General features: G+C 33.4%; 5 protein-coding genes across 6 annotated transcripts; 3 read left to right on the forward strand and 2 right to left on the reverse strand.

Annotated features, from left to right (window-relative positions):
• The first annotated feature begins 7,573 nt into the window (after positions 1-7,573).
• On the forward strand, positions 7,574-14,519 carry LOC120072605. 2 transcript variants are annotated; one of them, XM_039025002.1, is made up of 2 exons: positions 7,574-7,831; positions 14,066-14,519. In XM_039025002.1, exon 1 carries the CDS (start codon positions 7,624-7,626, stop codon positions 7,810-7,812), a length of 189 nt encoding a protein of 62 aa, XP_038880930.1. In that variant the 5' UTR covers positions 7,574-7,623; the 3' UTR covers positions 7,813-7,831; positions 14,066-14,519. The 2 variants fall into 2 exon arrangements, with proteins under 2 accessions (XP_038880930.1, XP_038880929.1); XM_039025001.1 differs by lacking the exon at positions 14,066-14,519 and adding an exon at positions 9,560-9,919.
• A 5,629-nt stretch (positions 14,520-20,148) lies between these two features.
• On the forward strand, positions 20,149-20,712 carry LOC120073559. The gene is made up of 2 exons (XM_039026389.1): positions 20,149-20,325; positions 20,461-20,712. The coding sequence occupies exons 1-2, from the start codon at positions 20,149-20,151 to the stop codon at positions 20,710-20,712; spliced, it is 429 nt and encodes a 142-aa protein (XP_038882317.1).
• A 1,697-nt stretch (positions 20,713-22,409) lies between these two features.
• Positions 22,410-25,515, forward strand: LOC120073129 (protein trichome birefringence-like 8). Its single transcript, XM_039025764.1, has 4 exons — positions 22,410-22,896; positions 24,043-24,432; positions 24,936-25,094; positions 25,191-25,515. Exons 1-4 carry the CDS (start codon positions 22,466-22,468, stop codon positions 25,513-25,515), a joined length of 1,305 nt encoding a protein of 434 aa, XP_038881692.1. The 5' UTR covers positions 22,410-22,465.
• Positions 25,266-44,808, reverse strand: LOC120073128. The gene is made up of 19 exons (XM_039025763.1): positions 44,489-44,808; positions 42,863-43,343; positions 41,998-42,089; positions 38,585-38,749; positions 38,111-38,504; positions 37,177-37,295; positions 37,023-37,095; positions 36,687-36,907; positions 36,535-36,579; positions 35,138-35,234; positions 30,762-30,953; positions 30,117-30,220; positions 29,908-29,980; positions 29,047-29,193; positions 28,130-28,255; positions 26,703-26,873; positions 25,817-25,876; positions 25,551-25,719; positions 25,266-25,447 (listed from the first exon to the last, which is right to left on the reverse strand). The coding sequence occupies exons 1-18, from the start codon at positions 44,527-44,529 to the stop codon at positions 25,600-25,602; spliced, it is 2,721 nt and encodes a 906-aa protein (XP_038881691.1). The 5' UTR covers positions 44,530-44,808; the 3' UTR covers positions 25,266-25,447; positions 25,551-25,599.
• Positions 44,809-52,596: 7,788 nt separating this feature from the next.
• LOC120074186 (mRNA-decapping enzyme-like protein) lies at positions 52,597-58,944 on the reverse strand. The gene is made up of 8 exons (XM_039027230.1): positions 58,493-58,944; positions 58,216-58,256; positions 58,030-58,079; positions 57,351-57,495; positions 55,746-55,802; positions 54,944-55,067; positions 53,137-53,613; positions 52,597-53,005 (listed from the first exon to the last, which is right to left on the reverse strand). Exons 1-8 carry the CDS (start codon positions 58,649-58,651, stop codon positions 52,949-52,951), a joined length of 1,110 nt encoding a protein of 369 aa, XP_038883158.1. The 5' UTR covers positions 58,652-58,944; the 3' UTR covers positions 52,597-52,948.
• Between the last annotated feature and the right edge of the window lie 13,145 nt (positions 58,945-72,089).

The raw sequence follows: 72,089 nt of genomic DNA on the forward strand, positions 1-72,089 counted from the left end.
TTAGTTTTAATTTTTATTAATTAATCTAAAGAAATTAAATTAATAATAATCAAATTTGGTTTCACTCATTTTTCATAAATATTAAAGTTAATTAAAAATTTTCACATCATAATTACTCTAAATCATGTAAGATAAAGTTAAATCAAATATGAAAATGTGTGTTATAAAAATTCGAGAGTGAAAATATAAAATATTGTAACTGGGTTGTATAAGAGAAAATTGTCAAAAATAACACATCTAATTTTTTATCTCATAAAATTAGCATCTTTTTTTAAAACGCGTAAAAAATAGTTTTTCTCGATCCATCCTAGACGAGATCGACCACGAGATTTTAGTTTAAAAAAAATTAATTTTTTCTAAGTTATCGATTGTTTGGGACTTTCTCGGTACACCAGTTATACATCGAGATTATGTACATCTCGGTATTAATGTCGGACAAAATAACATTGAGATTCTATATCGAGCATAATTAACATCGAGATTCATTTACTTGAGCTTTTTCGGTGGAATCTCGGACAGATTAACACCAAGATTCTATATATATCTCAAATCTTACCCAATTTTTTTAAAAAAATTGATATTTCCAAAAATTTAAAAATGTTGAATTAATTTGAAAAATCTATTTTGATTATTGGAAAACCCATTAGGAATTTTGGAAATTCATATAATTATGAAAACATAATTTATGCTAAATATTTGAAAAATTATGTAATAATTTGATATAATATTTAGTAAACATAACCGAATTTGGAGAAAATTTGAAAATAATAAACAATTGATAAGTTAGAAAAAGTTGATTTTTTTTAATTAATTCTCGGTGATCGATCTCACCTGAGATAAATCGAGAAAAACTATTATTACGAGTTTTCAAAAACGTATTTTGTAAGGTGAAAATCTAAACGTGCTATTTTTGACAATTTTCCATTATCAGATTTTAGTCCAATTTTTAATGGAAAAACTAAGCCAACATTTTAAAACTGAAAGAAAGTTTTGTTTTTTAAATCTAATTTTTTTTAATATGAAAATTCCTAAAAATTTTAGAGGTCACTCGTAACATAAATTTAAAAAGTTAAAAAACAATAAATTGTTATGAATATTCAAATTAGTTAAGGATATTCTATTAAATGTCTTATAACTCATATATTACATCCTATCTATTAACATGACCATAATTAATCACATATTCTTATGGCCTCTTTGTAACCTATACTCTTACAATAATAGGTATAGATCATTTTTATCACATCCAATTGAGAAGTAACATTAAGCTCTCTATTTTCTACTCGAGGAAACAAAATTATTATTGAGATAATTGTATAATAAACTCAATCCCACTACAAAATGATTTTTACCCCGCTTTTTGAAACTAATTTTTGTCGCCTTGCGTACATTATCATAAGCCAAAGTTACAAATTTATCATTAATTTTATTTTTTTCCCTCTTTCTCTTCTTCTTTTCAAATTTCCTTCTTCCATTCACCTTGACCACTCCATTCATCATGGCAGAACATTGTAGAAGTGTTATCGCTGGCTATCAAATGTCAGATGTGTTGGGGAGTTTGTTTATGCAATATGATTTACTGATGTTTTTACAGGCAAAACTTGAACAACGTGTTTTTGTAATATGTTCCTTATCGTGTTGATTATACTTTGAGATTGGTTTCTTATATGTTAATATATGTAGTGCATATTTGCTGGTGCGCCTTCCTATCCTCTGCGACATGTATTGCTAAAGGGATTTGAATCAGACAAAAGCGTGTGATCACATTCTTTGATTTCTTGCTATTTTTCTTTTCTTGTTACTCAAAAACTAGAAAAAAAGGTTAAGCATCATCCTTTGCCACCATTACAGCAAAATCTTCTCCTCAAACCAGTAATCTTTTCCTTGAAATTTTTCTTTTCCACGAGACCTTCCTTGCTATGACTCTAGCAAGGATCTGGCTTGTGGGAACCGCTCTTGAAAGATGAGAGTGAATAGGGAAGAAAGATTTTTAGATAACCTTTCTCTAAAAGTTTGGGAGAACTTTTCTTGGAAGAGAAATCTCTACAGAGATGGTAGAGTATAGAGAGTGTCAAAGTCAGTTTCATGAGGGCTCTCTAGGACCCTATTTGTAGATCTCTACAGCATCACTCCTAATCTTATTAGAAGAATCTCTCTTATATTTTAAAGTAAAAATTCAACAATATTTAATAAAAAAAATATCTTCCCATTTAATATCTTTAAAATATTTATATCATATTTAAATATTTATCTTATGTAGACTTTCCTTAATTTGAATCTCATTCAAAATAATTAATTAATTTATCATCAAATCTTATTAAAATTAAATAATTTATTTATTTATATGAATCTCATCCAAATAAATAATTAATTACTTGAATCATATTCAAATAAATTAATCCTCTATATTATGAAGTTATAATTTGAATTTTCATTCAAATAAATTTTATAATAAATCATGTAATTAATTATATTCAATATAATTAATATTTTCCTCATAAATTTGAACATTTTAAATTTTTCTTTCAATATATTTGATCCTTGTTGATCCATGGTGACCTAGCAAGAGGATTTTATGAGCCTACACATTACAAGCTTCAATGGTCCAAGGTTAATTAATTAGATTCTTTAATTAAATTAACATCCATTCATTAACTACAAAGCAAACCATTGTATACTCATAATTGAACTCTTTGATTATCCATGAATATAATCAATATAAGCAAGTCAATCCTTCACGAGTTATTCATAATTACAATTGGGTTAAATGCTCATTTTACCCTTGTAATTACCTCTTTTCCTTAACTACCACTGATTCCTCTAATAAACAATTTGTTTATGATCCAATCATAAACTAAATTCTTTTCAAGTCAGTGAAAGTGTGGGTCCCTTGTTCAAGACCCGTAATCAACACAAGGGAACTACTATCTACTTACTTTATATAGGAAGGAGTGCATTATATCTTATGAAGTTATGTTCTCAACTCCCTATTTAATCAAGCTCCAAAATGGTAGACTTATTGAGTTGGCAACTCAGGCCACTCTCACCCATACAAATCAAAGAACTAACCTCACAAATAAGAGTTCATAAATTATTCAGGATTAAGATCAAGTTGCACATGATCATCTTATGAAATATTAATCTCATCAATTGACAGATTTACAAGGAGAGATTAAATATTTTGCAGTCTGATCTTATACAAACTCTTTGTATAGTATATCTCCACTCACATGTCTCCACATGAAGGGTATATATTAAACCATTTGTAACTATTACAAAATGGGTCGTATCCATAGTATCATTAGGATAAGGCACCCAACCTTATCCACATACTATAGATCTTTAGGTTTCTCTAGATCTTTTTTAATCGATTTATTACAACTTGGGAAAGGATTGTTATAACTTAGAAGGAGCCTTTCATCAACTGGAGTGGTCTTCATTTGAAGGTGGAAATATAAAGTTTTGGGGAGAGGGAGTCTTACACTTAGGGGAAGCCTAAATGATCATTCACTAATATTCTTATACTTGGGAGAGTCGAAGTACGTCAAAGGTGAGGAGATCTCACACTTAGGAGAGCCTAAGCTTCTTTGAGTGAGAGTCTCACACTTAAGGGAAACCTCAATATTCTCTAAATTAGGCTATTCAAGTGTCATTATAATTGTCATTATTTACAGATAAGTTACATCGTTGTAATTGCTTGACTTTATATTAGTGAAAATATATCTTTCCACAAGCACACTACACCCAAAACATACATTAAAGATCTGAGCCCAATAAATTCATCTTGTCTTCTCAAGACAAAATTACTCACCCTAGTGCCTGAGTTTAGAGAGTAAATGCCTCCCAAGATAGAACAGATCACCTTTCTTATGGATGTAGCACCCCGTCCACAAGATTAACGAACTAAACTTTGTGGATATACCAAACTTACACAAATTTATAAAAAGGGAGGAGAGTTTTATGAGAGAGAAAATGCTTATGAAAAAAGTTAAGAAAACAAATTGAAGAAATGACATATTTATTGACTAATTCGTGGCCATTCGAATAGTCATGTCCTTTCTTCAATTTGGTTATTTATGAAATGAGGTAACCATTTATCAAAGAATACATCTTATGGAATTAAAAAGATGTAACCCTACATGAAGAGTTACATACCATTTATTCCAACAATCCTCCTATAAATTGTAAGTTGACAAATTAGGATAGAAGGTACAAGAAAATGTTTGATATTTCCCAACGAAGAACCTGCATCAAGATAAGTAGTAAACACTTTGAACTTTCCCTAGTAAACATCAATCGAGTTTACTTAGCTAATCAGTGGACTTGATGCCTTAAATTGTCAGCCGTTGTAGAGTAAGCTAAGACAATTGAAATCTCGTTTGGTCTCATAATTGTTTTAAAGAATTCGCCTTAAAATTTTCATAGAAGCGGCCCCTTCACACTCACATAAGTGATTCCTATAAAAAAAACATCGTATATACTCTTTTCATAAATAATTATTCAACAACTTATATAAATCATTAAAAGCACATGCTTACCCTAAAGCCACACTTGCACTGTCTCGTCATCCTTGGAATGGGCAAAAGAAAATTCAACGGAGTGCCCACTAAGTTATCCAGAGATTGGTTTGCCCATTGAACCTAGATCTTAGGATCTTCAGTCAACTAGGTTAGGTTGCCTCTCTGGTTAACTTATTAAAATTAAAGCTTTAATCTCATTCTTCTTGATGAACTTTCAACCATCTCTCTAGTTAGGTTTTTTACAAGCGGATTTACAATATTATCTTTTGACCTTACAAAAGTCAATTGTGATAATTTCACTAGAAAGTAGTTGTCTAATTGTATTATGGCTTCGTCATATAGGTGGAGACATATTATCATTTACTAAAGAGGTTTAGGTTGTATTCACACTTTAAGAATACCATACAAAAATTTTGTAACCAACTCAAACATATCCCAACATCTTTTTAAATTGTTATCGAATATTCTCAACCTTGGATTATCAATTGGTAGTCACTTTTCCCACAATAACCTATGATGTTAAGAAGGTTTCAATCTTTCCATAATTCACAATGAATTTCTTAAATTTTCATATATTGAATTCCACACAAAACATAATTAACCTTCAACCATGGGGAGACATATTCACAAAATGTGTCTTATTCCAATTTTAATTTTATAGATCAGAAAATTTTTTACTATAAATTTCATTGTTATGACATCTTCTGTCTTATATAGATATATATTATTTTTCTCTAACGATTCCCATAGTTTTTTTTTTTTCAAATCCACCAACTACACATATTATATAGTGTGTTATCTAGTCCACTCAAAATGTAGCTCTTGCATAAATATTTTGCATATGTTTCTATGCCTCAAGTGCAAAAAACTTTTCTTTGATGGCTTCTCCCTCAAACATTACAATAGTATGTTCTTTCAAAAATCTTGACAAAGTCAAAGATCTTGTCATCATTTGGAATCATTGCCATTAAATTTCTCCATGCTTTCCACAAAAAAATGATGCAAAATTTTGTATTGTTGATGACATTTATGTGAAAGCGATCGTCAAATAGTTGTGAACCAAGGTAAATATCTTTACCGAACAAGTTCTCACGAAAGAAAACTTGAGACATTATTCATTATGTTTGAAACGTAAAATGACAAGAAAAAATTATGTTTGATATCCATTATGTATAATAGTAACAATGGATCGAAATAAGTCAATTAAAAAATTGAAATACTGCAATACTCATAGCTAAATCACTATAGTCATACATATAACTAATATATACATATCATCCTTTCTCAAATTTTTTTTTACGCACAATAAAATCTACAAAATAAAATGGCTATATCCAACAAAATTCGTTTCTTTTCAAAAAAAAAAAAAAAAAAAAAAAACATAAAATTCAAATCCACCACTTGAAAAAGGTGAAAAGTCTCTTTTGACCACCCAACAAAATTCAAATCGACCATTAAGCAAGACACTTTTCTCTAATAACGACATGGTTATAGGCACAAAAAAGTTGACGAAACTATACAAAAATCGTTCAAGCACATTTTTACAACTTAATATCCTTCCAAACTAGAACATTACTCAATTCAAAACATACCGAACATCTTTTGAAGTAACATAAGATGTATAAATAATTCAAAAATAGAACACCTTAAACCAATGGAGCAACACACATTTTTCTTTCTAGTGTCAAAGTCTACGCCACTAACGCACAACAATTTTTTTTCCCACTAATCTTAGAAAACTTATATATGTAACAAATAATTATTTATATATATTATATATAAATAAATGGAATTCATTTCCATAACACAATCAATCCAAAGAAGAGATTTTCGTTTTTTTTTTAAATGTTAAACCAAAACGAAGAGGGGGAAAATCACAATATATAGTTCAATTATTCAATTTTACAGAAAAAGAAAAATATCTTGAAGTCACCCACATTTTCAAATTGTCAATACTAATAAAATAAAAACCACCTCATAGATGCATTGAGGAAAAAAATACTACATAAAATAGTGGAGATTACAAGATTAATATTCTTAATTTCATTTTTATCTGTAGAAAAAAAAATTACACGAACTAGATGCATAACATAAGCTAAATTATATACACAAAAGGCCCGAAGGATTAAAAAAATAGATGCATTAAATTTCACAAACATTGATACAAATGCACAAAGAAAAGTAGGAAATTATACATACAAACAAGATGCACTAATTTATCTTAAGATTGTTATGAAGGTACACATGAAACTAAAACCAAACATATACATTAAAGATCTGAGTCCAACGAATTCACGTTGTTTCCTTAAGACAAATTTACTTAGAGAGTAATTACATCCCAAGAGAACATATCACCTTTCTTATGGATGTAGCACCCCGTCCACAAGATCAACGAACTAAACTTTGTGGATATACTAAACTTGTACAAATTTATAAAAGAGAGGAAAATTTTATGAGAGAAAAAATGCTTATGGAAAAGTTAAGAAAACAAATTGAAGAAATGACATATTTATATACTAATTCATGGCCATTCGAATAGTCGGGTACTTTCTTCAATTTGGTTATTTATGAAAGAAGGCAACCATTTATCAAATAATACAACTTATGGAATTGAAAAGATGTAACCCTACATGAAGAGTTACATACCATTTATTCCAACAGTATCGCATCGAACTGTCAAACTTTGTATTCTACTTTGGTTTTAATTTTCTACTTTTATCTATGATGTTTTTAGAAATGTGGTAACATCGTGTGTAACAAATTATGTCGTGTATTAAATAACTTTTATTTCAAGATTAATTAGGTGCACGAGGTTGAGAGTGAATAAAAGAGAGAAATGAGCAAAAGGAGAGATCTAGAGAGTGATGATAACAAGACAAGGAGACAACGAGAGAGTGGGAATGAGAGACTAATTTAGGTGCACGAGGTTCTATTTAAATAATTTAATGTAAATATGACATAAATAATAATAATAATAATAATAATAATAATTTTAAAATAAAAAAAATAAACCCTCAATTTTGAAAAGTAGCATATTTCATTTTCCCCCTTAAGAAATAGGGCGCAATATTACCTATGTGGCAAAGTGAAACTGTGAGGAAAGATGGGACTGTGGCTGAACCCTCTCCCTCGCGGCCAGCTAGCAACTAGCGCTTGCTTCTTCGTCGCCGGAGTCTCCTTCTTCGCCGCCGGAGCTTACCTCTCTTTCCTCAACATCGCCCCTCAGCAAGCTCGAACCAAAGCTCGTGATGATTTTGTCAAGGAGCGTTTGAGGAAGCGTCACCACGATTAACGTCGATCGGCTTCTTCCGGTGAGCATTCAATCTCATCACATCTTATTATTTTCAATTTCGTTCTCAGGACTCCATCATATTTGTGGATGATTGCAGAAATTAACTTAGGTCAGCTTTAATATTAGGTCGTTCCTAATTCTTTGGCAATTTGACTCGTTTGTAAAAGGATTGGAATGTCTTAATTTTGAGTTGTTTACTTTCTTCTCTACGAATCGGGCGATTTTTCGAATCCCTCTTACCGTGCCATTTTTTAACTCCTCATTGTCGAACACAGCGGATTCAATCACTTTCTTTGTCCGTGTAGTTCATCTCTGTTTCTCTGTTTCTCGACTTGGCCTTTGGAAACCAATTACTGTATATGATTGACGAGCAGTTTGAAAGACTTCACTTCTGTAGGAATCCAATTTTATACACCTAAGATCTTCTGATTCCCCCACTTCAAGAACGGAAGCATGAAATTATGGAGTGGCTTTGATCCCCTGGATCTCAATTTCTATCACCGGGGAAGGGCTTCTTAGATATTATTAAGGTGATAAAATTTACCTTTCTTCCCTTTCATTATATATCCTTGTGCTAGTTCCACATACATTTCTTCCACTTCGCCATTCATGGATGCAAGCACGACCTTCAAATTGTAATACATTTTGTCGCAATTAAACTACTAAGACAAGAACAGTTCTTATATAGTCTCTATGCGAGTCTCATGGTCTGCGTTTCTGTTTGTTTGTAAGAAATCGAGTGTTCATTGGAGGAAAAAAGGAAGGAATTACCAAAAAACAAGCCCAACAAAAAAGAGCCCAAAACTAATTACATAAAAGAATTCCAATCCAACAAAATCATTCGAAGATCATAGTTACAAAAAGCCCTTGTAATCGAGCTACACTCGAGCCCTTCCCAATGGTGCATCTAATGAACAAAGAAAAGGAAGGAAGCCAGGGGCGAAGATCTTCTGGTGGTTTTTATCAGGCCATTTGGTACGGCCTTGAGCAATCCACTCAAAAGGGGTGTGGACCATATCTACTCATAATATCTTGGTGCCACAGAGCATCAGACTCCATGAAAATCCACCACGACCAGCTAGCCAGAGGCTGATTTTGAAGCTCCCATGTTTCTTTTCTTTCTATGTTGGCAATTTCTTCCTCAAAAATTGAACAAAAACAAAGATTCAGCTACCATCATTGGATTAATTAAAGGAATCATTTGTAGTTTAGATATTACGAAAAAGTAGACTAGTAGAGGATGAACTATCAAGAGCATGGGCTGTTACCATGGATTTGATATGTCATTGTCTTAAAAGAAAGAATTTGTTTGGGATAATTGTTTTGCTATACTGTTATTTGACCTAGGTAGAGAACAACTTGATAGAAAGGTAGGTAAAGTTCATTAGTGATTAAGTGAGTCTTCGGTTTGTACAGATTAAACTGAATATAAGTATATTTACGAAGTAGGTTGTAACACTAGACACAGACGTGAAACTTTAAATGGGATGAAATTTGCTTCTAGTTGAGATTTTAAGTACAACTTGAGATTTTGTCCTTTTTCTTTCGGTTTTGATATTATAGTCTTCAAGCCTTATTTGTTTAGTGAGTTTTTGTTTTCTTTTGCCTAATGAGTAATCACTAGCAAAATATTTAGTTTGAGAAGATTATTTGACAGCCGATGTTTATACTCATTCTATTAAATTTGTTTTGTTTGGTTTATAGAAAGTCTTATGGTAGGTATTTATGGTTTTATTCATTATTATAGGTTAACAAAGAATTCCCAAATTTGAAGAACAAAAGTATGAACTTCGAAGATGGAATGAATGGGACAAAAGTATAGAGGTTGGTACTGAGGTTTCAGAGTGCCGAGACGCCAATTAAGTCGTCGCGTGGACATTGTGAAATTTCTACTCGCCTAGGCTCGAGAACATATCTTTAGATGTGATATTCAGAATGTATTTAGTTGATTCTAAGGCCTCTTGGAAAGAGGAGATGCCAAAAAACCGTTGCTTGGAATTGATCATATGCTTCAATTTACTCTTCATTTCTTTTCTTCTTTTGTTTTTGGGGTAAGGCCGAAAGGCCCTTTTTGTAAATTACCAAGGAGTTAGTTAATTGTTTGTTGTTAGCTAATTGTTAGTTGTTGTAATAGTTAGTCAGACATCTTATAACTAATTTCTTCTATAAATAAGACCCTTCTCTCCCATTTTGAGAGAGAATCATTTCATTCAAAAATTAGTTTTTTGGTGTTACACCAAATTTTGAGATCAGAGCTCTCTCCAAGATTTAGGACCAATAGTCGGAAGAAGATCCAATCTGCCAATCGGAGGAGACATTCACGAGCAAGAACAAGAGGTGGAAGAAACCCCACTCTCTCTCCAAGAACTACAACACGACACTTGTTGTCCGTTGAGAATTTGCCCGAGGGAATTCATGGAACATTAACGAGCCTTCAAGAAAGTATGGAAATCCTTACTCAAAGGGTTGAGATGTTGGCTGTGGCACTTCAAAATCGAAAGAATTTTCAGCCATTCATTCGAGAATGGAGAGGAAGAGGAAGGAGGGGCGGTGGACAACTAAGACATAGTCAAAATTAGTAAGAAATTCACCAAGAAAGAGCTCCAAGAATTCTTAGACAGCTCCAAGAAAATCCAACAAAACTGATTGTCCAAGAAATTTTTCAAGAAGAGTAAGAATGGGACTTATCTGGTGAGTATGATCGAGAAGAAGAATTTTTTGTGCCAAGAAGAGGGAGAGGCGAGAGATATGAGATGAGAGGTTATTCAAATGACTTCAAATTGAAGATTGACTTACCAATGTATAATGGGAAACGTGATATTGAGACATTTCTTGATTGGATCAAGAACACAGAGAATTTCTTCACCTACATGAATACACTCGAACACAAGAAAGTGCATTTAGTGGCCTTAAAGTTGAAAGCTACAACTTGCAATCAACCAGAGAAGAAATGGCAAGCGGATGATTCACTCGTGGGAAAAGATGAAAAGATTGATGAAAGAACGGTTTCTTCCAACTATGAACAAACGTTGTACAACCAATATCAAAATTGTTGGCAAGGAGCATGATCGGTGGTTGATTATATTGAAGAGTTCCATCGGTTAGGAGCAAGAACAAACTTGATGGAGAATTAGCAACATTTGATTGCGAGATTTGTTGGAGGCATACGCATGGACATCAAAGAAAAGGTAAAATTAGAACTTTTTCACTTATTATTCGAGGCTATTTCTTTTGCTAAAATCGTGGAAGAAATGAATGAAATTCGCTCCAAGAATGCATCAAGAAGAGCAGCATGGGAAGCCTCCACAAGTAGGAGGACAAATGCCCCACATAAGATCCTTAACCAGCCGAGCCCCCCATCTTCAACCAAAGGAAAAAAGAAAGAAGACTATGATGGATCATAAGAGAAAAAGATAAAACTTACCTACAAAAAAGAAGAATCAAAATCCTTGCAATCGGCCCTCTTTAGGCAGGTGTTTTCATTGTGGCCAAGTTGGCCATCTTTCAAGTGCGTGCCCTCAACAAAAAATAGTGGTCTATATGGATGAAGAAGGTGAAATGTCGACTAACAACAGTGAAGAACATGAAGAGGAGATTGAATTAAATGAGTCAGATAAAGGAGAAAGATTATCTCGTGTTCTCCAAGGAGAATCTTAACCCTCAACTGCATTGTCTCTTTAAGACAAGATGCACGATCAGTGGGAAGGTGTGTAATGTGATTATAGATAGTGGAAGTAGTGATAACTTCGTGTCCAAGAAGCTTGTCACATCTTTGAACCTCAAGGTGGACCCTCACCTGAATGCTTACAAGATTGGTTGGGTGAAAAAAGGTGGAGAGGTTCAAGTAAATGAGATTTGCATTGTTCCCCTCTTGATTGGAGTGGTTACAAAGATCAATTTTATGTGTGACGTGTTGGAGATGAATGCATACCATATCCTTTTAGGGAGACCATGACAATTTGACACTCGAGCCTTGCTCAAGGGAAGCGAAAATACATATGAATTTCATTGGATGGATAAGAAGATTGTATTACTCCCTTGAATAAGAAGTAAACTAACTTTGCTTAAATTGGGGGATGAGAATTCTAGTTTCTTCCATCAATTTTTGGCTGCAAAAAAAGGAAGAACCTTATTACAGAGTTGATTTCCAGCAATTGTTCTCCAATCTTCTCTTTTCGGGAAAAAGAACAAGAAATTTTTGGGTTTCTTCAAAACTTATATCAAAAGTGCCCTGATTATCGATCTGTCCCCTTAAATCTTCAATGGACTTAGGTTTCTTCAGCCCAAAATCAAATTCTCATCTCTCATTTCTCTTTAGATGAAATTAAAAGAGTCGTTGGCTTCATTAGGAAAAATAAAGCTCCTGGTCCAGATGGGTTCACTTGGAGTTTTTCTTAAAGAATTGGGATATTTTTAAAAGTGATTTTCAAAAATTATTTAAAGAATTCTTCAAAAATAGCATTTTAAATGCCTGTCTTAAAGAGAACTTCATCTACTTGATACAAAAAAGGAGACAATGGTTTTGTGAAAGATTTTAGGCCTATTAGCCTAACTAACGCAGTTTACAAGATTGTGGCAAAAGTCTTAGCATAAAGGTTGAAAAGCGTGATGCCAAGTATCATTTCTCCCATGGAAGACAGATTATAGACCCAGTGCTTATTGCAAATGAAGTGGTGGAAGAATATAGAATTAAAAAGAAGGGATGGATATTAAAACTTGATCTTGAGAAAGCTTTTGATCGAGTAGATTGGAGTTTATAGAAAAAGTGTTGAATTAAAAAGGCTTCACTGCCAAATGGATTCAATGGATCATGGGGTGTGTAAAAAATCAAAAGTTTTCAATCTTTATTAATGGAAGGCCACGTGGAAGAATTTTTGTTTCTAGAGGTATTAGACAAGGAGATCCTCTCTCCTTTCTTTTTTCTTTTGGTTAGCAAACTGTTGAGTATCTTTGTTGATGTTATACATGAAAAAAGGGGATTATGAAGGCTTTTTAGTTGGCAAGGAAAAAGTTCACGTTTCAATCCTCCAATATGCCGATGATACATTACTATTATGCAAAGACGATGTTAAAAGTTTGAAGGAATTAATTAATGACATTGATTTATTTCAATAATGTTCGGGACAAAAGGTTAATTGGAAAAAATATGCTTTATGTGTTGTTAATATTGATGAAAAAAGGGTGTTGGTTGCTGCTTCTAGTTTGAATTGCAAAACAGAAACCTTACCTTTTCTTTATCTTGGTCTCCCTCTTGGAGGATATCCAAAGAATGTTTCTTTTTCGCAGCCAATAATTGATAAAATTCAGAAAAAGTTGGACAGGTGGAGGCATTTTAATTTGTCAAAGGGGGGTAAACTCACTTTGATCAAGGCAGTTCTCTCAAGTATTCCAATTTATTACTTGTCTTCTTTTGCAATGCCTTCAAAAGTGATCTCAGAGCTAGAGAAGATTATGAGAAAGTTATTTTGGGAAGGTTCAGATGGATACCAGATTAATCACCCTATCATAGGGGTTAGTTTCCCACAACAACAAAAACATGGAGGCCTTGGTTTTGGTGATCTAAAAAACCAAAATGTGGCTCTGTTGGCAAAATGGGGTTGGAGGTTTATACATGAGAAAGAAGCTCTTTGATGTAAGGTAGTAAAAAGTACTCATGGTATTGATTCATTTGAATGGTACACGATTGGAAAAGAAGGGAGAAGTTTAGAAGTCCTTGGATTACTATTTCCCGAGTTTGGCAAAAAGTTGCATCATTTGCATCCTTTAAACTTGGTAATGGCATTAAAATTTATTTTTGGCATCATAACTGGTTGTGTTCTTCTCCACTGAGTTTTTTGTTTCCAAAATTATATAGAATTACCTTGTCTCTTTAAAGTTCAGTTTTTCAACATTGGGATTCAACTACTTTATCATGGTTAATTACTTTCAGAAGATTACTAAAAGATGATGAAATTTAGGATTTTCAAAATCTTTTACTATTATTAGAAGGCAAAAGGATAGTAGATGGGCAAGATTGTAGATATGTTCTTTAGATGCTTCGTGTGCTTTTTCGGTGAAATCATTATTCAAGCATTTGAACTCATCTTTATCAATAGACAGACTGTTGTACAAAAACTTATGGAAATCAAGTTGTCCAAGGAGAATAAATATTATAATTTGGGTAATGATTTTTTGTTCTCTCAATTGCTCACAAACTCTTCAAAGGAAGCCAAATCATTATCTTTTGCCCTCAATCTACCCTTTGTGTGTGCAGAATTCTGAAGACAACTAGCATATCTTCTTTGAATGCCATTATTCTTTGGAATGATGGAGGAAGTTGTTTGCATCATTCAATCTTCACTGGGATTTCAGCAATGTTTTCAAGGAGAATGTGGCTCTGCTTATCATCGGTCCTTCTTTAAAAGCTCACTCACTTCAGTAATGGACTAATGCAATTAAAGTAGTTTTGACAGAAATTTGGTTTGAGAAAAATCAACGTATTTTTCAAGAAAAGTTTCTTCAATGGTTTGACCGTCATGAGATTGCGAGTTAAAGCTTCTTATTGGTGTTCACTTTCCAAGAATTTTTCGGATTATTCTATTCAAGATGTTTGTTTTAATTGAAATGCTTTCATTCATTCCATGTAATAGTATTTTTAGGCATATGGTTTTCTATTGTATTTGAAATGTTCATTTTGGGATATGATGAGGATGCTATGGGTGTATCAACTAGTTGAGATAGCCAGGTGCATTTGTTGATCCCTAGTTTTTCTTATTTTTAGTAGGTTCTTGTCATTGAAGCATCAGTTTCTTTTCAATTCATCAATGAAAAGTGGTGTTTCCTTTTCAAAGAAAAAAAAAAGAATAAGAAGAATGAAAAGGGGGTTAAGTCAAAGAAAAAAGATAGCAACCACTTGTTTATTATAATCAGTGACAAAACCTTAATAAAGGAAAGAGAAGTTGATATTTTAGGGCTTATTGTTGCTAAAAAGTCCAATGGCATGCTAGATGGTGAAATTCCTCCCAAAATACAACCATTATTTGTTGAAGAAGGAACCCAAGGGGTTGCCCTCACTACGAAATATTCAACACCACATTGATCTAAATTCGATAACAACATTACCACACTTGCCTCACTATAGGTTGAGTTCTAAGGAGTATGAAATCCTTCATCAACATATTGAGGATTTGCTCAAAAAATGACATATTCAACCAAGTCTGAGCTCATGTGTGGTGCTAGCCCTTCTTACTCCTAAAAAAAATGGTAGTTGGAGGATGTGCGTGGATAGTAGAGCCATTAATCGAATCACTGTGAAATACCATTTTTCAATCCCTCGAATAAGTGATCTACTTGATCAACTTGGAGGAGCATTGATCTTTTCTAAGGTAGACTTGAAGAGTGAATACCACCAAATACGTATAAGGTCGGGAGATGAGTGGAAAACGACCTTCAAAACTAATGAAGGGTTGTTTGAATGGCTAGTTATGCTATTTGGATTATTGAATGCTCCAAGCACCTTCATGGGACTTATGAATCAAGTACTTCGTCCTTTCCTTAACAAATTTATCGTAGTGTATTTTGACGATATTTTGGTGTATAGCAGGAACTTTGAAGAGCATTTACAACACCTTCAAAGCTTATTTCAAGCCTTGATAGCAGAAAAGTTATATGTCAATCACAAAAAGTGTTTTTCTTGTGAAGGATATTGCATTCCTTGGCTTCCTAATTGGCCAAAATCAAATAAGTTGACCTAAAAATGATTGAAGCAATCACTCATTTGCCAACTCCATCAACAGTGAAAGACATCTAAGCTTCCCTCGGTTTGGCATCATTTTATAGGAAGTTTATTAAAAATTTCAGCTCATTGACAACACTAATAACTGATTGTTTGAAAAGAAAGAAAAAAAAGGTAGTTTTATATGGGGTGAAAAGCAACAAACCAACTTTAATTGTATTAAAAAGAAGTTGAGCACCAGCCCTATTTCGAAGTTACCAGATTTTTCAACTCCATTTAAAGTTGCAATTGACACTTGTGGCATGGGGATTGGTGGTGTCTTGTCTCAACAAGGCTATCCAATAGAATATTTAGTGAGAAGCTCAACACCTCGAGGCAAACATGGAGTACTTATGAATAGGAGCTATATACTCTTGTCTGAGCATTAAAGCAGTGGGAGCATTACTTACTATCCAAGAAATTCCTTTTGTTGACTAATCACTTCTTATTAAAATACTTGCAAGTTCAAAAGAACATAAGCCGAATGCACGTAAGGGGGATTTCTTTCATCCAACGGTTTGATTTTGTTATCAAGCATAAAATCGACAAAGAAAACAAGGTAACTGATGCCTTGAGTTGAAAGAGTCTGTTGCTAACCATCCTATCTATCAAAGTGATTGCATTCAGCCACCTTCCAATTGCACTAATCACATAATTTAGAAGATTTTCATATTGTAGATGGCTTTCTATTCAAAGGTGAACAATTATGCATCCCACATATATCTTTTCAAGAGTCTCTAATAAATGAACCTCACTCAGGAGGATTGGCGTGACATTTTAGTTAAGATAAGATTTTTGACTTAGTCTTCATGAGATTTTATTGGCCACAAATTCAAAGAGACACTAATAATTTTGTTAGAAGATATGCCATATGCCAAAGAGTCAAAGGGACTTCCATAGATATCGGCTTATGCACACCTTTACCTATACCCACAACCATTTGGAAAGACTATCGGTTGATTTTGTACTTTGACTTCCTAAAACACAACGGGGTTATGATGTAGTTATGGTGATTGTTTATCACTTCAATAAGATGTCTCATTTTCTAGCTTGCAAGAAAACGAATGATGCGGTCTACGTTGCTAAACTCTTCTTTAGAGAAATTGTTAGACTTCATGGAGTGCCTAAATCTATTGTATCGAAAAGAGATGTCAAGTTCCTTGGCCATTTTTTGCGTGTTTTGTGGAAGAAGTTTTCTACACTGAAATTTAGTACTACATCTCATCTACAAATAAATGGCCAAATGGAGGTAACCAACGGAATATTGGAAAATCTTATATGTTGTTTGAGTGGCTCAATAAACAATGGGACTTAGCCCTTGCAGAAGTTGAGTTTGCCTTCAATAATATGAAGAACGGATCAACCAGAAGATGCCCGTTTGAAGTAGTATATATTCGAGTTCCAAGACTCACATTTGACCTTGCCAACTTACCATCCTTTGCAGATGTAAGTATTGAAGTTAAAAATATGGTGGAAAGAATACAAGAACTCCACAAGGAAATTCATGATCACTTAGAAAAAACAACCTTGTCATACAAAGACGCCAAGGATAAGTCAAAAAGAGAAGTAACGTTTGAAGGAGATCTTGTGATGGTTCATTTACGCAAAAGCCAATTTCCTAATGGAATTTATAATAAATTGAAGGATAGACAGCTTGGACCATGTAAGGTACTAACAAAATATGGTACCAATGCTTATCGAGTTGAGCTACCATAAGATGTACATAGTAATCCAGTCTTCAATATTGTTGTTGAAGTCATATTATGCCCCGATGACTTTCAGTTAGCTTCTTAGCTCACTCGAAGACGAGCTTAATTTTGGGAGAGGTGAGTTGGTGTAAGGCTGAAAGGCCTTTTTTTGGTAAATAACTAAGGAGTTAGTTAATTGTTAGTTAGACATCTTGTAATTAATTTCTTCTCTACATAAGATCCTTCTCTCCCCCTTGAAGAGAGAATCATTTCATTCAAAGTTTTTTTTGGTATTGCACCAATTTTGTTTTGTTTTTAATTATTAGTCTCATTACGTGGTAGGATTTTCTTTTAGTACTGTGATGTATAGCTTTTATATGAGTTCGTTTGTATTATTTAATTTCAATTAAGGAATAATCTTTTTCTTTTTTTTTTTTTTTTTGTTTAGATATTCAGTTTGAGCTTATTTCTACAATTATTTGATCACAAAATACAATAACTTTGGGTCAAATTTGAGTTTAAAGGGAAGATTAGATTAACCTAGCTTGATAGTTCAGTCATAGGACACTGTTGTTTAATAGTTCTTGTCCTGCTAATGTTTGGCCTAATGCTTTACAAACTGAATACATTTGAGACGAATTAGTTGGGGAATCAAAATTTTACGTTTTTATTTGAATTTATTTATTTTTTTTCTCTTTTCTTTTATTCACTTAATAGTTTAATTGTTTAATTAGATATGTTGAGGTTATATTTATTTGATTATTATCAATAAATTAGTGGTCACATGTAGATCCTATTTTACACGCTTCTATATTATTAAGGGGATGCTCATTGCCTCCCTCTAATTCTTTTGATTCTCCTTGTGTTTAGAATTGTCAGTCGCACATTTCACCAAATGTTGAAATTTAACAAAGAAAATCAATCACTTTATCAAATAGTATTAAATTTTCATAGATATGTTGATATTTCTATCGATATTTTCACGTTTTCATAGGTTGAACTGTGATGAAGAGTGAATTGTTCCATCATATAGCAGAAAAAATGGAAAATTGTCAAAAAAATAGTAGATTGAAGTTTTTTTCTTACAAAATTAACATCTTTTTTGAAAAATCATTCAAATAATTTTTTTCTATCCATCTCGAACAAGATTGACCACTAAGATTTATTTTAAAAAATTGACCTTTTTTTAATTTATCGATTGTTTTGGCCCGGGCCCTTCTCACTAAATCTTGTTAGATTAAACACCAACAATCTACTAACTTTTTATAATATTATGTGATTTACCTAAATCTTATATCAAATCTTTTTTAAATATTCTCAAAATTCGGATATTAATTTTTCAAAACTTTAAGTCAATTTCTATTTCCATAATTATATGAATTTCTAAATTTTCAAATGAATTTAACAATTTGATTTCTTTTTAGATGGATGATTACGTTTTGATTTTTAACTTTCAGGAAAGACTAAATTTTGCAAAAAAAAAAAAAAAAAAGGTAAGATAGAGAAAATATATAAAATATTGGTATTGTAACGACCTAACTTTCTATTATACTTTCAGGACACTACTACATGTTTGTATAGGCTTGGCAATATATTTTTTTCAAAGAAAAAATTTGAATAATAAATAAAAAAAATACCAAAAATTTATTCATTATAAAGTTCTTAAAATAATAAAATCTTGAAAAAAAATCGTTTGGTGTACCCCTGACTCTAATTTAAAACAAATTGAGCAAATAATTAAATTAACAAATAAATGGAACAACCGGGAGTTTTAAATGGAACAATCGGGAGTTTTAAATGCTAGACTCCTAACCAAAACATATCAAATAAATAAAACATATGTGTGGAAGCGTTATCATGTCCCAATGGTCAGGTCACGGGTCCACTCAGTGAACTATTAGATTTTCTATCGAGACTAAGTGCACTTTACACATTGTAGGTATAGGCATAAGCATAAGGGGTAAACTTGAAGGCACGTTTTCATAGATAGTGACCCTGGAGGGACACAGTCATAAATATAAGTGGTGATTCCAAGGGAGCACCGTACATAGGCATAAGGTGTGAGCCCGAAGGCTCACTACGTGCGTTGTGCATAGCCCAATAAGAATGCTAACAGCCACTATAGTTCAACTTAGGCATAAGCATACAATCATAGTCATAAGTCATGCTTAAGAGATTTTAAAACAGTCTTTAAATCCATCCATCAATCAAATATGCATCAAAACATAATATCAAGATTTCCATAGCAAAAACATAAGCTTCCGTAATTGCAACTGACCAACAAGCATGTCATAATATTCCACGTCAACATAGGGACCAATACTTGAAATATACTTGGGTTCGAGGGCAAACTGGCAGTAGGTAACTTACCAAAATTAGCCCTTAACTCAAATGAACAGTAACTTAAACCTTTACCTCCACCTCCTAACTTCGGCTCGTTGCATACCTTAATCCACTACTGCCCGAATAAGATTTCTTGTCGTGGTCAAGGTTAGAATGGGATCGGGTGTTTTCATGTATCACCATAAAATCTAAAACTAAAACCAATACCTATTGGATATTCAAGGTTAAAAGGAACTCTCACCAACGATCAACAACTTACCCAAAAGTATACAAAACTGTCCAAAACCCTTGCCAAAGTTACTGGACAGTGACAAGAATGCCTTCAAAACTCCAATTTAACTCAAACCTCAAGATTCTGGGGAGAATACGACAACTGGGGGCCGACTGACGACGAACATGCAACTATCGACGACGACGAGCGGTAGCAAAACAACCACGGCTCGCCTAATTGACAACGGTTGGCATGGCGCACAGGGGAGCTAAACGGCGACACGACGATGGTTGGCTGGACGAAGCGACGGTGAAACTGAGACAGCGTGGTGGCTCGAGTTAATGAAGGATTACGATTGTGAGATTTTGTACCATCTAGGCAAGGCGAATGTGGTAGCTGATGCTCTCAGTAGGAAGACAACTCATTCGACTGTCTTGATCACCAAACAAGTCTATCTATGTAATGATCTGAAACAGGCAAAAATCGCAGTGGCAGTGAGGGAAGACACTGAGTTGACGGTATGACTGACTTTGAGGTAGCGAATCATTGATGCGCAGCAAGGCGATCCTTACCTTGTTCAGAAATTTCGTCAGGTGGAGTTAGGTCGAGACAGTGAATTTTCAGTGTTTATGGATCAAGGTCTTATGTATCAGGGACGGTTATGCGTACCTGCAGATAATGGTCTTAGGAGTGAATTGTTGGCAGAAGTTCATAGCTCCCTATTCTCAATACATCCTGGTAGTACCAAGATATATCAAGATTTGAAGCAGTATTATTGGTGGTCTAATATGAAAAGGGAGACAGTTGATTATCTCAGCAAATGTTTAGTCTGTCAGCAAGTGAAGGCTCCAAGGCAAAAACCAGGGAGTTTGTTACAACCATTGAATGTACCTAAATGGAAATAGGAGAGTGTGTCCAAGATTTCATTTTAGGTCTGCACAGGACAGCAAAAGGCTTTTCAGTGATATGGATTGTAGTGGACAGATTTACTAAGGTGGCGCATTTTATTCCAGGGAAGCCCACGTATTCAGTGAATAAGTGAGTTCAACTGTATATGAAAGAGGTAGTGAGATTGTATGGTGTGCCTGTGTCGATTTTGGCCGAGTAAATCATGTAACGACTCAAGTTTAGGAGGGGTACGATATCACATCCGAATGAGAGAGATCTTAAGGACATGAAAGCATGGTTAAGAAAGACTTAAAAAGAATTGAAAGTTAATACCTATATTAACAAAGTGCACCTTCATTTCCAGGGGCTCAATCATAAAAACTCCAAAGTTAAAGCATGTTTAGCTTGAAGCAATATTATGTTGGGTGATCTCTTGGGGTATTTCCTAGGATGTATGAGAATTCACCGATCTCACTATTAATCTGTCCAAGATTAATACCGAGATTTATTATATATTTTCCATATCTTACCTATTTTTTTTTAAAAAAATAATCTTTTCCAAAAAATTAAAATCAAAAGTAATTAGATCCATCTAAAAATTCATTTGGGTAATTGGTAATAGATTTGAAAATTAAAAACTGGGCTAAAGATTTAAAAATTACTTAAGATTTTGATATAATATTTGGTAAAGATGATCCAATTTGGAGAAAATTTGAAAATATATAAAAATTGGGAAGATTACATAATATTTGGAAAAAGTAGTGGAATCTCCGTGTTTAATTTGAGATGTACCGAGAAAGACCCAAAAGGTCAAAATAATTGATAAGTTAGAAAAAATTATTTGCTTAACTAAATGTCGGTAGTCGTCAGTCGATCTCATTTGAGATGGATCAAAACAAACTATTTGAACAAATTTTCAAAAATGGTGTTAGTTTTGTAAGATAAAAACTTTAACATGCCATTTCTGACAATTTTTTCTAGAAAAATCTATCAAATGTAAAATATATATATATATATATAAAAAAAAAAAAAAAAAAAAAAAAAAAAAAAGCAACAGAATGTCACTCACATAAATTATAGCATAAAAACCAACATGTAAATTGTTAAAAATTATAAAAATTTGTTTACTAATTTAATTTTTTTTAATTTTTTGTTTTTATAATTTTTTTTTAGAAATATCTATTAAAATTAACAATTTATCGTTTTTTTTTTGTCGAAATTTTTGAAAAATTAAAATATCAATATTTCTATCCACGTCAAGATATTAAATTTCAAGTGAACCAAATTATTAAGTATCATCCATAAATATGACGCACACAAACCTTCGTCAATGGAAAAATGTCTTATAAAATGCAGGACATTGTACACCAGTTTTGATGTCAGTTCCAATGTTTGAGCTTTTATTATATTATTATTATTATTATTAATACTAATTTGGTAACATACGATAATTCGAATTCCTTGTTTCTCTTGAAAGGACATTGTTAGATACGTTTGTCATTTTATAATTAAGTTACAAATTTCACAAATGTTATATTATTTATATAATAATGTAAAGCACAATACCTTTCTTTTTAATTTTTTTTTCTCAGCATCAAATCATTACTTTGTTTTTATAATTATTTCCATATTAATTTAATTAGCATGATCTTGATTGGTCATGCATAAATTCCTCCATTCTAGTTTGACTATCTGACCTTTTTGTTTTTATTTTGATTCCCACAAAATCATTTCCTTTCAAATATAAAATCCTTCATTCTTCCTCTTCCAATGGATCTCCAAACTGAAGAACAACAAGCCTTTCATCAGAGACCTTTTCTTTTTCTCTATTTCCCCATTAGCACCAAACCTCTCTGTTTTGCTGTCTCCTTTTTTATCCTCTCTGTTTCTTCCCTTTTCATCTTCAACTTCTCCACCACCCCTTTCAATCACCAATATTATGATCTCTTACGTTTCCATCACTTTTTCTCCCAAATTTTCTCCCAAAATAACACGACCCCGTCGCCGTCGCCGTCGCCGTCGCCACCAAGAGCTTGTGATTACTCTAATGGGAAATGGGTTTGGGATGAAACTTATCCATTCAACTCTTACACTGAGAATTGTCCCTTTGTTGATCCAGGATTCCGGTGTACCCAAAATGGCCGGAAAGATGAAGGTTACCGGAAGTGGCGGTGGCAGCCGGACGGCTGCGATCTCCCAAGGTATGGAATATATTGGCTCTAAGCTTCTTGGTCTTGAAGTTCTTGCATGGATTCTTTCTTTTCTTTTTTCTTATTATGCAGTTCTCTTAGAATTCTTTCAATTCATTTGGGAGCATGAATTTTCAGTACGTCTATTTTTTTACGTGTAATAGTATTTAGATCTTTAGTAAATGCTATTGATTAATTCTGGTTTAGAAAAAAATTAAAATATATATAATTGGAAAAACCAGCTAGGGAGAGGCAATTTCTTTTTCTATCTCTCTTTCCAAAATAATGAAGATGAGTTGAGGAACCAAAAAGGGCAATCTTGTGGGATCTTACCAAAGAAGTGGATGAAAATATGGAAAATCTAGATTTTTTGTGTTATGTTTTCAACTTTCTATAACAATCTCAAGAGAGAGATTCAAATCATTTAAAGAAATTTTGTTTATTCCATACTTTATTATTAATGTATCCTAACATCTTCATCAATAACAATTTAGTTTTTTTTACATTTAAAAATTGTGTTTGCTTTCTTATAATTTTTTTATTTTTTTTTTTTTTATCATCTAGATCCATTGGCAGTCAAACTTGGCATGGATTAATTTTCTTTTTCGTATATTTAATTGTGATTGTTCGAGTAGAGTAGGTTTATATGTATGTCGCATTTTAACAAATAATCTACAATTTTAAACTAATAGCCAATTTTTTTATAAAAAAAAAAAAAAAAAAAAAGAAAAAAAAGAATGCTATTTCAATTTTTAAAATTTAGCATGAAGTAGATAACCATACATGGAAGTAGTGTCTAATATTTTTAATAATCAAATAGTTATCGAATGAAGATCCGAAACGAAGTAAGAGGAAAACAATAAACTTCTTTACAAAGTGAGTATAATTTATTTTTTTTTTCTAACAAATGTAAGAGAGGCCATATCCATTAAACCGTTACAAGCTTAATAGGATTATTATTATCATTTCCTTTCAAATGTTCAGGTTGGTTTACATGTATGTCAATCAATCGTTTTTTAGGCAAACCATCTTAACCAATAAACTTCATTTACGAAAATTGTATAAGATATTCATATTCTAGATAATTGGCTATCATGATTTGAACTTAACTTTGAAAGAATCTAAATTTATAACCATTGCCTTCTTTCACAACCTTAGATTCAATGCAAGTGAGTTATTGGAGAGAAGTCGAAATGGGAGGATCGTGTTTGTTGGCGATTCCATCGGACGAAACCAATGGGAGTCGCTGCTATGCATGCTAACACAGGGAGTTTCGAACATTTCAACAATATATGAAGAAAATGGGAAGCCAATAAACAAGCACAAAGGATTTCTCACCATGCGATTCCAAGAATACAATCTCACAGTTGAATATTACAGAGTTCCTTTTCTGGTCATCATCGGCCGGCCTCCTCCAAACTCACCCACTCAAGTTGATGCTACCATTCGAGTCGATGAGTTGCATTGGTTTTCCAAGCAATGGGTTGGTGCAGATGTACTGATTTTCAATGATGGCCACTGGTGGAATAAGTACAAGACCCTTAAAATGTATAAGTTTAAGATACTTTCGAGCTAAATTTCACAAAACCAATCAGAAAAAGTTTTCAAAAATTAATCCTTTACATAGAGCATGTTTTAAATGACTTCTAAATGTCTACAAAGTGTTTTAAATAGAAAAAAGTACTTTAAACATTTGAGGGGTATTTGAAGCACTGAGTTAAATTTGGAGTAAATATATTGAAGTTAGGAAGTCCGTGTTTGAAGGGTAAGTTGTAAAATGAAATCTCCCCATAAATGTGCAAATTAGAGAAAAGACGGAAAAATGGAGTTCTTCAATAAATGTGCAACCAATTTGCACATTTATCGAATAACTTCATCTTCCTCACTTTCTCTATTTTACACATTCAACTCAGTGTCTCAAACACCTCCCAAAAAGTCAATTCAATTCAAACGGGCATCAAATTACTGCATCAATTTAGCTCAAGGACTTGTAGACCTTCCTTTCTATCCATAAATGGGAAAAGAAAAATTAACACCCATTTGTGTTTAAGGGGTTACTATTTCCAAGAAGGGGGGAGATTGAATATGAGCATGGATGTAATGGAAGCATTTCGGAGGTCACTACAGACATGGAAGCGATGGGTGGAGGAAGATTTGGATCCAAACAGAACTCATGTTTTCTTTCGCAGCTATTCTCCTGTTCATTACAGGTAAGTTCTATTGTTGTTCATGATGAGAGAAGATGAATGAATCTTGTTCATGGTCAGTAGCTTTGTGAAACAAGCTTTTGACGAAGAAACTTGCAGGGGTGGAACTTGGAGTGAAGGGGGTCACTGTAACACTGATAAGGAGCCAGAAAGAGACTACAAAAAGCTGGAAGATGAACCAGAAAACAATATTTTCATTTCAAATGTAATCAAACAAATGGATTCTGTAAAGCATAGAGTTCAGTTCTTGAATATTACATATCTAACAGAGTTCAGAAACGATGGTCACCCTTCAAAGAATCGTGAACCTGGCACGCCTGATGACGCTCCACAAGATTGTAGTCACTGGTGCCTGCCTGGAGTACCAGATACGTGGAATGAACTTGTTTATGCTCATCTATTATCAAAAGGATTCAGAAAGTAGTGCTAAGTACATCATCCACAAGAAAAATAACTAACCTCATGTTTAGAACTCTAGTTTCCATAACCATACAAAATGCAAGATGCTTCACTCAGCTTCTTCTTCTTCAGTGTTTTCATCTGAGTTCACTTCACTAGTTTTCATTTCCTTGACTTTCTCAAGCTGCCTCAATAGATTCAACCTTTCTTGTCCATATGTAGATGGTATCTGTATTGTATTGACTACAGTTATTTCACTATTCATATACATTAGCATTAAAAATAAATTCTAGCAATGGAACTGTAAAGAACTTTGGAAGCCATACCAAGGATGGAATATATCTCTGTATAGCAGCCAGCATAGCTGCATGTCCAACTGCTGTAACCTGGAAATATAAGTGAATAGGTCACAAAAAATCAAACCAAGCTTGTAATATAAATCGACCATGTTTCTAACCGCTGTCTAAAGATGCTAAATTTCCTCCAATAACATACTACAAACACGACCAAAAAGAATTTACAAACTGGGAGAATTCTAAGGAAGAACGAGGTGAATGCTGCCAAAATCATTATTGAGGGAGCCCAACTTGCTAGGGTGAAGAAGGTGAGGATTCGTAAGACTTATTTGGTGAACAGTTCCCCTGTCTAAGAGTGGGCGAAACAGTAATGGTAGGTGTGCCTAATAAGTTCCAACAGGAGTCTTGGTTCACATTGCTGATTAAATTGACAGGTTAACAAAACCTGGGGCAAGAGGGTTTGAGTAGCACGTTGTCAAGAATATTTATCTCATGAACTGCCCCTTATCAATGGATACATTGTTCAAGCGGAAGAACCAGAATCATTTATGTGAAGACCATCTTGGGAGAATCATGGCTTGGAGAAGACAATGGGTTGTTCCTCAGACAGGGACAAAGCATGAACAAAGGATTAGAAAAGTTTGATATTGTAGCATTCTCTAGGAGTTATTTTCTAAATATTCTCTAATACTTATTACACGGTAATTTCTAGTTGGAGAACCCCGTGTAGTTGTTGGAAGTAAGCTTCCCCTTTGTTTATTTCGTTTATCGATTTATATTTAAAAAAACCCACTATAAATCATGTGATCAGGATATAAACAAATTATTTTGATTAGTGCTGTGATCAGAAAAAACTAACCATACCAATTACCAACCATGAAAATTTAATCTAAATATGTAGAGCATTGAAACGTACTGGAAGAAGCATCAATACACCAATTGGAACAACAGATGCTAGGTCCGTCAGGGTTCTTCGTAGAGCTTTCTTTTCTTTCCCAGTCAACTCATCTCCACTCAGGATCCTCCTAAGCAATCCCATAGCAGCAGCAACGTCAATGGCCAAGAGTTGAGTGCCTTGCCATACATCCTGCCCATCAGACACTCCCTCCATCAATTACATTTTTCATATGCAGGGGTAGAGAAACCAATCAATCATACCAGAACACCATGACAAGGGGAAAAACGAGGGGGCAAAAAAAAAGTGAAACAACATAAGTGGCTAATGCTAGATGGTGACAAGTGGTGCAGGTTGATCGTTGAAGTTTATTTCAAGAATTCCACCAAATATATATTTGAGAAGGAAACATTCCATCAAATATTCCATCGAATATCTTAATGTTGCTAAAAGTTAATATGCATTGTTCTCCTTAAAAATTGAGATCGTATAGGCTGCACGAATCATTGACCATTTTATAGGCTGCAGTCTGCAAGGAGTATGTGAGCCATGCATCTAATCCAACATCTTTTAATATCGAAGATGATCACCATGGAAAGAAGAATGAGAAGGAGCTATTATCAGTCAATGACATCAAAAAACTGGACGATGTGGTAGGACTTCTAGCAAATCGACATTCCCCTAACGTTACAACAATAAAAAGGCAGATACAAAGGCAAACAGGAAGAGATCAAACTAGAGTATCAAAAAATTACTAATCGCTAAACAAACGATAGTTGATCCATGTAAAAGAGGCTCAACTAGAGTAAATCCAATTGCATTCCCTACTTAAACCAGAGGCAATCATGAGATATCAATCGCCAAGTCAAGAGGCCCAATGCCTTTATTAACTTGATGCTTGAAAGCAAACAAGGAATTTTATCTTTAATGCGTTTTTTTTTAAATGTGTGTGTAAAACAATTATCGCTCTACAAAGATTATAGCCTAGTTATCTTGTTGCTAATTGGAAGCTGATTTTGTATTCCAATTGATTGGGACCTTTTGTATATCACTTGGATTATTTCATTCATTGATGAAATCGTTTCTTATAAAATAATAATAATAATAATAATTTTAAAAAATAATAAATAAATAAAATGGTTAACAAATGTGACGCACATGGCCAATCATTTTGTACCATCAATATGAGCATAATTTGTCCAAAAACAACTCTGCCATTTGACATGGCACAAAATTGTCAAATTAAAGCAGATGTTAAAGAACTATAGGGGTGTTTGGGCCCCAAAAGTTGGGTGGAGTGGGCTAATGTTTGGGGCTCCAAATATAATAACCACTAACTATAATAACCAACTCAGCATCTCAAACACTCTTAAAAGATAGAAGACTACATTAACAATGAAATGAGTACATTTCAAAAGCAGCTAATTTAAATGTTAGAAGGTTCATACCGTGCCAGTTTCCTTAAGCTTGTCAATAGATTTTTCAATAATGTTGTCTTTCTTCTGAATCTGAACTAGTTGACTATTCTCAGAATTACGGAAACTACTTGTAGTACCATCTGCATCCTTCAGATCCTGTGTAAAACCAAAAAACAAATTAATAAATAATAAAAAAAAAAATTAAAAAAATCAAATTTCATCAAAGCCTAGACTTCTTAACGTGTTTGTTATTTTTGCTTCTGTAGAGGGGGAGTAAATAATGTGGATATGATTGAAGAAATAGGAAAAATTACTTGAATTGTGAAAAAAATATTTAAATTAGAGTCTAATGACAAGAATTCAATGAACAAAAGCAGTGGAAATAACGTTCCAGTTGACTAAGGGTGACAATTTTTTTGGGATAAGAAACAAATCCCATTGACGTATGAAATTAACATTTCATAGAATGTATTTAGTTGAACCCAGAGTTATTACTTTATATTTAGTTAAACAAAATCCAAATGTATGAAATTTACATCTCATAGATGTATGAAACTAAGGATGACATTTCATTAGGTCGTATTTAGTTGAACCCGAAGTTATTACTTTATAGTCACTGTTACACATCTAGGGAAATGCTCCTCCCTATACAAAGTATGAAAATGTATTATTATTGTAGTTGCAAGCCCAAATTTGTGCATAGAAATTGCCAGAAAATAAAATAAAGCAACAAAAAAGAAAATTCAGCTTCTCAGTTTCTGAGAAACTTCTTCTGGCCCTGTCTAATTTCAAGGGAAGCTGAAAGTTCCAGAGAAAAAGATGTTAAAATTTCACCAGTTCAATACATTAATGAGTTCCTTCAAAGGAAAGGGAAGCAGTCATCAACTCTATGACATATGAACTCAACAAACATAGAAAAGGACTTATAGGGATACTTAATAATGTACCTCATCAGTTTCTGATTCTTCAGAGCTTCTCTGTACCCGTTTTTCAAGTTCTATTAGCTCATTTCGGAGAAGTTCAAATCGGTGGAACTCATTCAATTCTGTATTCGTTACACCTATATCAGAAGTGTGACGTCCAATGCTGTCTTCCTACATATATAAAATGGTACTTCAATAAATCACAACGTAGGATGTAGCTTTGGTCAGCTAACTCCATGCTTGAAATTCTAGACCTATTTTCCTCAAAAGAATAAAAGACAAGTACATTTAAATTAATCTTATCTTGGTCAAATCCTTGATTGGCTAGGATGGGATTAGTTTCCTTGGTTTATTAGGATTATGATTAGTTTCTTTTAATTAAGATTAGGATTTATTTGCTTTCCAATTCTCTATAAATAGAGAGATTTGTTAGGCTTCCAATTACACATACGTATTTGAGGATTGGTTGTGGGGACCACGGGTTAGATTAGCTGAAGTGAGAATTAGGTGATGAGGGGGGGACCACAAGGAAGGAGGGATAGTTGATAGGTTTATATGGGTTGTTTTAGCGTGGGGAGGAAGGCATTAGTGAGTTTAGTAAAACATTCTCGAGAGTGAGAGGTTGAGAGAGAACTGATCACCTATGATCATGTTCTAGTGTCTTTGCAAATCCTGAACTGTCTCTTTGAATAATAAGAAATGATATCTTTAAAGATTGTCGTTTTTGTATCGATAACTTTTGATTCATAATAAAATAAATGTTTATGCTTTCTGAAATAACAGTGACAATAATGGTAATCATAAAAACACAAAAGAAATTATTGTCGGATGAATGTAAAAACTGGAATGAAATTAGAAAATGGTAATAAATAATGGGAGACATACTGATCCATCGAGGCTTGACTCGGGATCAGGTTGCCAAGTAGAAGGGACCAAGAAGTTCCATAGTCTACGAGATCTGCCAAGAACAAAAGTTTTGTTTTCTTTAAGGTAAAAGCAACAGAGAAAGGAAAACTCAACTGCGGATGAAGAGAGAAAAAACAAAATTGTAGTGTTTCAATGAAGCTTCTCAAAAACAGGCAGGATTTGCTTGCCTGTTGCTCCTATTGATAACTGTCTTGGCCCTCTTTTTATTTTTCCCTTTCAGATACTCATGTTGGCTACTACTGGAGGATTGCGCAAGACTTTCATCATCTTCCTGGAATCATGTACAAATAATCAAGAATAACGCATCCGAAAGTAAGGATCTGTTAGCATCAATACAAGGAGCAGATATGTGCATAACAGAGAATGAATGAATTAGAGATACATATCATCTTTAACTCCATTAAAACCACATGAAAGAAATGACTTACTACAAAGATAATATGTGAGATCGACATTCGAACTCTGGCGGACTTAACAGTAAAAAGACTGGATTGTCAACTGCTTCAATATGTTTAGCTCACTGATTAATAAAAGAATGGATGCAATAGGATAGGAGACTTAGATTGTCAAACCTAACTGAGTTGATGTATGCACATAGATATAATATAAATTTGTATTTTGTTGCAGCACTTAAGCATGAGTGCTCTCACTCTTCCATCCAAGCAGATTACCTCTAACAATGACAATACTTTAACATGGATCGTCTATCTTTGCACTATTGAAGGATCTTCCACCAAACAATAAGTTCACGTACTGATCTTTTACCATTAAATTCAAAAGCGTACCAGAAATCATTGATACAAATGGAATACCTGCTGAAGAAACGCTGCTTTTGCTCTGAAAGATGCCTCCAGAAATTCAGCTTCTTTCTTTAGTTTCCTTATTTTTTCAAGGTCAGAACAAGCAGCTTTTAAATGTTCTCTTCCAGAATTTGTACTTGACACATGCAGTTCTTGAAGCAACTGTTCAAGTCGTTTCAATGCTTCTTCGACACTTTCCAAAGCCTAGATTATCAGAAGCATCCAGTAAAGTCCAAGAAAAAACAGAAAAACCAAATGCAAAATTTAGGATAGGCAGATATCTTGAATTATAATTCATCATTTCTTTTCATTAAATACTCTGTCAATACATTCTTGAAATCATTGTGCCGTTGATTGGAAAGGTTAGAAAAATCAAGAATAAAATAATGTGAAAATGAAGGTCAACCTATCAAAAAATCACATATGAAAAATTTTAGAGGAAAAACAATTTCTGACATTTATTCTGTCTAAAAGAGTGTATATATATTTGGATAAAATAACGACTTTCATTGAGGAAAAATGAAAGAAAACACAGGTATACAAGAAAACCCTGCCTACAACACCACCTCCCCCTACAGGATAGGACTCCACCTATGCAAAATAACACCAAAACATGAAAGCGAACAAGGGACCAAACTTCATTAGGATTCTTGTCCACCCCTCTACAAATCCTGCTATGCCGCTCACCCCACAAAACCCACAAAATCGCACACACTCTAGTAAGCCACAAAAAGCAACCCTTCTCCCCACGAGGGAAATTAAGAAGAAACTCCTCGATCATACTACTAACACCCCTTTGACGAATACATAAACACTAGGATCTATACAAATAATAAGTACATCTGCACTTTTTTTTTAGTACATCTGTACTTGTTTTAAGGAAATAAGTTTCCAGCAATCAATGAAAAAAGAAAAACCCCTAGATGGCATCAGATCGTCAAAACTCAAAATGACAAACAATACTGACATATTAAGGCTAAACTTACTGTGGCTCCTAAGGTTTTTCTTTGCAGTCCTTGAGTATCTCACTTTTAACATGTTAGTTTTGTAGGCTGACTGGACTACAGGCGACATTCTTAGAGCAATGTTACCAGAACAACCTACAAGAGTCTGTGTAATTACTTCCTGAAAACTTTCTTAAATGCTTTGTTCTGTGTCTATTGAATGTGGAGTTATCAGAACACTCTCATGGCAAATATCTCATAATAGTTTTTTATTTTTCTTTTGATCTTTGTCATATTCCAAGCCAAATACTAACTCTAGGAGTATTACACAGGCTTGATGACAGTGACCTTCTTTCCTATCCGTTTGACAATTCAATAAATTCACTTGTGATAAGAGAAGAATCAAGGATTTGTCTTTCTCAGACAAAGTGGACTGATATTCTTAATTGTACAAGGGAGGACAACTGAAACCGTTTCACAGGAAACTCTAGAAAGGACTTTAAATATACGAGAGATGAAGATAAAAGGCCAGAAATTGATTATAAATTTACAATCGGCTTCAATTGAGAGGAAGGGGGGGTTGTGGGTAATATCTAAAGCTAACATTGGCAACAGGCAGCTGAGTAAACAAAAATAGTAATAAATAATAGGTAAAATTATGAGTTTAGTTCTTGAACTTTAAAGGATATCGAATAGATCTCCGAACTTTCAAATTGATGTTTAACAAGTCCTTGAAATTTAAAAATATCACAACTTCCAATTTTGTGTCTAATAGATTCCTGGACACATTCAATATTTTTTTAGAAATTAAGGAGTCTATTAGAACTTTCAATTTGGTGTCCAATAAGCCCACGTATTTTCAATTGTATATCATTTGTTATGGTTTGTGGAATCTTTGTATTTCTCTGTTTTTTTAGCCTTTTTTGCTCATTTATGAGTTTGTATCCTTTGAGAATTAATGTATAGAAAATTTTGCCTATCATTAAACTAAATAAATAAACTTAACAAATCTATTTTATTTATTTCTTATTTTTTAGGGACGAATGGGAGCGACGAAGGGCTAAATCTTAGTGGGTCGTGGTAAAATTTAACGAGTCTATTAGAACTTTCATTTCTTTTTTATTTATTTCTTTTTATTTTTTTTCTTATAGAATCAACAACTTTCATTGAGGAAAATGAAAGAATACAAGAACATCCAAAAAGACAAGCCCACAAAAGCATCCCTTCTAAAGAAAGTGATTCCAATTAAGTAAATGTTCCCTTAAGAATAATTACAAAAAAGCTTCAATACCAAAGCTCAAAACAAAACATGAAACCTCACAAAGGACCAAACCTCACAATGGTCCCTTCCCTACCTCTAAACACTCTATTGTTCCTCTCCCCCCAAATATCATACAACAGCACAAACCCTAGCAGAACACAAAAAATGACATTTCTCTCTGAAAGGCGGATGGAGGAGGAACTCCTCAATCATAGCTCGAATATTCCTCCGTCCAGCAATCCGAATGTCAAACTCCCGTAGGAAGTCACTCCACACAGACCTTGTATACTGACAATCCCAGGACAGATGATCCAAATCTTCCTCCGCCTTCCGACAAAAAATATAGCAAAAAGAACCTATTAACGAGGTCATCTTCCTAGCAGCAAAACTTGGCAAGTGAAGAACTTCATTTTTTTTGGAATCTTAATCCTCCAAACCACATAAAAAACCGACTCACTAGCAGGGGAAGGATCTAACAACCTCCTAAAGAAGACTTGCAAGAAAATCCTTCACTAGGGTTAGGACTCCACAAACGAATATCCCTTCTCCCAACCCTAAAAGTGCACTCTAACAAAGAGAGAAGAGAAGCAACCTCTATCGTTTCCCTATTGAACAAATGACGGCATAACCCAAAGGAAAAAAGAAACAGAGTTTCTGAACCAAACCAAAAAATCATAGACCGAGCGATTGTTGAAAGAAGATAACAAAATTTATGTCAAATATCTATTAGATAGTTGAAAACACATGGACTTATCAGACACAAAATGAGAAAATATACAAACATAATAGAAGCTTTTTAAAGTCCAAGTACTTATTATAGACAAAATTGAAAGTCCATTAGCCTATTAGATACTTTCCGTTAACACGATCCTAAAAGTTGAAGAACTAAACTTGTCATTCAATTAAAATAATAATATTAATAAACTAATGTGAATGAGAAGTTCACTTCTATGAAGCAAAAGGAGCATTTCTTTAATTTTGTTGAGTTCGTAGAGGGAGATGGTAGAAACATAAGGTTTTGGGAAGATAGCTGGTGTGCTCCTCAACTTTCTGCAACTTTGTATCATGATATTTACGTTATTTCCACTAAAAAATAAGCTGTTCTCGCTGATTTTTGGAGAGCTCTAAACCAAGCTTAGGATTTGGGGCTTAGGAGAAGCCTCTTTGATAGAGAAGAAGGGAGTCATGAAAAGCAAATTCCCTATGATCAGCCAAATATGGAAGCTTAAAATTCCTGAGAAAGTGAAGAAATTCCTCCGGTCCCTTGCTTATAGAAGTGGTCCCCCTCCCCCTCCATTTGTTGTCTTTGTCTTAGAGAGACGAAAACCATGGATCACTTGTTTTTACATTGTGAGTTTTCTTCTAAAGGGTGGCGTATTCTTGGCTACCTAAGAAGATTGATGATGGATGGTCTTCACGGTGGAGGTTTTGGTGGAAAAGGAAAAATCATTTAGAGTTGGACTACTCGTGCGCTTTTGTGATGTCTTTGGAAAGAAAGCAAGAATAGGATATTTGAAGATAAGTTTATTTCTTTTAATTCTTCTTGGGTTCTTGTTTAGTATACAACCTCTTGGTGATGCATAAATTACACCAAATTCTTTTGTAATTATAGTTTTCTTATGATTATTAACAATTGGAGGGCAGTTCTTGTTTAGTTTTGTGGGAGGGGGTTTCCTCTACCCCTGCCCTTAGGCTGTTCTTCTAGCTTTGTTGAAGAATATACACGTGCGTTGTTTCTTATCAGAGAGAGAGAGAGAGAGGTTCACTTCTATAAAATAATAGATTTCACCAGTGGCTCTTTTTCATTGTATAAGAACCTTCAATGCATACATACATAACTATTACATGATTGCCATTATAATATAGTTGTATTTCTCTTTTCCACCCCATAGAGACTACTAGAAGTACAGTTTTTAACCCTTTTTTTCTTATAAAGAAACAATTTCATTATGTGATGAAATGACTTCCTTGAATGCATTCTTTTATTTCATCTTAGTGAAAGCTTGGTTTTTCATCAAAACTGGCCGTATTGTTGAGTGAAAGTTGTTTCATTAAAAAAAAAATATGTGATCCAAAAAGTAATCAAAAGAGAAGGGATACAGTCAAACTTAAAATTGGCACGGGCCATGGCTGTGTTAAAATATTGTATTTGAAATGGAAAAACAATATACTCAAAAGAAGACCTTGTCAAAGGATTCAGTTTCACGCTCAGTGGTTGAAGAATTACTCGATCCAGTCTTCTCAACAGAAATATTGGTATTTCTCTCAAGCATCTCATTCCTGAAAGACACTTTCAGTAGGTTAAAAGGGCAAAACACTAGCTACTTGAAGAATTAGATTAAAGTTCCAATTAATGCAGAATTATTAGTTCCTGAAAGTGAAAATAAAAACTAAAAACAAACAAGGAGATGCAAAAAAGTGATAGGACCAAGTAATTGCATCAGGAAGTGACAATCTTCTCTTTCTATAAGTTGAAACTTGAATTTTGTTGAAGATCTCACGGCAATTGATTAGGGGATGGTTTTGGCATCAATTTCAAGCTTTATTCGCATTTAAAGCTCAAAATCCTTTGAGTTGCAAGTTTGGCCTTCATTGGAAGTTTTTCTCCTTCACATTGCAGTTCCTTTCACAACATTTATGAAGTTTATCTGTTAATGGGATTTTATTGTCTAAAGCAGTGTCCCATTCTCAGATAAATTTTGAAGTCTTATTATCTCTTGGCTACTATGCATTGCCCCTATTGCTTTCGTATTTTCTTGTGGGTATTCTTTTTATAAGCTTTTATTTGTTTTTACAAGGCATACTTATTTTTTATAAGAAAAGATTTCATTGATCAAATGAAATATCCAAGAATGTATAAGAGGGGCTCTTTTAAAGAGAATACAAAAGATATTTCTAATTTGTAATAGAAAAAGAGAAACCATGGCTCTTAATGGCTGTGTATTTTTACACCAAAAGAAAGTGTTGAAAATAGCAAACCCAAAGGCGTCTTTGGATGACTTGGCTTTGTCTTGGAATATTCTTTTTTCCTTGAAGACCTTTGTCTTGGAATATTCTTGTGTTTCTCTCTTCCCAAACCTTCCACAAAATTATTCATATAGTGCTAGCCCAAATATGTTCTTGTGTATTTTTTCTACATTATGTTCTTTGTTTCGCTCCTTTTTGGAGCTTGTATGCCTTGGGCATAAGTCCCTTTTCATTTTCAATGAAAAATTATGTTTCTTGTTAAAACAAATAATAAATAAAATTGCTTCGGAAATCTTTATTTTTCCAAACAGGGTTTAAAATTATAAACATTTATAATTATTAAGAATACCATTTTCATCCAACAAAAATTAAAGGCAAGCCTTTTCCTTTGTGAAAATTATTTGGTGAGGAAGAAAAAACAAACTGAAGGCCGGAGTGAAAATCATTTGTGGCAACGGCAGGGAATGGTGTAAAGAGTCGGCTCATAAGCTCTCTGTTTAGCAAAGGGTTAGGCATAACCTATGTCTCAAATTGTCCCAGTATCAGTTTACATTTGTGTGGTCGTGCATGTAATATGTATATAACCAAGAGAGAGGAGATGACAACAACTTACTTCAGAATACCCAGTTCTTCCATGCACTCCGTCAACTTGGTATGCCTAACATTCAAAAGATTTGGTATCAGCAACATGATCCAAATGCAGCTAACTGATGAGATTCCATCAGTCATGCCCTTGGGACAGAGAGAAAGAGAGAGTGCAATTACCCTACGGAGAGAAATTTTGCCGCCTTTACATTTGAAGGATTCTCCAGCCATTTACTATACTTGATGAAGCACTCGATCCAATGAGCACAAACATCTAATGCTTGGGGAATCGCTTCAACATTTGGAGGACCTTCTCTTTTGCTCATATGGCCATGAGATGGTTTCAGATGGCCAGGGTTGCTTGGGTAAAATGGAAGCCAGTCCAGCTCTTCACAGACTACCTGAGAGTTCAAAATTTATTAGAAACCCTTGATGAACTTTTTTTATGAACATAAATCCTAAATGAACCAAAAATGTCTTTCTATGGAATGAGCGAAAGCCGAAATGAGTACTGACCTCCACATATAATTGATAAGAACTTATTGATGAAAGGTGAGGATAGTATAAGACGCTTCCCCCTATAAGGTACCTGCATTAGAACAAGAAGCCATATACACAACCAAAACTAGAAAACCAGCACCATATGTTTTGAGACATCCTCAACGTATACCTAATGAAGCTTCCAAGAGAATCATCTAAAACATCAAATCCATTAGCAGAGAGAAAAGACTGTGTGCTTCTTCCCAAGGCTATAAAGAATCCAAATATAGCCAAATCTTTCTCCAAAACCTGCATTAAGTTAACATATGCTTCCATTTTCAGTTAAAATGTGGTAAAAAGTTAACGATTGAGAAAACATGGCAGAAAATAGAATACATTCCCCCAACTTAATCAAAATAATTTTATACACTTTTTATTTGGTGGATTCATCCAAGAGGAATCATTGATGTGGACAGAACCGAGTAACTGAAAGTAGTTGTATAATCAATAAAGAACAAAATGCATCGTCCCTCAATATAAATATATGAATGATCCTTCTCGAGACAACAATTTCAAGTCATGAATACATCGTTCTAAGTAAATATTCCAAAACTTCATTTTGTAACATTTGTAACAATAACAAATAATCATTACTAGTCGGTAGTCGTAGTCCAATAAAAATCAAAGTTGACAAAAACTTTCTATTACACTCGAGGCTCCCGGATCTCAATTCCATGCTAATCTAATAGACTAACAAATTCAGGTACTCAACATCTAGTAGCGTAGTGTCAGTTGTAGGGAAAGTTAAAGGTGGGTTAGGATCAACCTACAGCTATAAGATAACGTGTTAATCACAAAATTATATTTAAATGACTTCCAATTAACATTTTTCTTCGACTTTAAGTTCAATAAGTTATCTATCTGGAGATTCTCAGTCCCAACTTCAATCTGACCTCAATACTCTTCTGATAATATTGCATTCGTCTAGACCATATTCTTTCTCTAACTAATTGGCTTATATACGCCAAAGAACTGAAATTGAATTCAATAAGGCAACTTTAGGAGGGGTAAGATGTAACTTGTAAGACTTTAAAATTTCCAAGGTTAAAAAAATTAATGTCGACCTCGATACTTTCTGATGTTGTTAATCTGGACCATATTCTTTCTCTATCTATAGCTTGCTGTAGCTGCTTCTGTACAAGACCAACCCAGAAAATTACTTCTTCTGCACCCGTGTCATTTTTCACTCTGCAAGCAGCTGCTCGAGAACCAAAATGAACAAGGAATTCTCGACGCATACCAATGCTCTTTATGGATTGAAAAGCTTCAGAAATAGGAACATACTCTACCAGCATGTCCATCAATCTACCAGATATCTCTGGAATTATTGAAAAAAATTGTGGGCAAGAAACTTTTGCTGGCCCAAGTTTCGTGATAGCAGCAAGACAAGCCAGTGCAAGCATGAGGAGTGATACATCACTTGTATTGCCAGGGTCCACAGGTAATCCTCTACCATCCCTAAAGCAAATAAATTTGGCATGATTCCTTCACATACCAAAAAAATCAAACATTCAGGGACCAATTAAAGTGATACATACAATACAGTTGCGGCAGCAAAGCGTGGATCCCGTTCAAAATTATTCACAAATGATGTTATCACGACTGGAATTTGCTGAGACCAAAACCAATCATAAGCTTCTGGTTGCTTAGCTAATAGTTGATCTCTGATTAAACTCTCCAAGGGAGCAGATTGGCGTAGTAAACTGCAAAAGTGCAATGATCAACAATTGATACCTTCAACAAAGAGCCGCAGGTAGAAGTGTAGATCAACAATCAAGCCTCTATCATTACCAAAAAATCATGGAAATCAAATCACTAGAAAGAGAGAGAGAATATAACCTTTCAAAGTGCAGATGGATCTGCAGTTGGAAGTTTTTGTGATGGAATTTGGTTGCATGTCTAGTTTTGTTTGGTTTGACGGATCCACTAAATAATTAGAGGAAACATAAATCTAAAGCTCAGTGTGTCAAAGGCCAAGTTTAAGTTCTTCAGGCATGCATTGAGAGTCCATTAAGAGTACTTCTGTAGACCCAAAATTCAAGTCTAGTTTTTATAGTATCCAAGTAATTTAATTAAAATGTTTTTAAGTGGTATCCAAATACCAGATTACTAATGAAAATTACTTTTGTTCCATAATATGTTGGCATCGTGTATAACCAGATGCTGAATCATTTCCAGGACAACATTCTCAGTCATAAGAAATACTCTGCTTGAGGAAAAATGCTGGTCTTCCTTCGGGCTGTTGGCTATAGAAGCTTGAACACGACCGATAGATTACAAAGAAAATTCCCAAATTGGGCCCTCTTCCCTCGGTGTGCATTTTCTGTCTAAGAAATGGGAAGGCCACATATTATCTACTTCATTTCCCTTTTGTGATTAGAGCGTAGAATCAACAATTTATGTAATCTAGCATTTTGATGTGTTTGCCTCTTGAAATAGAAGATTGGTTGACTGAATGTTTGCGGGCATGTCTTCTCAAGAAAAGCTAAAATTTTGTGGGGTTGAACTAGAGTGCTTCTTTACACGTGGAAAGAAAGAAAATAATGGCTTCAAGATAAGTTATTTTTAGAGGATTGTTTTTGGGCTAATGTACAACATATGTCGTCATAGTAGAGTATAACCCACAAAAAATTCTTTTGTAATAACAATCTTTGATATGAAAACCTTAGGGATTGAAAATTTGGAAACCAATTGTGAAGCGAACCCCTAATTCTCAATCACTAAAACCCCAAATCGACTCAATTTCAACCCTAAGGTTTGGGTTAGACACAGATTGTCTTAAGATCCAATATCTTGAGATAAAGAACAAGCAAACATGTCAATTAAGCAGTTGAATTTGATGAGTTATAAGCAATTGGATTTTGTAAGTGGTGTATACACAAAGAAGAGCTTCGAGGAATAGTTGTCATGCTGTTCAAAATATGCTTCCATTGTTCTTTGGAAGTGATTCAAATCCAGAGGAGTATCTTCTTTGGGAGGAGGAAATTAATTCCATATTTAATCACCACCACTACAGTGAAAAGGTAAAACTTATCGTTTCTACATTTGAGGAATATGCACTAACATGGTGGAGTCTTTTATTGTCGAAAAGTGAAAATCATGCAATGCCCTCATGGAAAGAAATTAAGCTTCTCATGAGAAAGCAATTTGTTCCTAAGTCTTTCCATAAATTGCAAGTTTTGAAGCAAGAGAGCAAAAGTGTGAACAATTACTATGAGGAAATGTTGTTATTACTTGATGAGGTTAACATATTTGAGGATGAGAAAGCTACCATAGATCGGTTCTACAAAGGACTAAATGAGAAGATTGTTGATATGCTTGCCGATCGAGAAGAAATTTTATCTTGTGAGGATTTGGAAGAAATGGTGTGTGTTTCCATCAAGATAGAAAAGCAACCCCAAAGAAGATATGCAAGGTACACTAAATCTAAGCTCAATTCCAATGCCAACACATTAGTGGAAAAAAATAGTTTACCTACCATATATGAGCAATTTGATCAGGTAAAAAGTAGTGAAAAGAAACTTACTACTGTTGCACCTATGTGTGATAATGTCATTTTGCCTAGTAGGTCATGTGTTAATTATAGTGATCAAGTAGAGAAAGTAGATGGTAGAGCAGTGAACTTGAAACTAGAGTACTTTGTGCTAACATTGGTTGTCCATTAGATCTCTAAGTAACACATGATCCTACTCTTGTATCATTGCTTCTAAGGAAAGTAAACTTGATGTGTGCGAGTTTGAAGGCAAAAGGCATGAGACTAAGACAAGCAATAGAAATATGTGAAGAAGAAAAATGTGCAACATAAATGAAAGAGAAAAACATGTGAAGAATACTCGATCTATGGATTAAAATGAGAGAAGAGCCAAGAAGGAAATTTGTGAGAAATATTTATTGTTTTCAAAACACAACATTCAAGACTTTTTAAACAAAAGAATTTGTTTTCTGACAGGTGAGCTTCAACCAAGCCTACCTAGTTTTCTTTTGAGTTTTTGCAGGATATTAAAGTGACTTTGAATCAAAGCTCAAATATTATATCTCATTCTTTTGATGGTCACAAATTGAATGAGGATTGGAAGGATAAATATTCATTCCAAAATAGATGGAATCCAAGACAGTGTCAAGACTTGACTTCTCATGACTTTGCTTTGCAAGGGAGACCATCCAGGAGAAGTCCAAGAAGAGTATCATCATTTTCTTCTCATGATTTTAAAATTGCTTTGCAAGGTTTGTTTTGGATTCGAGGACGAATCCTTCAAAAGAAGACGATGATATGAACCGTCCAGACATCAAATTATTGATTAAATTTTATTTCATAATTTTGATGTATGTTTAGTATTTTTCAATTTTATCCTTTTTTTAATGACATTTAAGTAGGGGTAATTTTGTCATTTTACTATGTTGCATTGGGGTTTTATTGGGAGGCTATTTAAAGCCTTGCCTTTAGGTTGTTCGGAAGTTAAGTTTTACGATGAGTTGAATTTAGCCTTTGAGCGTCTTCTTTCAAGTTTAGCCCGAGAGCTTCTTGAATTTTTGTAATTCATGTGTTGAGTTGCATGCCAGGAACATTCAGGTGGGATTGATCATCCTATTTGTGGAGTGTTCAAATCTTGGGGCAAGGACCTGTTATTGTTTCAAGATCTTTGATCTTAAGGCAATCCGTGTCTAGTCCAATTCTTAGGGTTGAAATTGAGTTGATTCGAGGGTTTTAGTGATTGAGAATTAGGGTTTCTAATTCCAATTCGCTAGGGATTTCGTATCAATCTTCTTTGATTTGTTTAGACTGAAAGGCTTTTCTGTAACACATTGGGCAGGGGTTTTCTCTACCCGGACCTTGGCTGTCTTTTTTTGATCAATACAAATTTCTTGTTTCTTACAAAAACAGAAAACAGAACAACACAAACCAGCAAACAACAACAACAAAAAATCTAACCAAAAGATCAAAATTTATTACCTCCTCTCAACAAAAACATTCACATCCCTGTCTCTATTATCACCTCGAGATGAAATTTCACTAGCTGCTTGCAACAAAGAATACACAGAGGCCTGTAAATAATACTCCCTTTAGATAACAGAAATAATTTTTGACATTGAGATACCTAATGACATCGAAATGGTTCAGCCGTTAATTTAATGTTAATGCTATACAAAATATAACTTGAGTGACTATACCAAGCAAGATATCTAAACGATCATGCAAGCAGTATGGAGATAACATCAGGAGCACTGCACTCACCACCGGATTAAACAATAATAACACTGCACATCCACAAGAAAGTTCCAACTTCCAAGCTACGCATCTGAACTTAGCTTGGGATAAATAAATTGGGGATGAGATTTTAAAAACGCTCCAATGTATCTTTGCTGAAACAAAAGCTTTATTCATAATTCTATAACGACATTATGCCTTTCCCCAAGGTGTATATAACTTGCCTTTTGAGATATATCACTTCTTCAAATATTATTAATCGCCTTCTAAAGGTAAGTATCATAAATTAAGAAGAATTTAAATTTAAAATCATTAAAAATGTATGGAAATGGTCTACCCTTGAAGAAAATATCTGTTTGTTAATTGGTAACTTTGTCTTTGCTATATTTGTGTCGTGATTTTTCAGACATGTCAATGTCATCATACTTGCGGCCTGAGCAGATTCTGTCCATACTTCTTAGTTCTTAGATTAGATATTATATTATCAAGTATAATTCATTAGGATGATAAAAGATGTTATTTACTACTTCAAGAAAATGAAAAGGGAAGGGGAAAAGGGAGGTGAAGCTTAATTTGTTTGCAGCGTAAAGGTCAAGTTATTAGTTATTACCTGATAAGACAGCGCCTTAACCCATGCATTTCTGTCTATACCAAGCCAAGCTGTTGAAAACCAAAGCATTTTTGAGGACGCACTATGTTCTTTAATAGCCAACTCAAAATTTCTTGCAGCATCATGCAAGGATTGGACAAGGCTATCATTATAATCTTGTTTCCGTGAGTCATCTAATCTGATCCTCATTTTTCCAACGTCAGAACTGGTGCTTGCTTGGGGACTCCCATTGACAGTTACACTCTCATCTGCTGATGCAAGGGACAAGAGATTTCGTTGTTTGCAAAGCTGTAAATAGCTTTTCCTAAAGCCTAAGAAACTATGATTGAGATTACTGCAATTTTTTTCTGATAAAACAGCTCTAATAAGGCATCTCTTCCTTGAATTACCCCAGCTGCTTAGTAGGACGTCCAACTGGGCAGCTCTTTTACATGAAAAATAAGTCCGACTTGGATTATGTGGAAACCGTGGAGTTGAGGAACTGTAGACATGAGACAAAAAAGTGAGCCCAAAGAAAAAAAGAAAGAAAGGTTAAAATGCGCATAAATTATTCAGGAAGTTTTACTAGGATTTTGATTTTCTTCATACAAGAAAAATATAATCACCATACGAAACAACAAAGGGACTAAGATTAAACTACATATTTCACCGGTGTAAACAAAGATGACCTGTCAAGAACGTAGAGGAGGTAGGTTGGGCAGTTGGTCCCATTAAAGTAGGGTGACATCTTACCGTTGACCTCAGACCTCACACCCGCTATCCGCCGAGGATGAGGATAATGGGTTAATGTTTTTCATTTAATAGGATAAATTATTAAGTATAGTTGACCTCCAATACCATACTTGGAAGACCCCTCACTCTTTCTATATTGGAATAACATGGTTAAGGGATGTATGGATTCTCGAGAAGAGAGGAGCCGAGGTGGTCCCCGGACAAAACCGAGCTTGGATGGAACTGAACAAGATTTGGCAAACGAATTTGAGCATCGTGTCCACTTAGGAGCTATGTTTATCAAGTCTTTGTCTTAAACATAAATCATTGAAATTATAGTCTGACAACTATTTACCTTGTTTGATTGGTTTAAGCATATACTCTCAACCAAAAAAGCTCCCAACTCAAAATGTCATTGAATTTAAAATGATGATGACAACCAGGTAGACAGATTATCAAAACTAATCCAACTTGATCGTCTGCCTATTCATTTCTAATCCATTCAATTATCAGCGAAACCATGCCACCCCATCTAAAATTTAAAAACAAACGGTCACCTCTGTATTCCATCAACTATTGTTGAACAAAATAAACTAAAAAATTAACCTAGTTCAAAAAAGTAGTCCCTGAGTGAGCAAAATGCCCAAAGGCTCAAGCAAAAAATAATAATAATAATTTAACCCAAAACTCGATATCCATTTCATCAATTAGCCCAACAATCAAACATAACAAATAAAAATCGGGATAACAGTAGCAACCCACAAGATAAAAGAAGCATGGCACAAACCCTAATCTCGATAAAACAACAAACCCAAAAGAGAAAGAGCTGAGGAACAATCAGTGAGTGAAACACAGGAACTTTTTCTTAAAAAAGAAGAAACTCAGTGGAATCAAATGATCATAATATCATAATACCTGGAAGGTAGGAAGCTAGTACCCTGTAACTCAAATGCCATATGCAAGCGGTAAGATACAGAGTAAGAAGAAGCAGTTGAGGTCGTTCAGAAACATGAAAAAAGAGAATCAGAAGAAGAGTGGCGAAGAATAGAAGGGAGAAGTGTGGGTATGTTAGAGAAAAAAGTGAAGCTAGCGTGGCGAGAGAGGAATTATCCGTATACGTGGAGAGGGGAGTGAACACAAGATTAATTGATCGATGAGAGAAGTGTAGGGAAAAATGGCGTTATCTCTTGCACAGTAATAGTTAAGACTTCAGCCAAACCAAGCTTTTTCGGTTATCCACAGCCACAAGAACGGAAGACTCGCAGTTTTTTTTTCCAATGCTTTTTCTCCAATAACCTCACCGGCGCGCAAACCCACACAACGCAAACAAATTTTGGTCCCGCGCCGCGACACAACTTATTTTCTACTCTTTTTTATTATTTAATTAAATAAAACAAATTATTTAAAAAGTATTAGAAAATTTTCTGGAATATAAAAAATATTAAATTATTTATAGAAATAGCAAAAAAAAATAAATTTTTTTATCCATGTCTATCAATTACATACTTTTATTAGTCTTTATCATTGATAGATACTATTAACTTCTATGAACCTCTATCAAATAATATTAAATTTTTACTATCTATTTTTTAAACCTACTAGCTAAGAAACATGTGCAATGCATGTGAAATCTCGTAACCTTTATTATGCATGTAACCAATTTTATTTTAGTGTTTTCGTATTATCATTTTTTAATTTCATTAAAAGATTTATATCTAATACAAAGTAAAAATTTATGCCAGTAAACGCTAATATTTTGGTATTGTATTATAGAGGTGTGCCTGAAATCATATAGTTTTAGGCTCCGTTTGAATTGTCGTAACTTTTAAAATATTTGTTGGAGGTTGTGCTTTTAAAAAAACCAAACATGAAAATAAGTAGAAAAAAGTGTTTGGTAAATTTAAGCTTAAACTTGAAAAAGTAGGTTAAAGTGTTCACAGTAAATAGATACAAAAACATTTTATTTTAGATATAATAACTAAAACGGACTTATAATCATTTTTTTCTAAAAGAAATGTAATTTAAAATTTTAAATAAATGTTTAGCATGATAGATTTTGTTTGTTATAGATTAATTTTTAAATATTAAGGAGAATAGTTTTGTTAAAAAAAATTGATATGGTATACTTTAAAAAAAAAAGTATGCATTTAACTCCTAAAAAATATATAATAGATTTGATTAGATGAGAAATAGATAAATATATAAAACAAATATATTTTTTAAAGTATAAAATTGAAATTTTGTATTAATTAAACAAAATTACCTGATTTTAGGAGAATTTAAATGCTAAAAAGATTCAACGTGAAATTAACGTGTTTTTAAAAGAGATTTTTAACAAATTATTTAAATATGTTTTACCAAATGAAAAAACGATTAAGATTTTTTCCAAATGACTTTTTGACACAACGATTAAACGTAGCTTTAATTCTTAGAAACTAAAAAACGTTTAGTTTTTGTTTAAAGTTTGTTCATGTTATAAATAGATGTTATTTTAACCTTATTTTCACAAAAATATATTATGTTTTATGTTTAATATAATAAAATACATTTTTCATTTCAGTTATTCAAACCAAAAAACGGTGAACCTTTTTTCACCATAAATTATGTGTAATAATCATCATTTTATAATTTAAATTGTAATTCTGGAAAAAAAATCTAGGGGTGTTCATCTCACTAACATGAGTTGAGTTAAGTTGGTATAATATATCAACTCATTGTTTGGCCTGTCAACTTTAAATGTTGGAGTTGAATTAGTATATTTTACCAGCTAAACCCAACTCTCCCTTCTTCCATTGTTTTTAATGGCCCACCCATCGACCACTGTCACACTCTAGGAACTAACTCCGAGCTCCAACAACCATCTCCAATGAAAACTCCAGCGATCAACTCCGGACTCCGACGACAAAATCAGGCTCTGACAGCCACCTCCAACGACAGCTTCGGCGACCAATTCCGAGCTCCGACAACCTTCACGTGACCAACTTTGACAATTAATTTCGAGTTCCGACAACCACCTTCGATGACCCAACTTCGACGGTCAATTGCAGGCTTCGACAACAAACTCCGACAACCATCTTCATAGGCTCTGACAACTACCTTCAACTACAGACTACGACATAAATCACCTTCGATGACCACCTTTGAGCGAGCAACTCGGACGACCAACTCGGGGCTTCGGCAACTACCTCCTATGACAAACTCCGACAGTCAACTCTAATACCAACTTCATGCGATTAATTTTGGGCTCCGACAACTATCTCTAACTACGAACTCCGGCAAAAATCATCTTTTTGAATAATTTCAACGACCACATTCGTCTGACCAACTCCGAGCTTTGAAAGCTATCTCCGATGAAAAACTTCGACAACCAACTCCAATACCACCTTCATGCAACCAACAACCACCTTCGACTACAAACTCCAATGAAAATCATTTTCGATAATCAACTTCGACAACTACTTCCAATTATTATAAGATTGATGAATGTTAAAGTATGTTGTAAGGTTGTTGATTATATGAATAATTGTATTTTGTCTACATTAACTACAATATTCGTACATAAAAAATTGTAAAAAAAATATATTTTTATTTAATTAAATTCACATATCAAATGAGCCTTATGAATATTTAGACGAAAAGTATGTATGTAGTTGAAAAGTATACAATATATAACAAAAAAAATCACTAAAAAAATCGTAGAATATAGCAAATATTAGTGAAAAAATGAGATTTTTTCTGTGACGATCCTCCAAATTTAAAGGACTTGAGAGTAAAATTGTCAAATAAATGTTATGACATTCCATTAGTTGCTAAGATGATGGGGGAGATTTAATTAAAAAAAATTCATGATAGAATAAAAATATATAGTAATAACAGAAATAAGAAGAAAAAGAATAAGATGATAATGAAATTTATGGAGAAAAATTAGGAATCAAAAGTTTTGATTTCTCTTTGGTTTCTCATTTTATTTAACCATATTCATGCATGAAATGTAGTAGGTTCATTGTTGTTCATTGCCCAAAAAAGAAAGAAAGAAAAACAAAACTTTAAAAATTAAAAGGAAAAAAATTCCAATCAGTATTTTATTCAAACAAAAATAAGTAGAATTATCGAATAAAAAAGTTTCAAAACAAAAATAGTAATCATAAAGTAAATTATTTAGAGTTCAAAAAACTGCATCAAACATCCGAGACATATGAATTCAACTCTGCAACTCAAGCACGAACAGAGCAAATAACTCTGCACCCCAAACATAAACATATGAACTTCATACATCCTATCTCAATTCAACGTCCCAAATAGCCCCTTACCCTTACTCAATTATTTTATTTTGTATTAATATTATTTTTTAATAAAAAAAAAAGTTTTAATTGTTAGGGTTGATGCCCTAAATCTCGTAGGGTCCCATAGTTTGTAATGGTAACATACAAACATTTTGTTAATGTAATAAAATATGTGATGTTTTATTTTAAAAATTAGTTGCATTAACCACAAACCAATAAATTAACATCCAATGTTATCTTTGTAGCTTAAACATGTATGTAGAGATATCCAGGTGGATCATATTTAAGTGATAACCTAAATGATCAGTAATAGATGGACAAGGCTGGATGTCTTATCCTGGTGACACCACGAGTATGGTCTGCTTTGTAGACGTTATAATTGTTGTAAAGTGTTATAAATGATCCGATCCCAATCAATCATGCAGAAACGTGTGAGCATGGATATTCTATACAAATAAGTTTGTATAAGACCGGGCCACGAAAAGTTTAGTTTCATTATATAACGTTGTTTATAATAGAGACTTACATTTCACCAGGATGACTATAGGTAACATGACATGAATCGTGAGTGAGTTGTGAGCTCCTGTCTATGAAGACGGTCATTTAATCTGTATAGGTCAGAGTGGCCAGATCACCGACACAACAAACCTATCATTTTGGGGATACGTCTGATTGGGGAGTTGGGAATACAGCTACACAATAAGAAATTCACTCCTTCCCCAATGACGTGACAATAGATAAATTGCTCCTTTAAGGATTGATTCCAGAACTTGAACAATATGGCGCCACACCTTCTCCTGGCTCGATAAGGTTTGGTTATAGTTGGACTATGATTTATTGTTCATTAGAGGGATCAATGGTACTTAATGAGTTAGATGTAACTACATGTTATTTTAGCCTAGTTGTACTTGCGAGCAATTTGTGAAGGGTTATCGTACTGTTGATTGGTTATATCCAATGGATACATATACATAAATATATTTGTACTGCAGATAGTGCAGCTGTCGGTTTTTAGTGGAGTCCCCGACAGTTAATATATGATGAATAATTGAATTAAATGAGTTTAATTAATTATTCATGTACCGTTGGAGTTTTAAGCTATAGGTCCATGAGATCCCCTCTGTAGCTTAGCGTAAATTAATGAGAATGAATTTTTGGATTAATTTGAATTGTCAAAATTAATCGAGAGAGTTAATTATATGTGATATAATTAATTTAATCTAATTATATATATGCTATAATTGCTATAATGTATTTGATACAATATAATATAAAATTTATTTAAGAGGAAATAAATATTTGAACACGATTCAAATATTAACCATATGAATTTGATTCATTCAATTAAATTTAATATAAATGATATTTATATTAAATGTCACTGGTGAAATAATAGAAACTATAGGTTATATTATATTCGATACAATATATAATCTATAAGTTAGGTGTTATATTTGATATAACATATAGTTTAATATATATATATATATATATATTGTATGATAAGGTAGTTGTCATATAAATATATATTAAATTGATTTATGAAAATAATTATTTTATTTTATTTTATTTTAAAAATTTTTGTTGGGAGGGAGTTGTAAAACGTGTAGTGGGGAAAAAAAGGTGTAGTTCTTCTTTTTCCTTGTGTGGTTTTCACAAAAGACTGATACACAAAAAAGTTATGTGAGAATTGCTGAATATCATCTCTTCCTCTCAATATTCTCATAATCTCTCTCTTCTAAAATAGCCCGAGCCCACAAAATTCCAGGATTCTCATCAGAGAATACAGAGAAAACATTCGTGGTGGTGTCCTCTCGGACGGTTAAAGGGTTCAAGATTGTTCGTGATGAGTTTTGGAGAAGGAATATCGTGAAGAAAAGTTATTCAATGGTAAGGTTTCTTATACCCTTTTACTATTCTACAATTTATGTTTTAAAGCATGCTGCATTTTTCTTTTAAATGCATCATCTATATGTTCTTGCTATAAAATTTATGTTCGGTAAATTTTGGGTATTTGGTATGATCCCATACTTTTGCTCAAGGGTCTTCAATGGATACTTCATTAGTGTACTTTATAACTTTTAAAAAAATATTTCATTTGAATTTTTTTTCTCGAGATCGAAGTGTTACTAATTGAATTAACATATTTGATAATAATAATACACTCTACCAATTTCGAATAGTTTTCTAAAAAAAATTGAATAGTTTACTTTTTACAATTATGTTTTATCTATAAAATTGAGGAAAAGTTGTCATTTATGCCATGCGAACCTTTTTCCTATTAATTTTGATATGAACATATAATCAGAGCAAAATAGATAAGAAATTATGGCTAAAATTATATAGCAATTTAATAAATTATGTGAATACTACACCTTTTTATCTATTTTTTTTTCAAATGTATTATAATTAAAATGTGAGATAAGGGAATCAAACCTTGTATCTCGAGGTCGATAGTACGAGCACTATGTCAGTTAAGTTATGCTCTTATTGGTCATTTTATCTCCATATCTCTCCCAATCTTCTTCATTCTTACTTTTTTTTTCACTCACCTCAACCAACTTTCTCTTCTTTTAATCGATTATGCCTTCACTCATTTAGGAAAAAACTCACACATGAAAAATGAGAGGATAATGATTATATGACTAAATGAACAATAAGATTTTGAAAAATGGGGAAGATGAATGGTTTTGCTTTTAAAATTAAGAAAATTTTAAACGAATAAAATCAACTTATTTTTTTTAACTCCTCTATAATATCTATTTCTTCCAATTTTTTCTCAACTTCTCCCTCTATATCTTCCTCTTCCATGTTGTGCCTGCATTCTCTCTTCAACTGTTGAACTCGATATTGAAAACATGATAAAGGATTCCTTAAAAAATAAGTTGTATTGATTTTTTTTTTTTTTTTTTTTAAAGATGTTTGCCGCCAATATTTAGAATTATTTTTCTCTTCCCTATTGCCTCTTTATTCTCTCATCAATTGAATTCAATATATGAAGGATTTCTCGATTTGACAAAAAAAATGTATATAACAAAAATAAGCACCTACAACACTTTATTCGAAAAATGTTGCCAGCGAAAGCGCCAATGATTAGAATTATTTCCCTTTTCTCTATTGTCTCTTCATTCTCTCTTTAATGGTTGAATTCAATAGCACAAGAAGGGTTTGAAGAACACTTACACACATTAATGATGGTTACCTTTGTGAGATGGATTGCTCTAAAAAATTTTATCCCCTCCATATTGATTAAATACATGCACAAAGGTATTTATTGAAAGGATGTTTGTCGGAAACATGTCCCTAAGTAGGGTTTTGACATGTAATGAAAGGACCTTTATTCAAAAGGTCTCTTCATGATGTTTTGATATGTGAGTTTAAATAACTAACCATTTAAGTTAAAGATATATTAGGGATATAACTAAAAATGGGGGGCAAAATGGGAAGATAAAAATTCTCCCTATTTTGCCCCTTTTAGTATAGTATAGATTTGCAAATTTGGCCATAGCAAATGGCTATGAGTGGCTTGATTGAAAGTGGACTTTTTTTTAAAAATTTTTAAATCACATTCTATTTTATGTTTTTTTTTCTTGGTTTCAATTTATTTTTTAAAAAAAATTTTAAAAAACATTTTTTTTTAAAAAAAAAACAAAATCTATGTCTACTTACTTTCTAAAAACAATCAATCCTATGTCTACTTCCAAACCAACTTGCAATATGAAACTTTGAATATTTACCTAGTAAAAATCTTACCCGTGAGACAAATGAATACAACAAAAATGCTCATGTTTTTGCTAATGATTTACAGAAATTAATGATAAAGATGATTAAAACAACATATAAGACCAAAGTGAAAGTCTGAAGTACTATGTGTATTTAAATCTCTCAGGGTAACTGGCATTTAAGACGATGACAACCAAAAGGTATGCTGTTTGAATCTTTCTACCTCCTATTGCACTAAAAAAAAAAAATAGTATTAAAGCATCATTTGTTTCTTAAAAATGTAGATGACCAAAATCCTTAGATATCCAGAACTATAGATCTTCGACATTTTTAGATAATCATATTTATTTTATATGAATATTTTGTAGATATCTTAAAATATTTTGATAACTATTTTGTTTCGTATAATTTCTACTTAGAAATGTCTTAAGTTTACATAATGCTTCGAGAACGTCCTTATGACTATCTATTAATTTATAACTAATTTAATATAATTTGAACTTATATAACTTATATTTTTATCAATTTAAATTTCTTTTTAAATTAATACAATTTATATTATTTTTATAAGTTTTTTCCCTCAACAAACTAATATATCATAATTTTTTTTTATAAAATAAATTTTAATTTTAATATCTTGCTAACAAAATAGTAAGAACTATGACATAACGGAAAAAAAAAGGAAGGATAAAAAAGTAAAATGCAGATACCTTCAACTCGAAAATTTGAAAAATCCATGTTTTAGAAGGACACCCAAAACTGTTGAGATGCCCTTCGTGAGAATATCCTAGAATGCCCGAAAATCTCCAAATGTTAGGGCATTTTACAAGTAGTAATTCATATATCCACTCCATGAGAATTTGGGACCACAAAACAAATGGCCCATCGGGGTTTTCTTTAATTATAGTTTTACCATCCACATCTCAATTAGATACAAGTGGGATAACCAGGCAAATGACGAAAATTACAAAAGTACAATTGGATTAAAAACGGTGGTCAAGAACAAACACTAAGAGAAGTTCCCAAAACATGTAAACTCATCTTACGACGAAAAGACAATCAGCAGAAAGTGAAATCCAGTAAACAACAAAACTTGGAAGGATGAAGCAAAAGTTGCTAGCCTGAACCAAATTTAGGAGTGGGATAAAAGTAACAAACTGAAATAGGGCATTGCATATCACCATGCCATGCGTTTCAAATAAAAAAGAAGCTTAAGAACACCGAAACTCTTAATAATTTTACACTGAACAGAGACTCTACACTGGAGGAACCACTAATTTTAGACATAATTCAGAGTGAGTTATGTACACAACTAATTCACACACATATTGAACTCAATGAAATCCGCCTCTTGGCCCTTTGAAGTTACTCAAGAATGGTGCATCTTCAGCAGTGCTTGATAAAACTTATCGATAAATTGATCATCCTAACACATCAATATTACACAGGTCAGCCAGCACATCTCATGATTAAAATAGTTGCATTGGTCGTAATACTGCACATCTCATAATACATAAACTACTGGTCATAATACTGCTAAAAGATTTAGAAAGATACCTGAACAAGCATCAGAAGTGCATCGCGAACTTTGTCTCTGCTAATAACAGGCCCATCATTGAGAGCAGGAGCAGAACCAGGTGTAAGTGAAGGCGGTGGATTAGGTGGTGGAAATGGCTGGAGCATTGGTGTCCCATAAGGGCTTTGTAAATTAAGTGGAGGATGAAGGGTAGGCATAGGCATGGATGAGGGCAAAGAGGGCCTCATTGGTGCAGATGAGAAAGAAGGTGGTGGAAAGAAAGAAGAGGGCTTCACAAGATTAGTGACCTGATGACTAGCACTATTGTTTGGGTCAGGTGGTCCATACGGAGAGGTTAGCGTAGTTGAAGCTGCAATGGGAAAAGATGGCTGTGGAGCCAGCGCAGGAGCTGATACAACATTAGGAGCAAGCAAAGATGGAGGGTTTATAGCAGGAGCATGATAAGGCTGCCTTGAATCCGGTATATTTGGAGCATTGCTTCCAATATTCATAGCCGCCTGCAAAAATACCATCAATGTCAACCGAATGCCATTGGAAATAAAATAAACCACAATGAGCACTAACGAAAGCTCGGCAGAATGGAAAGGCATAACCACATAATAGCTGAATGTACAAGTTGCTTTGTAGATATTTCCCTGGTTTGTGAGAGAATCGGAGTCTTCCGAACATAAATTGTCGGCATAAGGCAAAAAAGGATTTCATTTCCATAAATGTTCTACATAAATTTATTAACCTCTTTTCTTGGTTGGGGGAAGGCGTATGGAATGAGAAAAATACAATTTTTACTTAGAGATGGAAGAAAGTACAAGAAAAGCAGCAAGGAGAGACGTAAATATTTAACAACACATTTAAAAGGGAAAAAACAATAGAATTATAATTATTAAGTTAATAAGTTTAGCCATACATTTTAGTAGGATACTACAAAAAAGGAACAATATAACAATAATTATTATTATTTTGTTTGCAAGCTTCTGTTGCTAAAAAAAACCCTAGAAGATAATTGGTTTTTTTTAATATCCGTGAGTGTCCAAGCTAACTTACGCGCACCTCAACCAATCTCACGATACAACCCACTTGACCCTACGAGATCTGGGTGTCAAGGAAATTTGTAGGAAATTAAATCTTAGGTAGGTGGTCACCATAGATTGAATCCATGACCTCTTAGCCCTTTATCAAGGCAATGTTCCCTTATTTACTATTAAGCCAACCCATGATGGTTCATAGAAGATAATTGTCTTATTTGCAATTGACTAACCTATGGAACAATTATGGAGTATCAAGAAAATGAAATTTAAATACGAATGAGAACGTTATATGAGTCTGGTCTCTCGCACTAATAAGACAAGCAATTCCAAAGCCAATTAATAGACGAGCTGATATATTTCTAGGTCTAGCAGATGAAAATCATCTCTTGATCAGTAAACTTATTTGTCACCATCATAACCATTTTACCCCTATTTTACCCCTGAAGTTCAATTATTGGAGAGATAGACATCTATGCCAAACAATACTTAAGTTCTGTTTCACAGTCGGAAGATTTTCACTCTGTAAAATAAAATTTCATCAGAATTTGGACTTCTTGCATTTTCTTTCTCATCCCTCATCCATTTTACTAAAAATGCGAGTTAGTTATGGCTTCCCAAAAACGCTTAATTTCTACAATATACAAACAAGGTTGGATAAGAAAGAGCTTACGGTAGCACAGGTTCCATAATATAAAGATAAAATATTAAGTCCATGAAAATGAAGCTAAAAACATTCCAACCAAAAAAAGTAACCCCCAAAAAAAAGAGGAAAAGACCAGAAAGACAAAGGTAGAGCACTAACACTAAAGAAGTTCACGAAGGATGGATCTTCAGGTGGATCAGTGACAGTAGAGGGCGGTGCTGAGGGCTCCAGTGGACCTTCAATCACTGACATTGTTGGCACTGCCTCGAGCTCCTCAAAATCACTGGGTAGGAAAATAAATACAAGAGAGTTACAAAAAAGTAGAAAATTAATTTATATGAAGAACTCAAAAATATCTACGGCAATCAGAAACACACTTGCCAACATGCAGATAGCTATATCCAACTTAGCAGTTAATGCACGACACTGCTTAACAACTTGATCAAAGAACAAAGAACTCCAAAACCAACAGGCCACCCTCCCTTTGGGAGCTTCAGTTCTTCAATTTAAAACTTGAGAACCCTTGAGGAGAATTTGGACTATGGTAGAGTTCAACACCTCCCTTTGCATGTTTGTAATCTAAAAGTCCAGTGGTTATCCTGTGTCACTTGTTCTCAACCATTGCACTTATTCTTTCTTTTTGTACTTAGCTGCATAGGCTCTTTTTGCATTCCTCTCTTACATTCTTTCATTTATCCTATTGAAGGCTTGGTTTAATTTGGAAGGAAAAAAATGCTTTCCAGTAATCCACATTCCAATCTCATAAGCAGGTAACATGATATGGCCCTTTTTTATGAGAAACATGATGTGGCTTCAATCAACCAAGATGCAATAACTCGTATACAAGTAAATGGCATGCAATAGTGTTGCCAAAAGGTAATTACTGTACAAATGACGAAACTAAAATGCTTCAATCTCATACAAAATTTGCCTAAAATTACTATAATAACATTATTGTTACCCCTTGCTTGAAGAAACTTTGGACTTCAAAGGAACCTTCGAGAATGCATTAAGTATCCTGCAAAATAAAAGGCACAAGTACACCTCAAGTAAGAAACCTATAAAATATCACTGTAAAATTTCTTGAAAATACAACGAAGGTCAAAGTTCTAATATTTTAACAAGAGAAGATCCATGCAAAAGGTGAAGAAGAGACTCAATATCCTAGCCTAACCATGACAAATGGAGGTGAGTATAATGAGCCATGAGGAAAAAAAGGTCTTGCCTAGGTAAAGTAAGTATGCAAAGGAAACCACAAAATGGTCCCNATAATATAGAACAACGTGATTAATAGGAGAGAATGTGTGTGGATGGATGGAGGGATAAGACATCGAGCACCATAATTCTTTTTCCTTAAGTTCCCTTGACCCATAGACACCATAACCCAATGAACTAGGTCCACCCATCCACCCTCATCCACAACAAAATCTCTCGTGATATATCAGCCAAGCTATCCATAAAGAAATGTTGAATACAGGCAACATGTCTTAAAGACTTTATTGAATTAGAGCTGTTCTCTTTCTCCTTCAGAAAAGTGAGGGGTTTTGCATCTTTGGTCTTCCTAAAAGTCAAGGGCTCAAAAAGATGAACGATTTTGGTTACAACTTGCAACTCTGAAAGGCACAAACAGTGAAATAGCCACCTGCCTACCAAACACAATGAACTAGTAGCCAACCTATCCAATTTAAGCCAAAAAAATTATAAGTGCAATGAGAGCCTTTGCGAGAATGATATTAAATCTCAACACCAACTAAATAACTTCAAGAATTTGATGAGGCAATAAGAGGCTAAGCTTGAAGGTCAACCGAGGCAAGAAGAGGCAAAGACAATTTTATGTTCAAAGCTATAACATTGATTATTAACAATGAACCAGCCTCATACATATTTTCAAGAACACCACCATAGCTCATAAAGTAATGCTCAAATACACAAATTTGCAGAAAGAGAATTTTATTTGGATGCCAATTAATAGATAGGGGTCTAAATATGCAAAACAGATTGCAAAAGGAAAACCCTTCTCTACTTTTTCATTCTTAGCAACTTAGCCGAGGAAGTTGGGCTAACATAAAGATGCTAGTTTTTTCGTTCTGGAGGTCCTCTCAAGTCATTGGATTGGGCTTCATAGTCAAGGAAGAATACTGTAGAGCAATGCTGGGAGATCCCTCCTCTGCACATGCTTTATTTGAACCAAAAAAAAAAAATATGTTTTCCAACAGCGGATGTAAGGACTTCTGTAATCATGTTGGATATCTTACAATGTACAGCACATATCCTTTAGTTGGAGTGCTTAACTCAAAGCTTCATGTACTACACCACCCACTTAATTCTTAGATTGGAGAATTTTCTGACAATTTTCTCTTTCTGTCAGGAGCTGCTTTTATCTCCCCGACTTTTTTTTCTATTCCTTCCCTTTCATGGAAAGTTTCATTTCCTCTAAAAAAAATAAAGATCATAACAGTGGTCTAATTGATAAAATTTTCACAAAACCCAAACTTCATATGCTAGTTTCATGACGATAACCATGGTCAAACTAACAAGATATCAATGAATAAAAAAGGTATCACACCTGCTGAAGAGGTTTGCAACATCCTCGCATTCCCGTGGATTGTAAAACCAAATGCCATTAACTTCTTGAGCAGCATTCCGGTACAATAAATAAGGAGCTTGCACTTCATACTCAAAATCCCCAAGTAGATTCTCCACTAGATTATCTGGATAAAATAAATAGAGATATCAAAAGCTAAGGTTTGAACAAACAATAGTTCAATATAATGCTATCTATATTGATCGTGAGTAATTTCAACAAAATTAGAAGTTCAAATCTTGTTGAGAACCAAATGGATAATGCAGTTTACAACATCCAATAAGTGATTTTCACTTACTAGCTTGCCTATTAAAATTTCAAGTTGCATTTACACAAATACCACTACCACTTTTCCCTACTATGAAAAGATAGAAAATTTGATATAAGCTCGATCTTTGATCATTCTTAATTCCCATGTTAATAAATGTGCTGATCTCAAAATCTGCTGTAAGTTATTTGTGGCCAGCACAATGATTCTGACATGTTTTGGAATTCATAGTACGATGTTACAAGAGTTCTAAAAATTCACCATGTTTAGCAATTAGCTCTATAGGATATAATGTCGATATTGAGAAGATAGTTTTTCTTTTCTTTTTTTTTTTTTTTTGCTAATTGAGTAAGCATTGCACTCCCTAAAGTTATCAATAATGGCATTACTAACCTGTGTTCCGTCGATTCATCACAATGAATTGGAACCGAGGTTGAGCATTCCTAAAAACAATAAGACACTTATATTAAAATTAGGGAATTCAAAAGATCTCTTAAGGCCAAACAACGACAAACAAACATGTACCCAGAAATTTAAAATTATTAAGAGAGAGAGATAAAAAGAAAAGTAATGGAAAACCTCTTCACTACGAAAAGGGATCCTTCTACATCCTTGCGACTCTGCAACCATAAAAAACGAGATTAAGAAACATAAGAATATTAGAAAACAACCAGATGAACCATTTAACATTAACTTAGGAGAGATTACAGGATAGGAATGAAATTACTAACTAGATTTCATTCACCCAAACAGATCGATTAGGAATTAGAAACATAGATCTTAAATTCCACCACCCAACATTTACGCTATGAATAAAAACCCGAACGACAACAAAATAGCAAGTTTTAAGACTAACCCATTGATTGGTCTCGATATTAAACTCATAGAATGTCACATGCGCTGCGGTGATTAAAATCTCTTCAATGAAAGGATCTATTCTCTGCAACACAGTAAGATTAAGCATTTTGGTGCTCTGCTGATCGAGATTCGGCATCAATTTTCCGGATTGAGTCATCTTCAACCGACAGAGGAGACTTTCGTTATCTTAAACCCTTGGATTTCTTCGCTCCTGAAACTTTCTCTGCCCTTTTCGTTTTTTTTTTTTTTTCCCGGGAAAGTGATGGCTGTTAAAGAGAGAACGAGACCGACCGGCTTGGAGGTTTAATCCGATGAAGATGGAAAGTGGGCGGCTGAATTATAGATCGTCAATTCTCTCAATTTCCAGTTCTCAACATCAACAATTTCAACACTCTTTTTCTTCGTCTGTATCTTTTATCTCAATTTTTCAATTAAAAGATTTTGGACTTTGCTTATTTTTCTGTCCAAATTAGGTTTTTCTTCCATCTTCTTTATTATTTTTTTTTATTTTAATAAAAGCAAAACCCTACATATTACCCAAATTTTGTATTGTTTGTCTTAATTTTCAGATATTTTTTTAAAAAAGGAAATTAGGCATTGCCTAATATATATATATATATATATATATTTAGCTTTTCAAACACTACATATCTTCATAATATTATCAATCACGATAAAATTTTTATTTAAACGTGTAATTTCTTAGTTTGTTTATATCTTAACCAATTAAATTATATTTAGATTGAACATGATAATATGTTTGTTTTTTTTTTTATTATAAATAATTCATATATGTTGGTGAATATTTCTTCTAACATTTAACATTTAATATATGTGTATACATTTAACGTTATAATTTTCTTTTTCTTTTTAACAAAATTATTAAAGAAAAATTTTATAGTTCATACTCTAAATTTCCCTCTCACTGTTTTTTTCCCCTTTTCGAGAAAATTTCCCCTTTCATGGTTTATGGGGTTTCAATTTTACTCTTCATTTTTTTAAAAAAAGAATTTTACTTCGAGCCCTTCAAAATTTAGATATTTTATTAATGACGTTGAATTTTGGATTGATGAATCCAAAGTAGTTTTATCTTTTTAGAGTTCTAGTTTTACTTTATTAATCGATCAGCAATAAATTTATATATTGTCTGACTTCTCATGCTCTTAATTCTACTACCTCGTCTATTTGGGTTGTTACTTTTCTCTCCTCAAGAGAGATGAGTTTGCGACTTACCTTTGGTTGCATTGATTTATTGATTTTTTTAGTATAGTATGGGAGGGAGATTCGAACAATAGATCTCTTGGTTATTATTGAACTATGTTTACTTTGGTAATTTATGGATTATTTTCTCAAAATTATCATACAAGTGTTTACCCAACAAAAATTGTCACATAGATACCTTGCTCAACGATGAGAATGTGGACAACAAATCATCAATATTACTAAGATGAGACTCATTATTAATTTCACCCCATTTTTACCAAGTATAATTTAATTAAATTAAAAATTTAAAGTTAAAATGGTTGAGCATGATAAAAAAAAAAAAAAAAAAAGAATTGATATGATTATATATCAACTTTAGAAGCATTATACTTTTTCTACAAGGAATATTTAAGCTCATAATTTTTAAAAAACTATTTTCATCTATGTAATTTTTTTATGTTGTCGTCTCATGTTTAAAACCTTTCAAAATTTAGAGACTATAAAAATTGTTTTTAAGATTATGTTTTACTTTTGAAATTTGTTTAGATTCAAATGTGTTTTCAAGAAAATGAAAATTATATCAAAATAAATTTAGAAAAAAGTAAATATATTAAAAACAAATATATATTTATATACACTTTGGATATGTTTTAGTTTTACCTATGACTTTATTTGGACAGATCTATTCTGTAGTTGTACCGATCTACTTCAAGTTACATCCTTTATTTGATTTATATTATAATAGAAAATTGCTAAAACTATAATAATAATAATAATAATGATAATAATATATATTGAAATTAGTATAGGTTATAACTTATAGTATATTTTTATGGCATTGGAATATAGTAGTATTTCGACAGCCAGAAGCATACTGAAACTGCTAGTTTTCTATCATTTATTTGTTTATTAGTGTACGTTGCCGCTAATGATTACGAAATTGATTAAATAATAATAATAATCTTCCTAAAATAAAAGATACGAGTATATTTTAAAAATTTATAGTAAAAGAATTATAAATAGGGTGTTTTTTAAAAAAATTAAAAAAAAATATTTAAAAATATTTACACTTTTAGCAAAAAGTTCTAAACTTGCTATAGTGTAAATATTTTTTTTAATTTTTCTATTTATAAGAATTTTCCTTATAAATAACAAGTTTTGTAAAAAATCAACAATAAACTAATAGTGGGATTAAATTTTAGATTTATTAAAAATATATGGATTAAAATTGGACAATTAGAAGTATAGGAACTAAAATTGAACAAATTTTAAACTATAGGGACAAAATTAGTATTTTAACTTATTTTGATATTTACACCTTGATTTTTTTTTAATACAATATATACTTATTAAATAGATATGAAATTTTATTTTAGATTATACATGTATTTGTGTTGTCCACTCTGATGAGACTACATTCTATTCTAACTATGCTAGAGAAAAAATTCAAAAATTCAAAAATATTATTATTATTATTATTATTTTTTTTTTTTTTATAGTAAACCTTTATTAAAGAGGCCAACAACTATCTACAATCATTATGTCAGTCGAATTACACTCTTGTTGGTTAAAGTTAAAATATTTTTCAAACTTTTAGTAATCACTTATAATTAAACTAACTCTATCGAAAGATATCATATCACTATCATTTAATTGTTGATGTTCGAGATTCGAGATTTGAGTCACTATCATGTTTGAAGTTTAAACTCGCTTTTTTGGCTTATGTACTTACTAGCTATCATCCAACAAGTCCTTTGAAAAAGTTTAATTTTGACTAATAAATTATAGATTGTTTTTAAACATGAGAAAATAAATTAAAATATTTATAATTATATCGAAACTTTATTGACTATTTGCGATAGATCGGTCTATCGTGATATATTGTAAATAGACTGTGATATTTTGTTATTACTTGTAAATAATAAATAAATGGTTGTGCATCAATTTTCATCCCAAATCTTAATTTTATTGTTAGAAGTTACACTAAGTTAAATTTTACAATTTATATCTTATTCAATTTATCGTAACTCACTCACTAATTTTTATTATAAAAAAATGAGGTGAAAATCTCCATAAATTCACTAGTTCAATAATATCAAGTTTTACACGATTTTAAATTTAATACATGCACAAATTGAGCGTTCAATCATTTTTCCAAAACTCATAAAATTGTAACAGAAAGCAAGTTACAATTTTGATTTTGTGTGAAATCTCATCAATTTCATATACATACATATATTTTATATTACACTGAAAGTACATGGGATTTTTTTTTTCAAAAGAAAATGTGTTTAAAGTAGTGTAATTTGATGAAATTAAAAATTTAATGTAAAGATTGATACAACGTTTTTTTCCCTTTTCCTTATATCATAACTAGTCTAAAGCTCAATCTAAATGTTTTTCGTAGTGACAATAATTTTTCACCGTCGAGTGAAAGAAGTTGAAACTTAGGACCAGGACTAGTAGTATATTGGAACACAAAAGGGTGGCTAAACGTAATTCTTCTAAAAGAAAATAAATTAAACCAAGATCAAACTAGATACAAATAATGTCCTTGAATAAAAATGAGGGCACTCTGATTGGAATCAATCGCCTCAAAAAAGTTCTTCATGCCCCTCATCAAGGAAGAGAAACTACAAAAGCAATCGCGAAAAGCCATGCCTCCACCAATAAGAGGGAATGAGCAACCCTATTAAAAACCAAAGAAAACCTCAATACATGCACTTGAGAGACGAAGAGAAAAATATCCTCAACAACATTCGACGTCTCAAATGAATCTACATTATCCTTGATAAAGATTTTGATGGTCTCTAAAAAAATTCAACTCAGCCTCGAAAGATGCTAAGCATACTTCAATAATGTTAATTCCCCACTAGTAATTATATCAAACCATTACTTATCTATGTTTATCACTATTTTTAAAATATATGGCAGTTGAAAGTGGAAGTACAAATATAACAATTAGACTCAAAGTAGATATAGCACAACGCAAATGAATTTGCAGATATAACAAAATTTAAATTTTGCTTTAAAAAATCTATCAGTGATAGACCATTTTTAAGTTTTATGTCATAAGCTTGTGGCTAGTAAATAAAAAACATTGATTATTAATAAAATAATTTGTTATTTTATTTTATGGTTTAAATTTGCATAATTAAATCCAATAAAGCAAAATCCAAGGTTATTTACATGATACTTGAATAATGGTTGATATACAGATGGATCATGTTCAAGTAATAACCTAAAGGATTTATAGTATAAGGAAAGGTTGAGTCTCTAATCCATTTTGTAATTGTTACAAACGATGTGATCCAAATCGTTCTCATGGAGACAAGCGAGTGGAGATATCTTATACAATGAGTTTGTATAAGACTAGACTGCGAAATCATTGATCTCTCTTTGCAACTCCATTGACTGAGGAGATTGATATTTCACATGATGATCATATGTAATTTCATATGTAATTTGATCTTAGTCTTGAGTGAGTTATGAATTTCTGCCCGTGAGGGCTCATCCTTTGATTTGCATGGGTAAGAGTGGTCGAGTCGCTAACTCAATAAGTCTAACATTTCGAGAACTTGATCAAGTGGAGAACTAATAATATAACTTCACAGGATGGAATTCACCCATTCCTGTACAGAGTAAATAGATGAGTACTTCCCTTAAGTACTGACTCCGAGACTTGAACAATGAGCCCTACCCTCTCATTAGCTCAAGAGGGACTTGGTTTATGGTTGGACCACAAAAAAATTGTTCATTAGAGATCAATAGTACTTAAGGATATAGAGATAATTACAAGCGTAAAATGGACATTTGTCCCAACTGTAATTATAAACAACTCGTGAAGGATCGATTTACGTGTAATGATTATATCCATGGACACAATATACTCTACAATGCAAAAAAGTGCAACTATGGGTCTATATTGGTTTACCTACAGTTTATGAATGTTGGTTAATTAATTAAAAAGTTTAATTAATTAATCTTAAATCATTAGAGCTTATAATTTGTAGGTCCATTAGGTTCCTTCGTTAGCTCACAACAGATTAACAAGGACCAAAAGTTTTTAAAGAATAATTTGAAATGTTCCAATTAATATAAGGAAACATATGTTTATAGTATATGATATAATTAATATAATATACATAGATACATTATAGGGGGATTTTCAAAAATAGAAAAATAAGAGAAAATATTTATATAAATAGCAAAATTTAATTATAGTTGTGATAGACATCATCTATCACACATCGATGTTGATAGAAGTCTATCAATGTCTATCAGTAATAGAAACAGATGCAAGTTTATCATTAATAGACGCTAATAAAAGTCTATCAGTGTCTATCATGAAGGGATTTGGAATTCCCAAACAGTAGAAGCGAACGATCGCTTGTCTTTGAAACTCGTTTTTCAGTGACTTAAATAAACAAAGCAAACGGAAACAATGATGAACTTCCACTCTTAAACATGCTTCTAATGGAATTACATAGAGGAAAAGGGATAAGAATGCTAACCCTTGAAGAACATTTCTTTTTGCCTTCCTCTCTAATAACATGAAAGATCGCAAACCACCTTCTTCTCTCGATCTCAACACCATGAACACAACAACCCGACAAATATGGTAAGAACACCACCATAAGGAGTCTTTCTTTTTATTCTCAAGGAGATAACCAAAGGAGAGTTGTAGGCTTCCTATGTTGGGGTTGATGCCCTAAAGTCTCGTGTCCTGTAGTTTGTAAATAGTTTGTACGAACGCTTGTGTTGTTAATATATGATATTTACTTCACATCTTGTATTTTTTCTCATTTGCTTGTTTTATTTGCTTTACCACAAACCAATAAACATAAAATTCCTGGTTATCTGTATGTGACTCAAGCATGTATGTGGTGAAATACAAGTGGATCATGTCTTGAGTGATAACCAAAATGGTCTGTAGTATATGGATATAGGAGGGAAACCTTATCCTAGTAACGCTACGGATGAGGCCCGCTTTGTGGAATGGTCACAAGTGTTGTGACTTGTCACAGATGGTCTGATCCTGATCATTCGTGTTGGAGACATGCGAGCGGGGGCGTCCTATACAAAGAGTTTGTATAAGACTTGACCACGAAGTGTTAATGTCTCGTTATATAATACCGTTCATGACAGAGACTTCACTTCACTAGGATGACCATAGGTAACATGACCTCAATCCTGAGTGTTAGTGAGTTGGGAACTCCTGCCATTGAGGGTGTCTTTTGATTTGTATGGGTGCGGGTGGCTAGGTTGTTGATTCAAACTTACTATTTTGAGGATTCGTCTGATTTGGGAGCTAGGAATTCAGCTACACAAGATGAAATTCACTCCTTCCCTGAGGCAGGAGTAGTAGATAGATAACTCCCTTAAGGGCTGATTCCGAGGCTTGAACGATGTGGTGTCACACACCTTCTCTTAGCCCAAGAGGTGTTGACACATGGTTGGACTATGTTGTAATGTTCATTAGAGAAATCAGTAGTACTTAAGGAGTGAGATGTAACTACAGGGGCAAAACGGTAATTTGGTCCAGTTGTACTTACGAGCATCTGTGAAGGGTTATCGTACTCATGATTGGTTATATCCGATGGACACAGAAATATATCTGTGGTAAGAAGAGTTCAATTGTTGGTCTTTAGTGGAATGCTAACAGTTAACGGATGGTGGATCTCGTGGTTAAAGAGTTTAGTCAGCTATTCACAGACCGTTGGAGCTTCGAGCCACAGGTTCATTAGGTTCCTTGGGTAGCTTAGATAAAGTTGAGAATCAGTGTTTGGATTAATTTGAAATGTTCAAATTGATAAGAGGAAATTTGATTATATATGACATAATTGGACTGGTTAATTATATATGATATAATTGGCTAAATGTATGAGATACATTGTTTTGGAGGAAATTAGATATAAATATGATTTATATCAAGTAGAAAAGAAAATACTATTGTAGATATGTGATATCAAACTATAGGATAAAATATAATATGATTTAATTAATTAATTAATTAATTGGTTAATTATATGATAATTAAGTCAAAAACCATGTTTGGACGTGGGTAGTGGGGCAGCGTCGGTTATTGTAACTGATGAAATAAAAAAGAAATTGTTTCATTTTGAATTGATCGTTCAATCGATCGTCCAAAAGAAAAAGTGAAGCGCGCGTTGGTAGAATAGAAAACGACCGCTTAAGTATTTTGAGAGCCTATACGATAGTCCTTCTCCGCCTAAACGATCGTCCTCCTCATGCCTAAACGATCACATAATAGTTCCTACACGATCACATAGCTTCCCTAAATGATCGTAGTGTGTGCCGATTTTGCTAAACGATCGTATACCATTTCTTAAACGATCGTTCAGTAAAACTACACGATCGTATAGTGTCTTCTAAACGATAGGCATCGTGCTATGCGATAACGCCATTTTTCCTCCTATTTGCTTATCGCTGACACGATCCGTGCTTCCTCCTTTCTCTACCAAACTCACCAAGTACCATGCTTTGGGTTCTCACTCCGAGAATATCCGGGGTTCTTTTTTAGTGGTGTCGTATCACACCCCACTCCAAGTTACCCTCTTAATCTGGATGGAGTGGTGACTACAGCAGTTACCAACCCTCTTGCTGGCATTTACTGCCTATATAATCTGTTACATTTGCTTAAACCCTAAATACGTACATTTCATTAATATACTAAACTAATTAACTCATAACTTAATACATTTATATTACAGGGTTTCGTAGCACTGTTTTACATGAATATTACAACTTAGTGAGCCCCATCTAGAATACTAGTCCCTATCTGACAGACACATGTTTACTAACTAATACAGGTCTTCAATTAAGATTCCTTCAACCTGATTCTTTAAGTGGCAGAGCAGCAGCAGAGAAGTCTTTTGGGAACTGATCGCTACCTGAAAGGAAAATATTTGAAAACATGAGCTAGAAGCCCAGTGAGTGACTAGCATTTAAAGCATAACGTTCATACATAAATTTGATATTAAAAATGAAAACATAAACTTGGCAACTATTATTCATGTCATCATCAACTTCATATAGCACTATTTTATACTTTGCTAGACTATGCCTTAGTTTATCAGTCTAGAGTGGCCCTCTTGCTCACTCTTTATCATCATTTACTGCATTACTACTTAACTAGGAAGGAACCCTTTTGTTCTCTTCCTAAAAACATAATTTGCAACCTTAGTTGAGAGAGAACCTTTACTCAATTCCTCAACGTCAATCCATAGTTAGTGTGGAGTGATCTCTACACTACCAATAACAACTTTTCTTATATTCATGTGATTCTAGTTTAAGTACCGTCATACCTTAGGTTCCTCATATACCTTCTCCATGTACTTCAGTATTGAGCTGCTCGGATACCTTCTCAATGTCCTTCAGTATCGAGTTATTCAAATTCTAGGACAAAGCTTCAATACCTTCTCATCTAGTCCTTCAGTACTGAGCTATTCAAACCTAGGACTAAGCTTCAGTATCTTCTCATCTAGTTCTTCAGTACTGAGCTGTTCAAATTCTAAGATTGAGCTTCAATACTGAGCTACTCACACTGAACTCACTTATTCTTATCTCTTAATGACTTAGTTGCCCAAAAGCTTTCTATACTAACACATCCTCTTGTTCATTGAAAAGTATAGCATAAACATAACATTAATGTGAGATGCGTTGCCTGGTAACTATTTGAGAATAGTTGTCATAAATAGTTTTCAGTAAACATACATTGTTGGACATTCATAAGCATTAACAATTTACTTAAAACATTTAAAGCATTTAGAGTCACTCACTGCTTGTCGGGGCTCTTAACGGTTTATATGCCTCTTCTAGCTCCTCTTGGCTTGAAAGGACATAATCCTTGGTTAAATTCCTTATAATTCTTAGCAAAATGCTTCAGGTAGCTCGCTTACTAATGGAACTTTCACCAACAAAACAACATTACTTGTAAGATGATCATCATGAGCAAGATCATCCTCATCAGCAAGATTTATCATTTCCAGCGAGATTGTGTCTTTCCAGTGAGATTTGTGACTTCCCAGCGATATTTGTGACTTTCTTAACTCATTCTCGCTCTCTCTCATTTTCTTATCTCTCGCTCGCTCTTGCTCACTATGGTGAGCTGCTTACTTATTCTTCCCAAGCAGCTGCCTGTTTATGCACTGATTCCCTGTTTCAATTTCAAAAATTCATAACTCAAAATACAAAACTCTTTTTAATAAACTTTCTTCTACAGATTTTTTTAGAATTGAGTTAACTTTCTTATCTTAAAATATCGGCCTCAAATTCCTTGTAATTTGGCTTCTAGCTTCCAATCTTCATTTCGAGCCCTGATTAATCCGAGAATCTGCCCTTTTTGCAAATTCTTCACTTTTTGTTCTTCTCCCCATGAGATTTTTCTCTAGTAAAACAACCCAAAATATAGGTTCTCTCAGTTTTCAAATGGCATTGATCTCACTTAATTTGCTCAATTCGTTTGCAAAAACCTAGCTTTTGAAGTTTATTTTCCTTTTATACTTCCTGCCGCCTCCTTTGTTCAATGGTCAAACCGCCACCTAATCCAACACTTAGTGCTTCCGGCCCAATTCCAATTAGTGAGTTTCTTCAATTAATTTATTTTTTCTTCCCTTCCTTCATAACCCACGTTAGGCCTTCGCCTCATATTATAAATTTAGTGTGCATCGAGTTTCAACGCCTTGCATACATCGTATACTCCATCGTCTAACGCTCAGCGCCTATCGTCTAGCGCCCAACGTCTATCATCTAGCACCCAACGTCCATCGTCTAGTGTCTAATGTCTATCGTCTAGCACCCAACGTCATCGGTCTAGGCTAAATGTCTATCGTTTAGCACCCAACGTCCATCGTCTAGCGCCCAATGTCTATCGTCTAGTGCTTGTCATGTAGCTCATCGTCTAGCGTTGATGTCGATCGTGTAGTGCCAATGCCTCATCGTTTAGCGCTATCGTTTAACGAGATCCTTCGTATCGTCTAGTGCACCGTTCAACTTCGCGCAATTACTACACGAACGCCTTCCTCATCATGTAGTACTGTTCATTTACTAGACGATCGCATACCCAATCGTATAGTGCTATTCATTTGCTACACGATTGTCCAACGCCTTTGCTCGCACACACTTGAGGCTGCCGCAAGCCTATCAACGCATCATGCCTTTTAACCCATGCGTTCATCCTTAGTACCAACGCATAGTTTATTCTTGCTTCAACACCTAACCTTTACAAGCCTTGGTTACTACACACGCAACCCCATGCGTCCACACTTCTCCATTAACGCATGCCTACACTTTGCTTCCATACTTAGCCAATTTTCTCTTATTATATTATCTAAAACTCACCCTTGACTAAGTATTTCTAACACCTAGAATTTTCTTTCTCCATCTGCCTACTTTCTTTACCTCATTTCATAATTTTACTTAACACGCTTGTTACTCACTTATGTAGGAAAAATGAAGTACGGGGTTGACATGTCGTCCCTGCGGCATTCGTGTTCATGCTGCTGTAGTAGACGCTGCTATTGGACGTTGGTTGATCGGGTGGAGGGTTTCGCTACATTGAGTTCCAAAGATTGAAGATTGTCTTGAACAGGTATAACACTTTCTCCCTTGTTATACCTTGTTCATAACATGCCGTTAATTAAGATTTGTTTGCATAATTGTGCGTTTGAGTATATATTGTTGTATTTCGATCATTATGAGATCGGAGCGATCCAAACGTGCTTATGGAACTCTTCGGTAAGAGATCATTCATTCTATTGTTTTTTGGTAAGGGAAAAAGACAGTGTTATTGGTTGAGAGAAAATGTTATAGAGGGAGGAGTTTTTTGCAGAGAGAATCAACTTCTCTTTTTACACTATTTTTCACGTTAAAAAATACCAAACGACTTCAACCTCTTTTAACTCCTTCGCCTCTCGCTTAATTGAAAGAATGGAGTTAAATAACTCCTTGGAAGTTATTAATTTTGAATTCAAAACTCAAAATTAATTTATATTAAATCATTTAACATAATTAAATCCAAACTATATGTTATATCCCATATAATATATCACATATAGTTTATTATATCACATATAATATAAGCTATAGTTTATATTCTTTCATAACCTATAATATGAATCATATTTTTATTAATTTTAATCTACAGATTTTATATGAATCACATTCCTATAAAATAATTAATATTTGAATCACATTCTAATATTAATTCTCTCACAAAACTATATACATTTAATATGAATCATATTCACATTAATTTTAATACATAATTTTTTTATATGAATCTCATTTATATAATAAATACTTGAATCATATTCAAATACTTATCTCTCTCATTAAACTATATAATGTATCAACATACATTGAATAAATTATATCTCATACAATTAATTCATTTTAATCATTTGAATAATTCAAATTAAACCAAAATTATATTGATTCTCATTAGTCCTTATTGAGTTAACAATGAGACCTTATGGATCTATAGATTGAAGCTCCAATGATACAAGATTAATTGATTAAACTCTTTAATCAAATTAATCAACATTCATTAATTATTAGCCACTCTACTAAATACTGATAGTTGCACTCTTCACAATTTATATATAATTCTATGTCCATTGGATATAACCAATCAACAGTACGTTGACCCTTCACAAATTACTCGTACGTACAGCTAGGTCAAATTACCATTTTACCCATGTAGTTACATCTAACTCCTTAAGTACCATTAATCCCTCTAATGAACAATTAGTCATAGTCCAACTATAACTAGATCCATCTCTGGTCAATGAGAGGGTGGGCGAAAATATGAAAACGGATCCAGGGGTTCAGAACAATGAGAAAAATTCGTGCACTAGACGATTTTGGGAACGGAGCTCGTTTGGTGCCCCAAATGGCTATCGGGCCCAGCGGGGGTGCCCCGAGGCCCAATTTTTGTGCGCGAACTTTCCGGCAGAAGAAAATTTGAAAACGGACGCAGGGGTTCAGAACAATGATTTAAATATATGAAGATGAATTTGTGTAAAACTAATTTAATATTGGATATTAAATTAATTAGAATTATTTAAATTGTTTAAATAATTATTTATTAATTTTATTAGAAAATTCATTTATGAAATTAATTTGTAAAATTAATAAATTTTGATTTTTAAATCAATTTCAGATTTTGGAAATAGAAAAATACAAAAAGGAAAATTGAATTTTCCAACTCCATCTTCAAGTCGCTCACTAACAACCCATTATCTTCAAGCTTCATTTACTTCTTGCATGAGTTGCATCTCATGCAACAAATCTCTTTGCATGATGGTCTGCAATATATTGAAGAGATTGGATTGATTTTTGAAAAAGGCAACTGATAGAATTTTAGTTGAAAATTTGTGTGAATAAGGTGTTATTCCTTAAGGTTGCTGCTGTGAGCATTCTCCAAATTCCCTTTGATTCCAGCTTATTTTGAGTCTCACAGCTTAATCTAGAGCACCGAGAGAATGGTAGGGAAGATTTTGTGGTGGTTTGCACAAAGATTTGGAGGAATTTGCAGCTGGAAATCGAGATTTCAAAGGTTTTTCAAAAGTATATCTTGAAATTGTTCGCCAAATGGCTATCGGATTCAGCGAGGATGCCTCAAGGCCCAATTTTTGTGCGCGAACTTTTCGGTAGGCGAAAATTTGAAAACAGACCCAAGGGTTCAAAAAGATGACAAAAAGCAGTGCAACAGACAATTTTAGGAACGGAGCTCGTTTGGTGCTCCAAACGACTATTGGGCTCGGTGGGGTGCCCAGGGTCCAATTTTTGTGCGCAAACTTTTCAACGGACGAAAATTGGAAAATGGACCAAAGGGTTCAAAACGATGAGAAAAATCCATGGGCCAAACGATTTTGGGAACGAAGCTCGTTTGTTATCCCAAACGACTATGGGCCCGGAGGAGGTGCCAGGGCCCAATTTTTGTGTGTGAACTTTCCGGCAGGCGAAAATTTGAAAATGGGTCAAGGGGTTCAGAACGATGAGAAAAAGCTGAGCGTTAGACAGTTTTGGGAATGGAGCTCGTTTCATGCTCCAAATGCCTATCGGACTCGGCAGGGTGCCTGGGGCCCAATTTTTGTGTGCGAACTTTCCGACGGGCAAAAATTTGAAAATGAACCCAGGGGTTCAGAATGATGAGATAAAGTTGTGCGGTAGATAGTTTTGGTAACAGAGCTCGTTTGGTGCCCTAAACAGCTATTGACCTGGTGCGGGTGCCCTGGGCCCATATTTTGTGAACGAACTTTCCGGCGAACGAAAATTTGAAAACGAACCCAGGGGTTCAGAATGATGAGATTAAGCTAAGCGCCAGACGATTTTGGGAACGGAGCTCGTTTAGTGCCCCAAACGGC

The sequence above is a fragment of the Benincasa hispida genome, chromosome 3 (assembly GCF_009727055.1).
Source record: "Benincasa hispida cultivar B227 chromosome 3, ASM972705v1, whole genome shotgun sequence".
Taxonomy (NCBI): Eukaryota; Viridiplantae; Streptophyta; class Magnoliopsida; order Cucurbitales; family Cucurbitaceae; genus Benincasa; species Benincasa hispida.

What these genes read in the sequence shown, in the direction of transcription:
- LOC120074186 (XM_039027230.1), bottom strand. Translation starts at nt 58,651, where the DNA reads ATGACTCAATCCGGAAAATTGATGCCGAATCTCGATCAGCAGAGCACC. An exon ending in GATGAATCGACGGAACACAG is followed by an intron (nt 57,496 to 58,029) that starts GTTAGTAATGCC and finishes TATTTTATCCAG; the next exon opens with ATAATCTAGTGGAGAATCTA. An exon ending in CCTTCGTGAACTTCTTTAGT is followed by an intron (nt 53,614 to 54,943) that starts GTTAGTGCTCTA and finishes GTATTTTTGCAG; the next exon opens with GCGGCTATGAATATTGGAAG.
- LOC120072605 (XM_039025002.1), top strand. Translation starts at nt 7,624, where the DNA reads ATGGGACTGTGGCTGAACCCTCTCCCTCGCGGCCAGCTAGCAACTAGC.
- LOC120073129 (XM_039025764.1), top strand. Translation starts at nt 22,466, where the DNA reads ATGGATCTCCAAACTGAAGAACAACAAGCCTTTCATCAGAGACCTTTT. An exon ending in GACGGCTGCGATCTCCCAAG is followed by an intron (nt 22,897 to 24,042) that starts GTATGGAATATA and finishes TCACAACCTTAG; the next exon opens with ATTCAATGCAAGTGAGTTAT. An exon ending in TATTCTCCTGTTCATTACAG is followed by an intron (nt 25,095 to 25,190) that starts GTAAGTTCTATT and finishes AGAAACTTGCAG; the next exon opens with GGGTGGAACTTGGAGTGAAG.
- LOC120073128 (XM_039025763.1), bottom strand. Translation starts at nt 44,529, where the DNA reads ATGGCATTTGAGTTACAGGGTACTAGCTTCCTACCTTCCAG. An exon ending in AAACTGAATCCTTTGACAAG is followed by an intron (nt 30,954 to 35,137) that starts GTCTTCTTTTGA and finishes CTGATAATCTAG; the next exon opens with GCTTTGGAAAGTGTCGAAGA. An exon ending in GTGTATTGATGCTTCTTCCA is followed by an intron (nt 25,877 to 26,702) that starts GTACGTTTCAAT and finishes TTATATTTCCAG; the next exon opens with GTTACAGCAGTTGGACATGC.
- LOC120073559 (XM_039026389.1), top strand. Translation starts at nt 20,149, where the DNA reads ATGAAGGATTACGATTGTGAGATTTTGTACCATCTAGGCAAGGCGAAT. An exon ending in GGGAAGACACTGAGTTGACG is followed by an intron (nt 20,326 to 20,460) that starts GTATGACTGACT and finishes CTTATGTATCAG; the next exon opens with GGACGGTTATGCGTACCTGC.